This window comes from Mauremys mutica, chromosome 7 (assembly GCF_020497125.1).
Source record: "Mauremys mutica isolate MM-2020 ecotype Southern chromosome 7, ASM2049712v1, whole genome shotgun sequence".
NCBI lineage: Eukaryota > Metazoa > Chordata > Testudines > Geoemydidae > Mauremys > Mauremys mutica.
Window position 1 is genome coordinate 59,305,040 of NC_059078.1, and position 72,089 is coordinate 59,377,128.

General features: G+C 46.0%; 1 protein-coding gene across 1 annotated transcript; it reads right to left on the minus strand.

Moving 5' to 3' along the window:
- Window positions 1–2,452: 2,452 nt before the first annotated feature.
- On the minus strand, window positions 2,453–56,682 carry ALOX5 (arachidonate 5-lipoxygenase). The gene is made up of 14 exons (XM_045025831.1): window positions 56,491–56,682; window positions 41,843–42,041; window positions 39,466–39,547; window positions 31,496–31,618; window positions 21,427–21,533; window positions 17,599–17,771; window positions 15,461–15,607; window positions 15,174–15,377; window positions 14,744–14,830; window positions 12,661–12,839; window positions 10,056–10,177; window positions 8,576–8,676; window positions 5,109–5,279; window positions 2,453–4,320 (listed from the first exon to the last, which is right to left on the minus strand). Exons 1-14 carry the CDS (start codon window positions 56,638–56,640, stop codon window positions 4,141–4,143), a joined length of 2,025 nt encoding a protein of 674 aa, XP_044881766.1. The 5' UTR covers window positions 56,641–56,682; the 3' UTR covers window positions 2,453–4,140.
- Window positions 56,683–72,089: the final 15,407 nt, after the last annotated feature.

Here is a 72,089-nt window from a genome sequence, read left to right on the forward strand (position 1 = left end):
AATTAGAAAGTTGGCAATCCTACTTGGGGCTGGGTGCTGTGGGGCCAGCGCAGGCCCCAGGTTGCTGGGGCCTGATGAGCCGGGCAAACGAGTGACAATCCCCAGCTGAATCCCTTCTCCGAAGTTCCCTCTCTCCCTGGTGTGCGAAAGATCTCCGGATCCTCTCTCTGCCCCTGCCGGCAGGGGGCTCTCCACTGAGAATAGTGCAGGAGAGAGACCAGCCCCCATGCTGCCCCCCTCAGCTAGGAGAATCCCCCAGTTCTCTGATGAGCCATGGAACCATGTCAGGAGCACGCAAGTAGCATTGGAGCCATCACACAAGTTAGAAACCAGCTGCTGCCTTTGGGCCATGGGGCAGCATCCTCAGCCCAGCTGAAAAGTGACTAAGACCCCAGTGCTTGTGGCTAAGAATGGATGTGCATCTCCCTGTCCCAGGGTGACACTGGCCTGGGCTCTTAGCCATACATGCCAATTGGGCCAATTAATTGGGCTTAAATGAAGACACCTGGAGCCCAGAGAGTGAGGCGCTAGAATGACCAGATGTCCCAATTTTATAGGGACAGTCCCAATTTTGGGGTATTTTTCTTATATAGGCTCCTATTATCTCCCACCCCATCCTGATTTTTCACATTTTCTGTCTGGTCACTCTACGAGGAGCCCTGGTGAGGCAGGCTGGAAGTTTAAGCTAGACAAATTCAAACTGGAAAGCTGGTGTAAATTTTTACCAGTTAGGGTAATTAACCCTGGTATAATTTACTAAGGGTTGTGGTGGATTCTCCATCATTGGCAATTTACTAAATCAAGACTGGATGTTTTTCTAAAAGATTTGCAATAGGAATTAGTTTGAGGCAGTTCTCTGGCCAGGCTAATACTGGATGATCACAGTGGTCTCTTCTGGCTTTGGAATCTATGTAGCTCCACCAGCTGCAGAGCTGAGCTTTCTACCTTGGTGTGAGAGCCCCTCTGTCCCTTGGTTCTCTGTTCGCAGCGGCTCCTAGCACCCATCTCCCTGCGAAGTCAGTTGAAAGGCACACATAGACTTCAGTAGGACCTGGATCAGGTTGGTGAGCAGGAATCCATTTACCATCTTTGTAGGTCATTTGGTTGTCATTAGTGCATGAAGATAAAATGTAGGGCATTCACTTGCAAGTCAGTTTGCACCTGTGACATTCTCTCTGGTCCCAAGAGGGAGGATTGGGGGAAAAGGTCAGGTTCTAGGTGTTTCGCCAGCATGGACACGCATCACACTCGTCGGTTAAATGGCTTGGGAGAAAGTCCCCTCTGAACGGCATGGCTTGTGCACTTTTACCTCACTGGTCCGAAACAAATGAGGCAGGAGACTTCTAGTTCTCCTTCGCATAGCCCCAACCAGTTCCAAACCACTGGATACAGGTGGAGGCCCATGAGCCTTTGGCTGAGAGAGAGAAGGTGCGTCTGGGACTGATGGATCAGTACAGCTCTGCGCCAGTGGATGGGGATAATTCCTCCGGTCCACTAACTGGAGGCAAAAGTAGGCTGAACACTTGGAGCATGGTTCTCCATAGCAGCACAGAGACTCTTATACTGACTCACTTTCCAGCCAGTATGGAAGGAAGGGTCTCTCGTCTATATGTGCTCCAGCATCAACCAGCTCACTGGACTCTGGAATGGGAGGCCCATCAGGCAACCTTGGTTCTCCTGGGATTGGGTCAGACTGGCCGTTCTCAGTTCAGTGCCAGTGCTCTAGGTATACCTGGCAACTCTACTTTTATGCCACCATCGAGTGCCAGTGACAGGGAATAAGAGTTGCAAGCGAGCGACTGTCTCCTCTCAGTTTGTTTTTAATTTTTGTAATTAAAGAAATAGAATTTTTGACAGTGCAAATTAGTTTCATAATCAGAAAGCGTGCACCAAATATACCAGAGACCATAGTATCTGCAGCATTTTCTAGTGTAGCTTTGTTTCGTGCCACTAGCACACAAAGACATCTGATCCCCTGGTAAATACCCTGCGATTGCTAAACAAATACATAGCTTTACTCCTGCAGTCAGCACTTTTTAGGTACTGTGGTCAAAGAAAGGCACATCAACTTCAAATATATTAACTCCCATCAGGAAGTGGTTTTACCTTCCGCATTTGCTGTTATTATTCAGTGGGGGGCGGGAAAACAGTTTGTAGTGTAAGATGTATGAAATCTATTTGGCTTTCCCTTTCCACAAACCAAGGTGGGGGATATGCAACATAGGGGGATATAAAACATACACGTTTTAATGGCACCATTTTCTAAAATTTATGTTAATAGTGAAAATGACCATATTTCTTTAACTGCAGAAGTGTGACCATCTCTAAATTGTGAACTGTACTAATTCATAAAATGCCTCTGCATCTGTTGGCTTTCGGTATATATGGAGCCTCTGTAATAGTTGATCATGGTTGATATTGAGAAATAAAATATTCAGACTGATTTTCTTGTTCAGTTTTATTCTATTAGCAAAACAGACTTTTATCTATGGAGAATACATTCTGTAGGGGCACAAGGGTATATTTCAGGCAACAAAATGTGAGAGAAATAACCAAGAGTGTTATTAAAAAAAAAGCACAAACCTTCCCTTTACATTTCCCTAATCTCATTTCTACATTCATTATTACTGTGTTTAAAAAAAGAGTGGACCAACTTCATTTATGGTGTAACACCAATGAGGTTACACCACAAATGAATTTAGCCTTTTGTACTGAGTTTCTTTATAACCAACAGTACTCTCCATTTTCCAAGAAGTAATTTGCAAAAATGCATAGTGTCACGCAGTGGCAGCCTGATCACGTATTAGTCAAGCCTAGTGACTTCAATGCAGCACAAAGAGGAAATGTCGAACTGACACCAAATAGCCCTGACTCAAACTGGTCCAGGGGCTTTTCACACACTAGTCCCATCCCAAGCTTTCGGAAAGAAGCTGTTCTATTTATTGATTAGATACTGTGAAGATCGAGGTCAAGGTTTGGGGTTTTCAGCTAAAAGGCCATGGAAGCAAAACACAGATTGTTCCATGCCCCTGATCCTTCTAACACTTAGGTATCCTTGTACGTGCATGCTGGAGGGGGACGGGGTGGGAGTGTTTCTGCAGTTTATGTACATGCACACAGCCAGTGAAGCTGGTCTTAACTACTCATTGGTACTGACAAAAAATAGTTACTTAATGAAAGAGGCCTTCTGATAAAGATGGTGAACTGTGCTGAATGGGGCAGACACTGAGAAGCTGTTTTCAGAGGCGCTGGGGCCTTTCTATTCCCATACCAGCCCTCTTGATCTACAACCTCAGATTTTCATTTCTAAACACTGAGCCCATATTGTACCTAAACTAAACAAACAAACAAAAAAAAGGCAAACCAAACCCTGAAAACCACCCACTTCAGCCAAGAAACAAACTGAGCAAAAGCACTTCTCAGTCGCATTTATTGCTGTGCTAGTGAAAAGGCTGTCCATACACAATACTACAAAACATCTGTTGAAAGACACTGAGAAGAGAACTTTTAAAATTTCATGTAGAAAGATAACACCCAGATTCAAAAAAATTACTGAAGCCACACCACTTCATATTAATGCACAATGATATTTTCTGGCTTCTATTTCTGGTTCCAAATCAGGAAGTTTATGACTAAGATTAAAAAATACATTAAAATTGGATTTACAAGCCCAGTTTTAAAAAGTAAATTTGCTTTGTGGTGTTCCTGATATCACTGCCATTTATTAAAACAGAATTAAAATCTAATTTACTTGCTGCTACTGATGATGTGTATTTTTGCTGACCAAGCTGAGTTAAACGCGAGATGTGAATAGACCGGTCAGTTTCTGTTTTCAGTCAGTTTCTAGTCATCTGAACTTTCCTGATCTCATGAACAATTTGGCTTGCAAACACTGCTGGGTCTGAATATTTATAAAAGTGTTTAAGATGAACTTCTGAACACATTTGAACTGATGTTTCCTGATAATAATTTACATGTAAGATGATTAAAGTAAGAACCAAACTTATTTTGTAACTCAAAAACCACTCAGGGTCCACTTTGAGTGAGGTCTGAGTTGCTTCTTGTTTTGCTGATGGGCCTGCTCATAAGTGGCGCGTGTCATGGAGCTTTCCAAACTTTCAGCCTCTCATGGAGCTCTGCTCAGACAGCGACGCTGTTGGGGATGCGGTTTGGGGAAAGGTAATAGTAGGGTAGTTTTTTGTTCTTGTTCCGTTCAGTGATGACGCTGACGATCTCATCGAGATCCTTGCGGAATTTCATCATGGCCTGCTTCACTGGCTTCTCTACGAAGTGCTCATCTGGGTACATACCCAGGAACAGCTAATTGTAGAAGACACAAAGAAATCACTCTTGGGGTAGGCTGGAAATAAACCCTGGAGCCCCAGCTGTTCTGTCTAAACGTCCCATCCTGCAGCAACGCAACCCCCTCTCCTGGGACACTTCAGCGCTGCTGCTGGAGACTTTGGTCTGTTTGGATTTTAAAGAAAAGCCGCACCACACACCCTTTTGCCATCATGTAGCTCTCTGCTTTGGGCAACTACTCCAGAGTGTCCCTAGGAAGCTTCCATTGTTTCACCCTTTGAGTTGAGGCTCATCTCTTCTTACACAGAGTTATCACTGTATGTACCCTCACTCAACTGCCATCCCTTCAAAATGTGTTCCACAAACCTGCATGAATTTGGCCACACAGCCCCTTTGCAAGGTAGGTGACTATCATTATCCCATTGACAGCGGAGGAAACAGGCAGTGAGAGGCAAAGCAACTTGCGAAGAGCCAGGAACAGAACCCAGATCTTCTGGCTCCCAGTTTATGTGGTTTTGCCATGACCCTCCTTTTGCCCTCTCCTATAACTCTAGGTCACAGAACCCTCTTGGTTGGAGCCATGATAGAGATACAGTAATTGGCAGTGCACAGCCCACTTGCCAGCAGGACTAGCAGCTGCGATATCATCGCCCAAGTACTTGGAAGAATTGAGGTCATAAAGCAACCGGTTCTGTGGTTCTACAAGTATTCAAGTGAAAAATGTTAACCCCTTCCTTGCCTTGTGAGATGAGTGAACCCTGAGCAGTCAGACTCCTGAGAGAGAATAGACAAGGTCTTGAACTTACTTCATTCTCCTGGAACTGGCTCAAAGCCCAGACAGCTCCAAGATGCCAACAAGAGCGACCCCTGTCTGGCAAGCTCTCCACAATCTGCTCAATTGTGACTGTCCCCTTTTCTGTAGGGGGAGGCTGCCGCATGGTCGGAGGGGAGTTGGGAATCCAGGAACACCAGTCATACTGAGAGATGCAAGACAAAGCAAGAGAGTGCAGTGAAAATCACAACCATTGGCATTTAGGAAAGTCACTAATACAGCGTTATTGTAGCCATGTCGATCCCAGGATACCAGAGAGACAAGGTAGGTGAGGTAATATCTTTTATTGGACCAACTTCTGTTGGCAAGAGAGACAAGCTCTCTTACACAGAGTTCTTCCTCAGGTCAGCTGAAGAAGAAGAGTTCTGGGTAAGCTTGAAAGCTTGTCTCTCTGGCCAACAGAACTTGATCCAAGAAAAGATATTACCTCATCTGCCTTGTCTCTCTGATACCCTGGGATCGACATGGCTACAACAACACTGTATATAACAAAACGTCTGCACAAAGTCAAAACCAAGGAAGATTTTGCTTCTGACTGTGGAGTCTTTCCAGTCCCTCCAGAGCAGAGGTGTACCGGCCTGGGATTTTTGGGATATTGAAAGCAACCTACTTTATATAGTAAATTGATGCTATTTTTCCTGGCTGGGCACAATTTTTAATTAGGTTCTCCCAGGCCAAAATGGGTCTGCCTATATGAAGAAAAGAGAGAGCGAGAGAGTGTGTGTGTGTGTGCACACACGCGTGTGTGTGCAGTGGGGCTGGGGGTTAGAGTCAGGTGAGTTGAAACACCCCTTGACACCTAGTGTACATGCAGTTTACCACGTTTAAAATCATGTTAGCCTTGGCTGTAGCCTTGACTATCCCTCAAAGTTATAAAAGGACAAGCTAACAGGATTTTAAAAGGCTTAAACTGTGTCTACACTAGATATTAAGGGACATTTCAGTCATGTTGCTTAACTTGAGTTAACTGAGTTTAGGAAAGCACTTCTTTTGTAGTCCAGACAGACCCACTGGAAGACTATTCAAGTCTGGTGAGACACTTAATTTGTTCCACATAGGAGATAAGGGGAGATTATTATACATTTTATTTTCCAGAGCTGTTCAATATTGGAGAAAAAACAGGATTCTAAAGGTAGGCTGTTTTGTGGTGGGTATACTGCCAGCACAGGGCATGTTGGGATACCCCTGTTATTTTGTAAAAATATAAGAACATAGGAACAGCCATACTGGTTCAGATCAAAGGTTCATCTAGCCCAGTATCCTGTCTTCCCACAGTGGACAATGCCAGGTGCCCCAGAGGGAATGAACAGAACAGGTAATCATCAAGTGATCCACTCGCTGTTGCCCATTCCCAGCCTCTGGCAAACAGAGGCTAGGGACACCATCCCTGCTCATCCTGGCTAACAGCCATTGATGGACCTATCCTCCATGAATTTATCTAGTTATTTTTTGGACCCTGTTATAGTCTTGGCCTTCACAACATCCTCTGGCAAGGAGTTCCACAGGTTGACTGTGCATTGTGTGAAGAAATACTTCCTTTTGTTTGTTTTAAACCTGCTGCTTATTAATTTCATTTGGTGACCCCTAGTTCGTGTGTTATGTGAAAGAGTAAATAACACTTCCTTATTTCCTTTCTCCACACCAGTCATGATTTTATAGACCTCTATCATATCCCCCTTTAGTTATCTCTTTTCCAAGCTGAAAAGTCCCAGTCTTATTTATCTCTCCTCATATGGAAGCTGTTCCATACCCCTAATCATTTTTGTTGCCCTTTTTTGTACCTTTCCCAATTCCAATATATCTTTTTTGAGGTGGCGGGACCACATCTGCACACAGTATTCAAGGTGTGGGCATACCATGGATTTATATAGAGGCAATGTGATATGTTCTGTCTTATTATCTATCCCTTTTGCAATGATTCCCAACATTCTGTTTGCAATGTAGCATGAGGAGCCCCATCGTGGGACTTTAAAACCAGCAAAAAAAACAGGAGTACTTGTGGCACCAGCAAGTGTCTCAGTAAACTTTAAAATGGCCTGAGATTCACTTCCTCATTGGTTGGGGTTATTGCACTTTTGAAAATTTTACCCAACATGACCTAAGAGTCGAAGGCCCATTGATTTTCCGTGAAAGTTAGCCTTCTAAGACGCTTCTGAAACGGGACTTAGGCATGTTTGAAAATGTTACCCATAATCTGAACACTGAAGCCAAAACGTTCAAATCTGGGACTCAAGTTAGGCACCAAAATCCATATTTAAGCACTGAAATAAGTGGCCTTTCAAAAGGCACGGTTCCCATGGACTTAGATGGAGTTTGCCGGAGGCTAGATGGGTATTTTAGCATAGAAGGGCAATAGAGTGTGTAACCATACATTTAAAAAAAAGTTCCCACTGCAGCTGCACATCCCAACTGATATGAGCACTATTCTTGAAAATAAGAACGTGTGAACCCCATGCAGGAAATAAAGGGGTTAATGAGGGCCTGAGAGGCCAATTAACCCAACTGGCTGCATCTGGAGAGTGAGCTAGGCTTAATTAAAGGTAAATCTCAGCTGGGGAGGAGCTGGCTGGTTGCTTTAAAGACTGCAGGCTGGAGCAGAAAGGGGTTGATGCAGGGAGAAACTCTGCAGTCACTCTCTGGGAGTAGAGAGTGGAGACAACGGGAGGATCAAAGAGGCTGTGTGGGAGAGAATTGGCCTTGGGATCCTCTCCTGAGTAGAGAAGTCTGGCTAGAGGCCCGCAGAGACATGGAGCAGCCACAGGGGGGTGGAGCAGGCTCCAATGGGGAGCCCTCATACTGAGCGGGACTTCCGGGAAGAGAGCCCTTGTGGGCGTTGGAATGAGGGATGAAAGGTCAAGTCTGAGGAGGGCAGAAGTTGGTTTTAAGATTTGGCTGTTGGTTTGGGATTATGTTGGAGGAGTCCAAGGGGGTCCTGGCCCTGCGAGAAGGGTGAACCTGGCGATGCAGGGGGGAGAAGGCCTGGGAAAAGACCACAGCAGGAAGAAGCCCAGGGAGGAAGCTGGGGGTGGCTCTGAATAAACAGACCTTGCCTGCTCACCAGAGGGTCCCTGGGCTGGAACCCTCAGGAGAGGGAGACCCTGGGGTCTCCTACCAGCCACTGGTGAAGGAGGCATGAAGCCCCCCAATATAAGGGGATAGGGACACTGGAAAGCCCTGAGACAAGGGTGTGCAAAGACCACAGGGCCCAGCATCGGGGCCAAAGACTGGACATAAGGAGATTGGACATTTATTTGTTAGACTCTCTGGCAGGGAGGGAACTAAACATGACTGGCCAGGGGGCTGAGTCATGAGAAGAGGCGGGCCACAGTGGGACTGGCACGATGGTCAACAGGAGGCACCCAATGAGAAGAGAGCTGCTGCTCCACACCCAGCCATGAGGGTAGCGCTCCAGCAATGAGTCCAACTCTTCTACACCCATACCTGACCAAAATTCACAGCCGCGTGCTGGGCTGACGCTGTGAATATCGCCACAGTTAGATATTCCGATAGCTTCTCGCGGGTCTTGATTGTCTTCGGAAATCCTAAAAGGGGGAGGAGAAGAAAGCTGGAAATAAGGTTTGGATCAGTTATGGCACACCTGAGTTATTGGCCTGCGGTAGGTCAAACAGCACATGGCTTTCTGTTCCTGGCTTCTGCTATTGATCTGCCTTGGGGCCTCTCTGATCCTCAGCAACCCATCTGTAAAATGGTGGATACACTGACCCACCTCACAGTGGGATTTTAAGGCTTCACTGATGTTTGTAAGGCCCTGTGAGATCCACAGGTGAAAGGTTCTATATGAAGGCAAAGAGGTGTTTTTATATTTTAAAACAATTCTATTCTATTTCTTCTGACCAGGTCCCCAGCAGCTAAGGACACGAATGAGAGCTGAGCACTCTCAGCCATTCCCCTTTTACCTCAGTTCACAATTCAAGCTGGGCAACGTTGTACAAGAGTAAACATTGCTGCGCTATGTCTAAAAAGTCTGGTGAGTAAATGACCCAGGAGGCAGAAGGACAATGACGTACGATTAGCCTGAAGGCAGCATTGAAGTGATGGTGGGAGGTGGGAAAATGGCAATTCTAAACCTGCACAGGGGAACAAGGGGAGGAGGAACAGAAATATTCATATCAGACACCCTTAAAACTAGGTAAAACCAAGTGGAGCTCCAAAGAGGTGATTGCAGAGAAAGCCACACTTTTGTTAACCTATGGGAGACAGCTGGGGGCAGAAAAGGGAGTAGGGGGTCTCCTGTGCATAATGCTTTTCCCACCAGCAGAGATTTCCCCACCCTTCCTTGAGGCCAGACTGTGCGGGGAGGTGGAGGGGGGATGCATATACAGGATGGTGAGACCAGAGTCACATAATCTATGGGCAGGTCCAATTCCAGCCAGCAACTTCCAAGAACGGGGAAGCAGAGAGACAAGAAAGCGAAGGTGAATCCAGCTTTGAAAGCATTGTGAGGGTTGCATCTCTCCAAGTGTGCAATACCTTAATAGCAAGGCAGCGATGGCACAACACTGGGTGAATCTGAAGGGCAGGGAGATATGGGTATAGCCAGTGCCCTCCCTGCTTACGGCAGGGCTTGGACTAGATGAATCAAAGATGCTTTTCTATTTATTACGTGTATTGTCCTGAGGCCCCGACCAAAATAAAGGCCTCATTGTGCTGGGGGCAGCACATGCACAAAACTGCCCCTGTCCCAAGAAGCTTACAAACCAAACAGACAAGATGAAGTACAGTTATCCCCAATGTACAGACAGCAAGCTGAGGGACAGAGACATTAGAAACCAGATCTCCTGTGCCCAATGCCTTAACCACAAAACCAGGAGGGAGAGACTCCAAGGTGTTGGGGTGTGTGGCTTTGAGTGGTGGCTGGCACCATGGAAGACTCAGCCTTGACCAGGCTTACACAACTCACCTGAAGACTTGTTGCCCTTCATTCCATAGACATAGACGTCCTTGACGAAGGCCTGAAGCTCCACGTCCTCACACACGACCTCATCACTCTCGTAGTAGATGTCAATCACGTCTGTCGTGAAGCTTCAGCCGCAGCAAGGGAACAAAGAGCAGAAGGGAAGCCTTGTCATTTCCTGGAGACCCTTTGCCATGGTGTCTCAGAGAGCACATCAAACATTGCACGGGCATGGCCGCAACCTTCTGAACATGCATTTGCACTGACAGGAGGCAGTGGAGGATGTAGGGCTCCATGATCTCAGAGGGCCTCATTGATGGCAATGTGGCTTGGGTGGGAAGTCACTCTAGCACCTCTGAGTCATCTGCAACTATGGCATTATCTCTGGCCTTTGCACATCTCCTTCAGCCTGCTCAGAATGATGTCATTCCCTGATCTCCCCACCCCTGTTCTTTGACTCCCTCCATTAATTCTCTCTGGCCTCCTCAATCAAGTCTGCATTTCTTGCCTTCCCCCTTGAGGCTCTGCCTAGATCTCTGATGACATTTCTTCACACTCCCTTCTGCCCAAACCTCCCTTTCTCTCCTCCATCTTTACACTCTTTGCCTGCAGCTCCTTCCTAACCCGGTGCACTAAGTGATCATCCTCTCTCTATTCCAACACTTCCATTGAACTCCCTTGAGCTCAGTGGTTTGAGCATTGGCCTGCTAAACCCAGGATTGTGAGTTCAACCCTTGAGGGGGCCACTTAGGGATCTAGGGCAAAATCAGTACTTGGTCCTGCTAGTGAAGGCAGGGGGCTGGACTCAATGACCCTTCAGGGTCCCTTCCAGTTCTAGAAGTAGGTATATCTCCATTAATTTATTTATTTTATAAAATTTTATTTATTTAAGGGTTGCTGACACAATGTGTTCTTAAACAAAATCCTGCAGCAGCTGAAGATAAAGCTCTCCACATTCTCCACTGTCTTCCCCCTGGGGTATAAAATGCTCCCAGTTCCCCACTGGCAGTGTTTTAGATCCACCTCGTCCAGATGCAGAGGACTATACCAGGTGCAGAGCAGTGCAAAATCGACCCGTGTGTGTCAGAATTGCCTTCCTTTCACTGCACTGTGTTTAGCCTACAACTGGAAGAGTAATTTGCTGTGTGACCAGTAACCGCAGTGACCAGTATCTGCACCCCATCCGAGCCGCTTAAGAACAGAGCAAACAATATTGACAGTGGCACTTACTGTGTCGGAGGACCCTAGCTGAGGTGTACTCTAGTGCTTAGGCCGTGACTAGGCCTCTGCATGACAACACGTTCACAGGTCAGTGTCACAGACCCTCTAACATGTACAATTTGAGAGTTCAGAAACTGAACGACTCGTTAATGAAGGATGTTTCACTGAGGACCAGATTCTGACACCCTCCCTCCATGCTGTCTAGCACCTGCAAGCACTCCCATTGGCTGCCATGGGGCTATCGATGGAGTAAAGTACTATTTAGTATTTGTAAAGGCATATAAGCAAGATTAATCAGTAAAGGGGAGAAAAACACCACCCAGTGCATCAAGAAAATAACCACATGAAAGATGGGACTTCCTTGCCTTTCATCTGGGATCTAATGGTGTCGGGAGATACTCAAGATAAACAGCTGCCAAACCAAGAGCTGAGGATGGGAGAGTTTCCAAATATGATGACTATTAAGAACATGCACTAATGCTTTTCACATGAAAAAGTCCCAGCAATCTGTACAGCTTTATCTTTACTGAACTCACTTGAAAAAATCATGTGATCAGAGATGAACGAGCTTTAAAAAAAAAAAACCTAAGGGGGGAAAACCAAGAATTTTTGAAAAGCAGAACACGAAGGAGAACAGCCACATGAATCAGTCAGTTCTGCAGGCGTGATTCAAATGACTGTGTGAGAATGCAACTTCTAACTCAGTGCATCTGCTGTGTGTGTACATAGTCCGAGCTGCTGGCAAAACTCAGGCCTTGTCTACACGAGAAAGCACACTGGTTTAACTTAAATTGCTTTTGAAACTAGTGCAAATCCCGGTGGGGATCTACTTTCAGTTCAAGAGGGCTTTAACTCAGTTTAGCTGAAGCCTAATTGGCTTAAGCAAGAGGAAGTCACTCTCAAACCAAAATAACGGCCTGTCCACATGTGAAATCACAACTCTCTGGTGTCAATGAGGCCTGTTGGCCCTGCCGAGCTAACAGCTCTGGGACAGGAAGATGGATTCTATTCTGGCTCATCCATCGCTGACAGAACAGTTGATTATGTTCCATCTTGTGGCCAAATTCCACCCTTGTTTAACCCCGTGCAATCCTACTGAAAAGCATGTGCTGCACAGGTGTCTCGGGGCAGAATTTGGCCAGCAGAATCTCTGTCACTGGTCAAGACACATGAGAAGGAAAGTACCCAGCATGGCTCCCAGAGCCCAGGTTCAATTTGCAGAGCTGGCAACAAACACCCCCCCCCCCCCCCCAACACACATTTTTACTTGCAAGAACAGACAGGCAGGTTTGATCCAAAGTGACAGACACAATAAACCTGGAACCCCAGGATGGAGTTTCTACCCTTCCTTTTTAGAGCAGAAGTGTCATAGACACACAGTGTCTCCTACCTCTTTACCACCTCCCAGACTTTGATGCCATCATCCCGATAGTAGTAATATGGAATATCTTCCTTGCTGTCCATCCCTTTGGCTTTGATTTCCTCTGGGAAGCAGAGGGAACTGTAGGTAAGTTCTTTCGTTGCTCGCTGGACCATTTGTACATGTCCACCTCCGCCAGTGGCATTCGCCTTCAGTGTAAAAAAACGAGACTCAAGAGCATTAGGAGAACGTGGTTGCCCTTGCTGAGGTCTCACACGCTGTCCTGTCCACCTCCCAGCAGCTGGTATGGGAGCAGGCCCGTGCACATGTTTCTGCAGGAGAAACTCAAACCTCCACGTGAATTACTATTGGCTTAGCCAAATAGAATGAGACTGCACATTTGAGTTTGGATCTTTCACACTCATTTAGTGGATCATCATTCACATACAGGGTTTTTCCACACTGGTTTTCTCCCACTTATAGTATCTCCTAATAATACCTTCCATTTATTGCCAAAGGATCCCAAAACACTTTACCACACATACATGCACACACGCACCCTAGAATCACCTGGCCTGTCACTAGAATGCAGTCACATCTTGGGTGGAACATGCCAGCAGCTTAATCGTGCATCATAATTTTACACGACAGTTTATGACAAGAGGTGAAGACGGATACAGCACCCAATTTCGAGGGGTGGTAAGTATGTAATTACTCAAACTGGACTTTGGCCAAAACAACTGGATCACATCTTATGAAATGTGCTATGGGACCAAATCAGAAGTGGCCCAGGCTTCAGTTTACATCTCATGTGGAAGTATGGCATGCCAGTAACAAGCTGCATCATAACAGCATCTGATTAAATATTTTTAAAAATGTTCTTCCCTCTAAGTTTCTCTCTTTTTAACATATGTCCCCACCACCTTCCGATCACTCGTCTTGTATTTACTGAATTCTAGTTGCTTAACCTAATCATCCGCATCTGACCCCAAATGGAAACTGCTCTCAGTGGAGGCTCAATTACTGAAAGACAGCAAAATCATTATCTGTGAGCATCCCAAGCTGCAATTCTTCACACGACACTTATCTCATTTTCATTGGTTACAAGCTGGCCTCCTGCCTGACTGATTCTCTGCCAATATACAGCAGGATTTTTCCTTCAGTGAGCAGTTACCTGTGAACTTCTGCATGGAGTTGTCTGCAGTGCATACATGATGCTGTAGCACATACAGGGTGCTGGGAAGTTTAGAGCAGATCCAGTCATGCTTAGTGAGTGAGATCTGAGACAACTGCAGCTCAAAGTGGAATGGCTGCAAGTTGATAGCAGCAGCAGCAGTTCCAAAATTCATCATCACAAAGCCATGATTCGGCTGTTTTTTTGCAATTTAAGGAAATGGTGGTCAGGACTGATGCAGGGCACTGGTGGACCATAGAAACCTATCTTGCTTTCAGCATCACTTCTAGCAGGGTGTTTAGTGAGACCTGGTTTATCTCCTTGTCTTATCAGACCCTTACACTATTTTTAGTACACAACCGATGCAAATAATTAAACACTTCAAAAACAAAGTCTAAGAACTACACTTAAATAAGGTTAACTTTTGGGCACGAACAACACAGCAATGACATCTAGTATTCAACACACAAACACCATGGGTAAACATCTTCACAAGCACCTAAAGTCCCATTTTCACTTCTGAAAATGAGCCATAGCCTCCTAAATCACTCAGGTGCTTTGGAAAATTGTACCCTACAGCCCTATAATGTACAAACATACCATGTGTTTGCTTCTATATCTATAAAATTATACACGTCTGCATATAATTGTGTGTGTATGTATACGCCCACATGCACTTGTATATTATATAAGCTCAGTTCACACAATCCAAACAGCCATTAGAGCCTATGATACTTAATTACTACAGACCCCATTCAGTTTTGAATTAGTCAATTAAAGGTGAAAGGCAGTATCTTCATGTTGTCTCATGCAACTTTTTGAACATCTAGCACAAGAAACAAAACACAGCGCAACAGATAAGGGAGTAAGCCTTACAGTCAGAGGAAGGCTTGCAGGGTAGTTGACGGGGGAAGAAAAGCAGAAGCATGATTCTCTCACCTTGTCAAAGAGGCCACATTCACAGATGAGCTGCTCTCGAGCTTTGGTGTTGATGGCTATTGTGAAGCGCACATGGGGTACCAGGAGCTGTGCAGGAAAAGAGAAAGGAGCACAGTTTGATTCACCCTTTATGATTTCATCTCATAGCAAATGTCTGACAAGTTTAAAGACCTGAAATTTCAGACTTTGTTGTGATGTCACCTTGGAGTGCAACCAACCAAACTATCTATACAACTAATACAACTTTGTTTTCTCCTGGTTCTTCAAAATATTCAGCCCACAGAAAGGAGAAAAGTGCCCTGAAAGCTGCAAACCTTTGTAAGTTTTGACCCACTGCTTCTCAGTCAGCCCTTGTTGAAACAGAGTGATAATCTCTCTGGCACACGCTCTCACTGGAATCTATTATTCTTCCTTGAAAGTAATTACCTACCTTGAAAAGGGGGTGCACAGCAGGCAGCTGCCGGAACATGGCTATACCAAACACTTCTGAAATTAAGTGTGTCCGCAGAAGATGGGTCACAGTCTGATGCATGTGGAAATCCGAAGAGCGAACCCAAATTTTCGCCAATAACCAGTCGTATTTGTCATCTGACGGGAGGAAAATGGGATTGTCTGGTCCAGGGGTTTGATTGATCTGAAAGGGTTAAAAATCATTTTTTAAAACACTGCCGATAACAATGTACAGTGTCCCATTAATGGCTCAGACAACAAACATACCTGGATAGCAATGGGAACTATCTTATTCTCCATGTTCTTATACAGTAAGCAGATGGGTGCAGCCAGGTACTGTAATGTGCATGGGTCTGTTTTATTGGCATCAATACCATCCAGCAGTTCATAGTCCACTAGGAAAATGTTCCCTTGCTGCAGAAAAAGAAAAGGAGGCAACACATTTAAGCAGAGAGATGGAAGGGGCCACAGGAACCGACTCACCAGACCAGAGCGTTCTGCCTCTGATAGTCTCAGATGCTTTGGACAAGGTGCAAGATACCCCATAGTGAACTATTACAGAATCATTTGCCCATGTGGGAAGTTTCTTCTAACCTCCATCAGTCAGAGGTTGGTTTATGCCCTGAAATCGTAGACTGGCAGTTGGACCAGGTTAGCCCAAGCTGTGCTCTGTTTAACTTACCATTTAAAGATCTAACTTTTTTCTAGGAGGGCTGTTTGCTTTAGTGACGTGCATCTTGCTGGGGCTGAACAGCTTTTTATCCAATTTGGCTTTTCTTATGCGTGAGATATAATGATCATTTGCAGAACACATTCGCCACATCTCTGTGGTACATTACCTGGTCAACTGGTTTGCGTCTGCACAGTCCAACATTCCGAGTTTGCTTTAGCAAAGAGTTATGCTCTTTTTAGGCATTTGCATTGTGGTCACTTGACACATGCCATCACATGACATTGCCAGCCCAGGACAGACTATATGCCCAGAGCGATGGCTTATCCCCACCCCCATGGTTCTTTGCCATTGCGACTCCACTCTGCATGATTTAGGGGAGCAGACCACCGCTAGGCGTGAGCTAGGAATTCAGTCCATTCCATCCTAGCCTTTTGCTGAAACTGCCAGTAAGAGAAACAAGGTGGATCAGGTGATATCTTTTATTGGACCAACTTCTGTTGGTGAGAGACACAAGCTTTTAAGCCACACTCAGAAGCTTGTTTCTGTCACCAACACAAGTTGGTCCAATAAAAGACATTACCTCACCCACCTTGTCTCTCTGCTATCATGGGAATGTCATGGCTACAACTACAGTGTAAGGGGGACAGTTAGTGCCAACTGCAGCATTATTTTTTGTGATAGGGTGTCATAAACAGATAGTTAAGGGTTAAAGTCTGTTTTACCTGTAAAGGGTTAACAAGCTCAGTAACCTGAGAAACACCTGACCAGAGGACCAATCAAGGAACAGGATAATTTCAAATCTCTGTGGAGGGAAGCCTTTGTCTGTGTTCCTTGTTTGCTCAGAGCTCTCTTTGGATCTAAGAGAGGACAGTCATGTCTCCAAGTTCTCCTGGAGTAGTTTCTACTATTTAATAGTGAGTATTAATTAGAAAGGCGGATTAGTCTTTTGAGTTGCTTTCTATATTTGCAATTGTGTGTTTGCTAAAGGAAATTCTTTATTCCTGTTTGCTGTTACTTTGCTTTCACTGAGAAAGAAAGGGGGAGGGGGGATTCTCTCCAGAGATTGATAAGTTTAGACCCTGTGTATTGTTCCAGCTTGGTATCACAGAGACAGTTACTTTCTTTTTATTCTTTAATAAATTCTTTTCTATTAAGGACTTGGTTGATCTTTCTTTGGGTGGATTCTCAGGGAAAGGGGAGGGGGAGGTATCCCTCTGTAGTTAAATCCTGGTGTCTCTCCTAGGAAAAGGGAGGGGGGAGGAAGCAGGGGGAAATGGTTTATTTCTCCTGGGTATAAGAACTCCATGGATTTGGGGCTCTTGGAATCCCCTAGGATTTTGGGGAAGGACTGTGTCTCAATCCACGTATCTGATTGAGTGGTGGCAGCTTTTACTAGATCTAAACTAGGATTTTAGTTTAGAGGGAAACCAGTGCAGGTCCCCACATTGGAACCCAACAGCTCCAAGTGGGGGTGAGACCTATGACATAGGGATATTTCTCTAATGGGAACTGGACTAAAACTTGCCTACCCAATACTCAAACTGCAGGCGTTCTCCTCGGAAGTGAAAAAGATGAGCAGAATTGCTCTAATCTAAAAAGTTAGCTTTGCCATTGCAAACCACATGAAAGGAGATAACTGAAACCATGCCAGGATAGCACAGTGATTGGAGTGTTGTTATAAATATGGAGAGACAAAGTGAAAGAACAAGTCAATGCTCATTCAATGCTGTACCTTTATTTCCTCTTCCAGAGTCAGGTTCCTTTCCAGGCTGCATTCTACCATATCGGTGGTAACTGGAAGCTTTGTGGGTAGCTCTCTGCATCTTTTGATCATTACAGGATTGCATCCATTCAGAAACTGGTATCCAAACATAAAATCTTCCTGCCAGTGCTGCATCACGTATTCTGAAGGAGACACAAACATGCAGCACCCATATCACCACCTCCTGATGGTTTTTGCATTATACTGTGCACAGAACTTCACTAAGGGTATGGCTACACTTGAGATTTGCAGCGCTGGTGGAGGCTTTCCAGTGCTGCAATTAGTAAGTGTCCACACCTGCAGGGCACATCCAGCGCTGCAACTCCCTGGCTGCAGCGCTGGCCGTACACCTGGGTCTGCATGGGGAATAAGCATTGCAGCGCTGGTGATCCAGCGCAGCTCATCAAGTGTGGACACACACCAGCGCTGTTATTGGCCTCCAAGGTATTAGCAGATATTCCAGAATGCTTTTAACTAAATTACTCTCTTTGTTTTGTTATGCAGCCTCTCTTTGTTTTGTTGTGAACTCGGAGCTCCGGCTCGTTGCTACCGGAGCTGCTTATCTAAAAAACCAACACAGCTCCTGTTTGCTGTGATCAATCAAATGAGATAACCCCTGTGAATGAGGCAGGCAGGGAGTGAGTGTTTGCTTGACAGAGAAGATGCAGGCTGTTTGCAATTAAGAGTTAAGACTAAGGGGTCGGAAACATTTTCTGATTTTTTCAAGGCAGGAAGCTAACACACAGTGTTGGCTCCAAAAATCCACTCTCTCTCTCTCCCCACGCTCCCTGTCACACTACACCCCACCCCACCCCCCTCTTTTGAAAAGCACGTTGCTGCCACTTGAATGCTGGGATAGCTGCCCATAATGCATCACTCCCAACAGCGCTGCAAATGTGGCCACACACCAGCACTGGTAGCTGTGATGACCAAGCTGCAAACTACCAGTGCTGCAACTCGTAAGTGTAGCCATACCCTAAGTAAATGAGATATCCAGAAAAAGATTTGTTTTCAGTATCTTTTGTGTCCTACATGTAATAGGGATTTATAACAGTCACTGAAATTAAACTGCCCTAGTAGTTGCAAAGGGATAATAAAATATCTTCACTGTTTACTTTCTGTTCTAAGCTATTGTATCATTAATTGACCACTCTGTTCCCACCCACTTGTGGCTACATTTCAGTAGAGAATGAAGCAATTCTTGAACACAGAAAGTTTGCAAAGCATTTTGGAAACCTTTTGGTGCTGTAGAGATGAAAGATCATTAGGGAATCAATTATAATCATACAGGGAGATTCTGTATCCACTTGTACTAGATTAGGCAACATTACACTAACAAAATGCAAAATTCATTCAGCCTTTTTTTGTTGTTTGTTTGTTTTTGTTATATTTTTTGCCATGCTATTACTTTTGTGTTGCACTGGGGGTTTCCCACCATTATCTTGCGTTGTAGATTTCATAACGTCATGCTGCCGTTCCAGCCAATGACACATGAGACAGGAACACACAGTATTCACATTTCAACATCAGGTTACACCAAAAGAAAGTTCAGTTGATGCCTCATGGGGGGCGGGGGGAGATTTCCAGTATTTCTTATTTTCTGCCTGAACAGACATTTTTATGAAAGCTCCTTCTTGTCTACTCTAGCTTAAAGCAAGAAGACCACAGACATATGGAAATATAAAGATGAATGGATCTGAAAAGTAAAATATTTCAAGACAGCAATTGCTTTCTACCAGAAGTAAAATATTGTGGATTGCTTCAAGATTATATTTCCATCATGCTTGCAAATAGCACAGTGATTTTGTATCTGTACTGGAAGTTGGGATGAGGTGGCAACATTTCTCATGTTTGGGACAGAAACCATGGGATTGCAAAGAACAGTAACTTGAACTTATCCTCATATTGGTCCCGGTTCTGCAAAATTTACACATATGCTTAGCTTTAAGCAAGGGAATGGTCATATTAAGCACTAATTCTAATTAAATAAAAATCAAGCACACACACAAATGTTTGCAGCATTGGAGAGCCTTATTAGGACAGAAAAGTTATTAGTTAATTTATATAGCTTTCATCTATAATAAAGTACTTTAGGAAGCAATCTTATTACGTGTAACAAAATACTGTAATCAGGTTTTAACAGTTCTGCATGTCTTATGGGGCACTGTTTCTTGTATTCAAGAGTTCATAGACATTACCCATATATTTTTTAATTCCCATTTTGCTTGACTAAACAGTTAATAGCTTCAGGGAATCTATGTATAAAATTCTTAACCAGCACCTAAGGAAGTTTAAAGGGACACCATCAACTTAAAAAAACCTAAACATTCTTCTGTCTGAAAATCTTTTACCTACTATTGTTTCAAGTAACAGCGGAGATTACTATAATTAACTGAAAGGGATCAGAGACAAATGTGTTTTATTTTGGTATCTGACAGCACTTGGTATAGAGTCAGTTTCACTGTTTCCCTTTCATAGTCAGGGAGGGCAGTTTCCCCTGTTTGTGTGGGTTTTTCCACACAGGGGCGGCTCTAGGATTTCTGCCGCCCCAAGCAGGGCGGCACGCCGCGGCTCCGGTGGACCTCCTGCAGACGTGCCTGTGGAGGGTCCGCTGGTCCCGTGGCTCCGGTGGACCTCCCGCAGGCACGCCTGCGGATGCTCCACCGGAGCCGTGGGGACCAGCGGACCCTCCACAGGCACGTCTGCGGGAGGTCCACTGGAGCCGCGGGACCAGCGGACCCTCCGCAGGCATGCCTGCGGGAGGTCCACCGGAGCCGTCTGCCGCCCTCCCGCAGGACACCGCCCCAACCGCGCGCTTGGCGCGCTGGGGTCTGGAGCCGGCCCTGCTTTCACATAGCAACACAGAGAGAAAAACATAAATAAATTTGATAGTAAAACCCCAAACGTTGGCAGGAGAATTTGGGAGCAGGTGTAATCATAGAAATGTCAGACTGGGAGAGGTCTCAAGAGGTCCTAAAGTCCATCCCCCACACGCTAAGGCAGGACCAACACATGAAACTACTTTTGATTGATTTTTGGATTAGCATTTTCAAAAGTGCACTTAGGTTTCTATACCCCACTAATTTTCAGTAAAAATTAGGAGCCTAAATCACTTTTGAAAATGGGGCTTTGGGTTTGGTTCTCTGGCCTGGACCAGGCAGGATTTCCACAACAGTCCCTTCTAACCTTAAATACAATGAATTTGAAGTGTAAAGTTTTCAGAAGTGCCCAAGGGACAGATTTACAAAGGTATCTAGGCATCTAAAGATGCAGACAGGTGCCTGATGGGATTTTCAAAAGCACTTGAACAGGTTAAGCGCCTAACTCTCCTTGAAATCAATGGGAGTTGGGCACCTGGCCTGCTTAAGTGCTTTGAAAAATCCCATTAGATGCCAATGTGCATCTTCAGGTGTCTAAATACCTTTGAAAATCTGTCCCTAAGCGTCTTGGGCACTTTGACAATGTTCATAGATTTCCTAAGAGCTAGAAGGGACCACCTAGTCTGGCCTCCTGCCTAGTAGGGGGCAGAAAACCTCCCCCCGGGGAATCCTGCCTCCAGCCCAGCTATTTGTGTTTGAAGTAGCACTTGGTTTTTGAGTTGAGTGGTGTCCTTTTGGCCCCATAAACTAGAGTTCTAACTGCTCATCTAAACTGTGCTTTTCAGACAGCATGTGGCTGAGGCAGATCAGAACAGACCAGACACTCAGGCGTGAGCCACTTCCCTTCCAGTTAGTACTAAAAAAGGGGAACAATTAGTCACTCTATAAAGCGCAAACTGACAAGTGAAGACAAACCCACCAGAGATCGTATTGCTGATTCGGACAAAGATCTTCTCGAAATCTGCAAAGTCACTCCAGGAGGACTGGAACATGTGCATGAAGCGGTTGACATAGAGATTCTCCATCCTATGGAAAAGACGACAACACTAGAAAGCCATTTGTAGCTTCCTCACCAGCCTTTCTTATACTTCTCCCCTTACCACACACAGCTAGTAAATTTCATGGTGGTGAACTGTGTGACCTTATCCCTCTCTAAAGACTGAACTCCTCTGGGCTGCATCTACACCCATCTATAGAACTGAGTTCAAATATTTAGGCTCAAAATTTCCCCCCACACTCTCCCTCGTGGGAGAAAGAAAAAGACAGAACCACACATGACTGATGTCACTTCATGCACGGGAGGGGGCTTGGGTGCTGGGTGCAGAGAACCTGAATGGAGCAGACTGGGCTGGGGGTGCTTAGGAATTCTCTCACTGGTACGTTGGCAGCCCAAATCCACGCCACACTGTTTAACCCGATCAACAGCAGGTCTAGATGGCCTTGTAGTAAAAATGCTCTCAGAGCCAAGTATTATTAAAAACACTTGCCACTGGCAGCACTGGCGAGAGGCATTGGTGTTAGACCAACACTGGGAGAATCGTTAAAAACATTCCCTGTAGATGAGACACTATTTATCTAGCTATGCTAAGTACATCTATGCCCCTCGCCCCTATCACTGTGGAACCTGAGCACCCAACAACCCTTAATGGATTTATCTTCACAACTCCCCTTTGGGGCAGGGCAGTGCCTTTATCCTCATTTAATACAGGGGGAAGTGAGGCCCAGAGGGACTAAGCCATAGCTCCTCAAAGGGACTTAGGTGCCTAATGCACATTGATTTAAATAGGACTTAGTATCCCAACTAAGTATCTTTGAAGATTCGGCCCTAAGTGACTTGCCCAAGGTCACAACACAGGAAGCTGGTGGCAGAGAACACACTTGAAGCCTGGTCTTCCAAGTGCTAGGTCAGCCCAACCACCTTGCCTGGAATTTCACTCAACCTGGTCTCCAGAAAACAAGCAGCACCAGCAGTCGCACAGCAAGTTTCTCCACAGTGCCCCATCAATAAGCCTCAGCCTTAGAGCAGGAGGGGAGGGAGTTCAGTTCCTGTGCAAATTCAAGAAACACCCTGGGGTGTTTTCACCTTCCTCTGCAGCATGGGGCACGGGTCACTTGCAGGTTTAAACTAGTGTAAATGGTGGATTCTCTGTAAGACCTTAAACCATGGACTTCAGTAATCCAGCCAGATGTTAGGGGTCTATTGCAGGAGTGGGTGGATGCGGTTCTGTGGCCTGCGATGTGCAGAAGGTCAGACTAGATGATCACGATGGTCCCTTCTGGCCTGAAAATCTCTGAGCCTATGAGCTTAAGGACAGAAAGCTCCACCAGAATGTCTGGTCTGATCTGTATCAAGCCCAAAGCGCCTTAGGTTAGACATTCACGAATGAGGGCACCCAAAATTCAAGGCCACTTTGGAACCCTGGTTGTCTGCGACCACAATATACTGACTGGACAAACCCACCTCGCAATCTAAGAATGGAGCTGGGGTTCTCTCCATCATTGTAAAGTCTTCTCCTCACACCTGGGTTCTTATGAAGTTATACACGTCACTCCTAATGATGCCAACACAAGTAACAAACTTGAATCCCAAGGCAGCGGGAGGAGAGTATATAACTCAGAGAATTGAATAGGAAATTATTGGTCTCTGCAGATTCAAAACTAACACAAGGATCCCAACTGCAGAAACAGTCATTTCCAGCTGCCTGCTTACACTGATGCAACTTGCAATCATTGCATAATGGATGGCAACCTCCTCTGCAATTCCTGGCTTTAATCTAGAGCATAAGATTTCCATGCCCCTTTGCTCTGCTACAGGGAGAGACACGCATGCAGCCATGCCCAGCTATTTAAAAACCAGTTCACCGGAAAGGAAACCACAAGGCTTCCTCTTTCTGAACAACTTCCCCCCCAGGAACTCAGAACAAAATTCTTCTCTCCACTGGCAATCGGGGCACTGCATAGGAGTGAAGTAGATGTGGCTGGGAATTGTTTGCAATATGGTATCTTCACATGCAGGTTGCTGGCCCAGCACAGCCATACACTCTGGGACTCTGGCACAGAGTTCAGGGTGAGCTTTGGGGTTTGCCAGACATCCATACCTTCTAGATTAGCCCCCCTGTGCTCCGAACACCGGCTTACACATGACTTTCCTCAGTAACCTCCTGAGATTGAGTTCAGTTTTAAATGTTCCAGGTGATGGCACTTACACCATTTCGCCTGGGAGACTATTCCATAGTTAGCACATTTTCCCTTGGCTTATGTTCACCTCATTCCTCCCAGTTATACTCTGTGCTTACAAACACCCTTCACTGCCTTTCTCTGCAACACAGACCCTCACCTGAATGCTAACCCTGCCATGGGTTTTCTAGTTCTGGGTCCCAGACACTTCCAGAGATAGGCATCCCAGTCCCACAGCACTGATTTTATTTCTTCCATAGTAAAACTGCTTCCCAATTTCCTTCCCTTGCATGTGTCTGATGTATCACATGGCTTCTGGAGAACGGCTGCCTTAAAGATTTAGGTTCCTAGGAAGTGGGGGTAACCCATTGGAGATGCTAGCTCTCCCCACTCTTCTAAATGCTCTGTGTAATTCTTTTCACTCTTATCAAGATATCTGGTAACATGCTGCAAATAGCACAGCTGGCTTTCACATGTGGCTGCTCTTACTATGTCACCAAAGGGCCCTGCAATGTAGCCCCTTGAGGTTGGGGAGCAGGCACCTTGCACTAGCATAGGTAGCATCTCCTTGTGAATATGTGCTTTAAAAGCTTGTAAATAACTTGTGCAACAATTAAGGGAACTGGCACAGATCCTAATAATAATAGAATAAGGAACACGTTCCTGGATCTGGGCTGGCTCTGTAATGCCTCTTTAGGGGATCCTCCTAAATGCCTTCGTGAGCATGCACAGACAGTGTCTGGACTGAGGGAGTAGCCTCAGGAGCTTTCGCCAGTTTCTCTTGCATGGATCTCTTTCTGTGGGGTTGCCCACACTTTATTCCAAGCTCATATTGTGACTGTATAACACTGAGTAGCCTGTTCTATGCCGGGCACTGCTCCCTGTAGAGCAAGCAAACATCACAATAGCATCCTTCCCGCTTGCTTCTCCAAGCACCATCGTTACAAATACGCATGGAGCCTCCTCCCTGACTTCCCATGGGACTGGGAAGGTGAGCCACAGAGCTGACCTGGGCAAAATGTTTGCAAGTAACCCTGAAACCAGAAGAGGCTTGCCTGGTTTCATCACAAACCAGGAACTCAGCCCTGGTTTGCTTGTAACTCTGCTAGAGATTGTTCCAAGAGCTTCCGAACCAGCCTCGGACTGCAAAACATTTCACTTCCCTTGGCTCCAATGCAAAACCAGGGGCAGGGCAACTGTTTTCACTAAGTATCAGAGGGGTATCCGTGTTAGTCTGGATCTGTAAAAGCAGCAAAGAGTCCTGTGGCACCTTATAGACTAACATGTTTTGGAGCATGAGCTTTCATGGGTGAATACCCACTTCATCGGATACATGTAGTGGAAATTTCCAGGGGCAGGTATATATATGCAAGCAAGAAGCAGGCTAGAGATAACGAGGTTATTTCAATGAGGGAGGATGAGGCCCACTTCTAGCAGCTGAGGTGTGAAAACCAAGGGAGGAGAAACTGGTTTTGTAGTTGGCAAGCCATTCACAGTCTTTGTTTAATCCTGAGCTGATGGTGTCATATTTGCCGATGAACTGAAGCTCAGCAGCTTCTCTTTGAAGTCTGGACCTGAAGTTTTTTTGCTGCAGGATGGCCACCTTAAGATCTGCTGTTGTGTGGCCAGGGAGGTTGAAGTGTTCTCCTACAGGTTTTTGTATATTGCCATTCCTAATATCTGATTTGTGTCCATTTAACCTTTTCCGTAGAGACTGTCCAGTTTGGCCGATGTACATAGCAGAGGGGCATTGCTGGCATATGATGGTATATATTACATTGGTGGACGTGCAGGTGAATGAACCGGTGATGGTGTGGCTTATCTGGTTAGGTCCTGTGATGGTGTCGCTGGTGTAGATATGTGGGCAGAGTTGGCATCGAGGTTTGTTGCATGGATTAGTTCCTGAATTAGAGTTACTATGGTGCAATGTGCAGTTACTGGTGAGAATATGCTTCAGATTGGCAGGTTGTCTGTGGGCAAGGACTGGCTTGCCACCCAAGGCCTGTGAAAGTGTAGGATCATTGTCCAGGATGGGTTGTAGATCCCTGATGATGCGTTGGAGGGGTTTTAGCTGGGGACTGTATGTGATGGCCAGTGGAGTCCTGTTGGTTTCTTTCTTGGGTTTGTCTTGCAGTAGGAGGCTTCTGGGTAAACGTCTGGCTCTGTTGATCTGTTTCCTTATTTCCTCGTCCGGCTATTGTAGTTTTGAGAATGCTTGGTGGAGATTTTGTAGGTGTTGGTCTCTGTCTGAGGGGTTAGAGCAGATGCGGTTGTACCTCAGTGCTTGGCTGTAGACAATGGATCGTGTGGTGTGCCCAGGATGGAAGCAGGAGGCATGAAGGTAGGCATAGCGATCGGTAGGTTTTCGGTATAGGGTGGTGTTAATGTGACCATCACTTATTTGCACTGTGGTGTCTAGGAAGTGGACCTCCCGTGTAGATTGGTCCAGGCTGAGGTTGATGGTGGAGAGGAAGCTGTTGAAATCGTGGTGGAATTTTTCCAGAGTCTCCTTCCCATGGGTCCAGATGATGAAGATGTCATCAATGTAGCATAGGTAGAGAAGGGGCGTGAGTGGACGAGAGCTGAGGAAGCATTGTTTCAGGTCAGCCATAAAAATTTTGGCATATTGTGGGGCCATGCGGGTGCCCATAGCGGTGCCACTGATCTGGAGGTATATATTGTCATCAAATTTGAAATAGTTGTGTGTGAGCATAAAGGCACAGAGCTCAGCAACCAGATGTGCTGTGGCATCATCACGGATACTGTTCCTGACAGCTTGTATTCCATCTGTGTGTGGGATGTTTGACAACAGCACCTCCTTTATCAGTCTCTTTGATTATAATGTCAGGGTGGTTTCTGAGGCTGTGGATGGCATTGCGTTCTGCACGACTTAGGTTATGAGGCAAGTAATGTTGTTTTTCCACAATTTCTGCCTGTGCACGTCGGCGGAAGCATTCTATGTATAGGTCCAGACTGTCATTTCAACCCTCAGGAGGAGTCCATGTGGAGTTTTTCTTCTTGTGCTGTTGGTGGGAGGGTAACTGTGTATCAGTGGGCTGTTCGGTGTTATTCTGAAAGTATTTGAGATGGAGATGGCGAAAGTAGGCTTCCAGATCGCCGCAGAACTGTATCATGTTAGTGAAGGTGGCAGGGCAGAAAGAGAGTCCCCGAGATAGGACAGACTTTTCTTCTGGGCTGAGTGTGTGGTTGGATAGATTGACGATAAAGGAGGTGCTGTTATCATCATGAACAGGTCTGACTACCAAAAGGAGGCCGCCAGACAACTCTCCAATACCAAATTCTACAGGCCACTTCCCTCAGATCCCACTGAGGAATACACTAAGAAACTGCACCATCTACTCAGGACACTCCCTACACTAACACTGGAACAAATCAACATACCCTTAGAGCCCCGACCAGGGTTATTCTATCTACTACCCAAGATCCACAAACCCGGAAATCCTGGACACCCCATCATCTCGGGCATTGGTACTCTCACTGAAGGACTGTCTGGAAATGTGGACTCTCTACTCAGACCCTATGCCACCAGCACTCTCAGCTATATCCGTGACACTACTGATTTCCTGAAGAAACTACAATGCATTGGTGACCTTCCAGAAAACACCATCCTAGCCACCATGGATGTAGAGGCTCTCTACACAAACATCCCACACACAGATGGAGAACTTCCCTAGCTGTCAGCAGTAACAGGTCCCTTCCCCTAACTTTGGACTGGGCAGTAGAGCAGGGTATTGCATACTGCTACTCACGTTACGAAGGACACAAAGAAAGCCAGTGGCAGATCTGAGCATAGAGTTTCTGGGGTGAACTCCTGATACCACTGAAGATCCCCACCCCCTTTCCTCTAACCACAGAACTCAGTCCCCCTCAAGAAAATAATCCAGGAGTCCTGACACCCAATACTTTGCTCTAACCACCAGAGTGTCTCTCTTAAGCAAAATATTCAGTCCCTAAGTGACTTCACTAAGTGAAAGCCCATGAAACTTGGGCTCCTAAGGACTGCACTTACAGGGATAGTTAGGTGCCTGAACATGCTGTTTTGCACCTAGTGGGATTTATGTAAGCACCTAAATGGGTTAGGCACCTAAGTCCCATTGATTTCAAAGGGAGTTAGGTACTTCTAAAAATCCCACTAGGCTTAGGGGCCTTAGAAAATTTGACCCCAGGTTACTTAGGTGCTTTTGAAATGTTTACCCTGTGTCTTTAAAAAAACACCTCCAAGATTCTCCAGTAGTACTGATCTACAGTATTTTAGAATATTTTGGACACTATCACTGCTTATTGTACATTCTTTCCTACCTACGTCCTGGCAGTTTCAAATTGTATTTCTCTTCCCTTCTTGTCCTAAAGAGCTGAGCCATTTTGTTGTGCACTGCCCAGCTACTGCTGCATTCTACTCCAGAGGCGGCTGCATTTCAGTGGTGGGTGAAACGATTCTTGTATCTAGTTTGTAAACTGTGTTGGGATCCTGCAGGCTGGTTGGTGCTATATAAATGTAAGATGATATTGTAAAGAGGCCATCTCCCCTCCTGCATGATGAAATAGTGGCATTTGAAGGTTGAATTCCACATCAGGCCTGCCTATGGTACCAAATGAGGAACTCAGAAAGGGATACATTGCAAAACACTGTAAGACCTGAAGAAGAGCTCTGTGTGGGTTTGAAAGCTTGTTGCTCTCCCCAACAGAAGTTGGTCCACTAACAGACATTACCTCACCCACCCTGTCTCTCTAAACACCTTACGTCACTGACAATAAATTAAAGGATTGTTCTTTAGAAACCCAATAAATATATATAGAGAAATAATGCAACTAACAACTTGACAACCGCTTGCAGAGTTATGCTCGACACAAACAGATCCATGTCTCTGGAAGTCAAATTCATTGACAAATCTGGCTTTTATAGAGAAATGAAACTCAATAATCTGTTCAGCATTTACAGTCTGTTGGCAACAACTGCAGACTTCAGTTACACTCCTGCTTTTAGAAAGACAAAGCCTATCAAAGCAAAGGTTAAGAGGCGATTTGATCACAGCCTCTAAGTACCTCCACGGGAAATATTTGCGGTAAGAGGACTCTAATCTAGCAGGCAAAGGCATAGCCAGAAGTTACAGGCTCAACACAAGAGCACAGGAATCCTCTGGCCTGTGTTATACAGGAGGTCAGACTATGATCTCTAGGGTCCCCCTTCTGTCCTTACCAATCAAGGAATCTATGAAACAGTTAGAGCTTCTGGTATCTATAAATCATACAACTTTCCTTCCCTTTTTCCCTTACCAAGGAGTTGCACCCCTCAGGGCTGGCTCCAGACCCCAGCGTGCCAAGCGCGCGCTTGGGGCGGCATTTTGCCGGCAGGGCGGCAGGCGGGTCCGGCGGACATTCTGCAGTCATGCCTGCGGAGGGTGCGCTGGTCCCGCGGCTCCAGTCGACCTCCCGCAGGCATGACTGCGGACGGTTCGCTGGTCCCGCGGCTTGAGTGGACCTCCCGCAGGTATGCCTACGGATGCTCCACCAGAGCCGCGGGACCAGCGAACCCTCCGCAGCTGCGGGAGATCCACTGGAGCCGCGGGACCAGGGAACCGTGCGCAGTCATGCCTGTGGGAGGTCCGCTGGTCCCGTGGCTCCGGTGCACCTCCCGCAGGCATGACTGCTTGGGGCAGCCAAATTCCTAGAGCTGCCCCTGGCACCCCTCCCCCACCCCCTTTGTCATTAATAAGAATATGGGGGCACTGGATTAAGAATAAAGGAAATGCTGTCTCAGAAAAAACCCTCTCTTGTGTTGAGGGATTTTCAAAGGCGACTAAGGGAGTCAGGCACCCCAATCTGGGCACCTAATTCCCTTAAGCATCTTTGAAAATCCCAAATGTATTCCTTGTAAGGATCCACAGGGCCTGGGTCCAGGCCTGCGGCCACTGCTGCATCTACAACCCTGCTCTCCCCCGCACCCCAATGGCTCATCTAATTGGAGAAATGGCAGACCTAAGGCCTTAAGCACCACTGAAGGTACCACCCACAGGGACCTGATTGGTCCGGATACACTATTTAAGCCAGAAGAGACATAAGGAGTTGTCTGCACAACAGCGTGGATCCCAGCTTGCTGCTGCTACAGACCCTGCCATACGCTATTCTATGCTACCTGACCTGACCTGCTCCTGGTTTCTGTCTTGTTCCTGATCCCTGCGCCTGGTCTCCAACTCCGGCTCCAATCCTTGGTTTGACTCTCTGACTCCAACTCTAGCTTTGACCCTTGGTTTGACTCCTGCTCCATCCAGTCGGGTTGACCATCCAATTCCCAGTTGTGACATTCCTCAAATAGTCTCACTGAAACTAATGGGACTATGTGACCAGTAAGGTACTATGCACAGTGAGTAGGGATATCAGAATCTGGCCCTTAAGCAGAATAGGTATTTACTAACTGTGAGCATCAGTCAAAGGGGAAACACTGGACTATGATCTGTAACATCAACTTAATCACGTGCTGTGACACCCAGATGTCTCTCCTGCTGTCATGACCAAGCCATAAGAGGGGGTGCATTAGTCAGCTATTCGTTCATGCCTTGAGTACACTGGGTAGCATAAGATGGAAAGTTAAGTGCCTGCAGCTGCTGGAGACGGGTCCCAATAGCCTGTTTGTGCATACCTTGGAGGGGCTCATTGCTATATAGAGTTCAGCTCCTTCTCTTCAAGGGCCATATTTGCATTTCAAAAAAAGTTTTAAAACACTCCGTGTCCATCCACTATGAAAAATCCTTCCTAGGAGAAGGAAAAGTAGGAGGGAGAAGAAAAAGAGAAATGCCACTGTGGGACCAGGTGTGGCTGAGGGGGATGGATGCTCTCTTGCGCGCCCACCCTCCAATTTAACCATAGAATTCTATGTAACGCGATGTGCGAAGGCATTTTCCTCTTGTTTGTGGTGAAGGCCAAACACGCATTGCTGTGAGTTGGGGCATGGCTGTGACATCATAAAGAAGGCCCGATGAGATCAAGGCTTGGGACAATCCAGGTGCTCAGCTGGACTCTGGGAAACAATAGTCCTTAGTTTGGATCAGGTCATGTTGGCTGACATTAATGATGTCTGGTTCCTCTAATGGGCAACAGCACAGCTTTTAAAACAGCATTTTAAAAAAGTAAGATACCAAATGATTAATAGAATCAGAGATGGAACGATATACCGGCTTGTCTAGTCCAACCCCTGGTGGATAGGGGGATAGTGAGGGTTGTCCATCAGCTGGTGACTGTCTCATTCCCCCTGTACTAAGAGTTCCATGGGATTTTTAATGCTGATGAATGGTCATGACCAGGCTTCATGAGTGATGTGAGAGATGCAGGCATTGGTAGGTTGGATGGACATTTCACTAACCCACATGCTTCAGAGAAGTTACGTTTAATAGTGGGTTATCCCACCAAAAGGTATTGTACACTGCATGCCCAGTCTTTGCTCAGCAGACATTCTCTGTACCTTGGTTTGTCACCAATGTCTCTTTTGCTCCCCTGTGACCCCCAAAGCATGATTTAGTGAGGTGCCTGAAACTTTTCCAGCTCAAAGCTCCAAATGTTTCAAATTTTGAAATGAAAAAAAAAAAGACAAATTTGGGGGGGAAGGTGTGCAGTATCTTCCCCATTTATTGACCATCCACAAAACCACTTCCAAATTTTCAAACTTCAATATCCCAATGAAATTTCTAGTTTTTACATTTAAAAGAAGGGACACATCTTTAACAAAATACAGTTTCATGCATGTCCCCCATCCCTAGCTTTTCTGATCAGAAATTCTGAGCCCCAGAAACACATACGCTTTGGAGTAGTTCAGAATGAAATCGACTCCCTTCTCACTGTCAAACTGGATGTCGCGAGGCAAGTCACTGTGACAATTCGCATCGATGCTTAAAGGAAAGCCGGGATGCCATTCCTTCCATCTGAGAAAGGGAAGAGGGAAAAAAGGAAAAGGAGTGGTGTCAACCATGTAAACAGCACAGCATAGTATCTTTAATGTCATTGTTATTAATTATTTGTATTACCATAAGGATAAAAGAGCTACTATGCTGGGTCGGATGATGGTCCATCTTGCCCAGTATCCTGTCTCCAACACTGGCCAGCACCAGCACTTTAGGGGAATTGCACAGCACAGGGCAATCATGGAATGATCCATCTCTGTCTTCTCCTCCCAGCTTCTGGTATTCAGGGCTTTATGGTCACCCAGACCATGGGGTTGGCTAATAGTCTTTGACAGACTTACTCTCCATGAACGAATCCAGTTCTTTTTTGAACCCACTTACATTTTTGGCCACCACAACTTCATATCACCTCCATGTTGGTGCACATAACAAAATTCATGGGGGGGGGGGCTGAGGTGTTTGGAGTGTGGGAGGGTGAGGGCTCCAGTTATGGGTGCAGGCTCTGGGGTGGGGCCGGAGATGAGGAGTTTGGGGTGAAGGCTGCCCCGGAGCTACGGTGGGGTGAGAGGACTCCCCCATCTCTCTCTCCCCACAGCAGCACCAGGGCTAGGGGAAGGGGAAGCGCCTCTCCCCCCTGTGGCAGCTCCGGGGCTGAGGCCATGGGATAAGCGCCTCTCCCCTGGCCGCGACAGGTCCAGGGCTGGAGGAGAGCATCTCTCCCTGCCTCTCCCCGATGTGGCAGCTCTGGGGTTGGGGCCACAGGATAGGCACCTCTTCCCTGGCTGTGGCAGGTCCGGGCCGGGGCTGGTTGGGGCCAGGGTGCCTCTCTTCCAGCCGCAGTAGGTCTGGGGCTGGGCTGGGCCAGATCCGCAGGATAGGTGCTTCTCCCAAGTCTGCGGAAGGTCTCGGCTGGGACTGGGCTGGGGCCACAGGAGGGGCGCCTCTCCCCCATCTGCAGTAGGTCCGGGACTGGGCTGGGGTTGGCGGGGAGAGGTACTGCTGTGGCAGTTCCGGGGCGGGGGGAGAGGCATCTCTCCTCACTGCAGCCCTGAGCAACTGTGTGGTGCTTAATGGCCCCGCAGCTTAGAGGGAACTTAGGGTCAGACCTAATTTATACCCCATCATTGAATATGTATAGACGGAATGATTTTTTCCACTGTGCGTTACTTTGCACTTATCACCACTGAATTTCATCTGCCCTTTCGTTACTCAGTCACCCAGTTTGGTGAGATCCCCTCTGATTCCCTCCGAGTCTGCTTTGGACTTAACTATTTTGAATAATGTTGTGCCATCTGCCAACTTTACCACTTCACTGCTCATCCCCTTTCCCTTAATGAATACACTGGAATGGGTTACCTAGGGAGGTGGTGGAATCTCCATCCTTAGAGGTTTTTAAGGTCAGGCTTGACAAAGCCCTGGCTGGGATGATTTAGTTGGGGATTCGTCCTGCTTTGAGCAGGGGGTTGGACTAGATGACCTCCTGAGGTCCCTTCCAACCCTGATATTCTATGATTCTATGTTGAATAACACAGGTCCTGATACAGATCTGTGGGGGACCCTGCTACTTACCTCTCTCCATTCTGAAAACTGACCATTTATTCCTACAATTTTTTTCCTGTCTTTTAACCAGTTAATAATCCCTTAGACGACCTCCCATCTTATCCTATGACTACTTATTTTCCTTAAGAGTCTTTGGTGAGGGACCTTGTCAAAGGCTTTCTGAAAATCTAAGTACACTATATCCACTGGATCACCCTCATCCACATGCTTGTTCACTCCCTCAAAGAATTCTAATAGATTGGTGAGGGATGATTTCCCTTTGCAAAAGGCATGTTGACTCTTCCCCAACATATTGTGTTCATCTATGTGTCTGATCATTCTATTCTTTACTACAGTTTCAACCAGTTTGCCTGGTACAGAAGTCAGGCTTACTGGCCTGTAATTGCCAGGCTCACCTCTGGAGCCTTTTTAAAAAATTGGCATCACATTAGCTATCCTCCAGTCATGTGGTACAGAAGCTGATTTGAATGATAGGTTCCATACCATGGTTAGTAGTTCTGCAATTTCATATTTGAGTTTCTTCAGAACTCTTGGGGGAATACCATCTGGTCCTGGTGACTGATTACTGTTTAGTTTATTAATGTGTTCCAAAACCTCTTCTATTGACATATCAATTTGGGACAGTTCCTCAGATCTGTCACTCCAAAAGAATAGCTCTGATGTGGTTATTTCCCCCACATCCTCTGCAGTGAAGACCGATGCGAAGAATTCATTTAGCTCCTCTGCAATGGCCTTGTCTTCCTGAGTGCTCCTTTAACCATTTTGTCGTCTAGTGGCCCTGCTGACTGTTTGGGAGCCTTCTGGCTTCAATTTTACTCTAAGATTTTTCATCTTTAGCAAGTTGCTTCTCAAATTCTTTCTTGGCCTGCCTTGTTATACTTGTACATTTTACTTGATAGAGTTTGTGCTTCTTCCTATTTTCCCCATTAGGATTTGAGTTCCAAATTTTAAAGGATGCCTTTTTGCCTCCATTACTCTTCTGCTTAGCCATGGTGGCATTTTTCGGTCCTCCTATGGTCTTCTTTTTTTTATTTGGGGTGTATATATATAGTCTGAGACTCTATTATGGTGTTTTTAAGTAGTCTCCAGGCTGCTTGTAGGTATTTTACCCTTGTCACTGCTCCTTTTAATCTCTATCTAATCAGCATCCTCATTTTTCTGTAGCTCCCCTTTGTGAAGTTAACTGTTACTGTGGCGAGTGTTTTGGTATTTCTTTCCCTGCCTCCCCACCCCCAGGAAGTGAAATTTAATTACATTATGGTTGCTATTACCAACAGGTTCAGCTATATTCACATCTTGGAAGAGATCCAGTATGCCATTTAGGACTAAATCAAGAATTGCCTCTCCCCTTGTGGGTTCCAGGACTAGCAGCTCCAAACAGCAGTAATTAATGGTGATCTGATTCTCCACAGCTTTGCACCTTGTGTAGTCATTGACCTCTGTGTGCAGTGGGTGTCAAAGACTATGAAATTAGTAGTGTGTTTACACCACTTTGCACAGGTGTAAATGGTCATGCCTGGCAATGGAGAATCAGACCTACAGTGTGTGTGTGTAAATAAAGCACGTTGGGTTCCTTCAGAATGGAAGGCATTGTTATAAATATGTCATTATCAGTATCCCTGATGAGTCTGCTGGAAATATCATTCACGGCACTGAGGCATATGGTTCACAGCAGTGAGCAATGATTTAGGTTCATTAGGAACTGCGGAAACTTTTGGGGCGGGAGTAGCTTATGTAGGAGGGATGGGCTCCACCTTAACCAAAATGGAACCAGACTGCTGGCATGTAGAATTAAAAGGTTGTGGAAAATTTTTAAACAAGGGTTGGGTGAAAGCCAACAGGTGCGGAAGACCCCTTCCCCTTTCCAGTGGTTAAAGACAGAGCTGATTGGACTCAGCTGAGATCCTTGTTTCTGTTCAGTGATTATTAGAACTGAAATCACTGATGAGCATGTTTCGGAGCTAAGAATCAAGCCCATAACGTATATATAAGGCCACAACCCAGAAGGCACTGAAATGCCCTTTGACTTCACTAGCAGCTGCAGTTGCTTAGCACTTCTTAAGATTTGGTTAATAAGATATGGATATGCAAGTATAATATATAGGACTCACTCACCTCACCCTCTCATACAGCCAGCACTGTGATGAAACAGGCCAGTGCACAGCAATACACCACCATTTTATTAATAATATAAACACACACTACAGATAAGGAAACACATGGAAAGGTGACATGCCTCAGAACTAGGATAAGTTCTTAGAAGTCCCTGCTGTCTCGTCCCATGCTCAGCCCACTAGATCACATTCCGCCTCTAGGCTGGAAATAAATAGTACTGTATCCAGCTAGAACTGCAGAAATCATTTAGTGGGATGTACATTTGGCTGGCATGCCTCACTCTTATGCAGAAAAAGGGTCATAAAGTTTCTAACAGCTTAAAATGCTCAGGCTAAGTTTGGTCTCTTCCAAAAGGCAATACTACACAGACCCAGAACCCCCTTAGCAGCTTAGAAGAAAACTAACGCTACCTAAAGGAGGCACAATGCTGTGGTACTTTCTACTATACTAATGTTCTTACACTGTGCACATTTAGTTTCAAACCAAAGAAAGGTGGTTTGCAAAGAAAGAAGAACTTTAGAAAGCCTGTCAGATTGCCAGTCCCATGCAGATTGCATTGTTTGTTTTCTGTCCTGATAGAGCTGCCATTTCTACCTCTGAACCTTAAACAGCCATTACCCTTGAATTCCAAATGGCTTTATTTGCATTCCCTTTTGTGCATGTAAAGCTGGTCTTATCCAGAACATTTCCTCGGGAATTGTCCCGGTAGCTGCTCTTTCTATTCTGTTTCCCATCATTTCGAAGGAAGTCTCTGTCTCATTACAGGCCAGTCAGCTTAACTTCTGTATCCAGAAAGATAATGGAGCAAATAATTAAGCAATCAATTTGCAAACATCTAGAAAATAATAAGGTGATAAGTAACAGTCAGCATGGATTTGTCAAGAACAAATCACGTCAAACCAACCTGATAGCTTTCTTTGACAGGGTAACAACCTTTGTGGATAAGGGAGAAGCGGTAGATGTGGTATATCTTGAATTTAGTAAAGCTTTTGATATTGTCTTGCATGACCTTCTCATAAACAAACTAGGGAAATACAACCTAGATGGAGCTACTATAAGGTGGGTGCATAACTGGTTGGAAAACCATTCTCAGAGAGTAATTATCAGTGGTTCACAGTCATGCTGGAAGGGTATAATGAGTGGGGTCCTGCAGGGATCAGTTCTGGGTCCGGTTCTGTTCAACATATTCATCAATGATTTAGAAAATGGCAGAGAGAGTTCACTCTTAAAGTTTCAGAGGGGTAGCCGTGTTAGTCTGGTTCTGTAGAAGCAGCAAAGAATCCTGTGGCACCTTATAGACTAACAGACGTTTTGCAGCATGAGCTTTCGTGGGTGAATACCCACTTCTTCAGATGCAAGTCTGAAGAAGTGGGTATTCACCCATGAAAGCTCATGCTGCAAAACGTCTGTTAGTCTATAAGGTGCCACAGGATTCTTTGCTGCTCTTAAAGTTTGTGGAGGATACCAAGTTGGGAGGGGTTGCAAGTGCTTTGGAGGATAGGATTAAAATTCAAACTGATCTGGACAAACTCCACTTAGGAAGGAACAATCAGTTGCACACATACAAAATGGGAAATGACTGCCTAGGAAGGAGTACAGACACTCCCCAACTTACACAAGTGTTCCGTTCCAGAATGCCTTGCGTAACTCGAATTTTGCATGAGTCAGGAACGTATCTCCGACAATTATACAACCCCCGCAAAAAAATCAACCAAACAAAAGTTTCTAGCTTCTGGAATTTATGGAACTTTTTCTGTAAGTGTGGATTTGCGTACCCGGGGAGCGTCTGTACTGCGGAAAGGGATCTGGAGGTTGTGGACCACAAGCTAAATATGAGTCAACAGTGTAACACTGTTGCAAAACAAGGGAACATCATTCTGGGATGTATTAGCAGGAGTGTTGTATGCAAGACATGAAAAGTAATTCTTCCACTCTACTCCACACTGATTAGGCCTCAGCTGGAGTACTGTGTCCAGTTCTGGGTGCCACATTTCAGGAAAGATGTGGACAAATTGGAGAAAATCCAGAGAAGAAGAAAAAAATGACTAAAGGTCTAGAGAGCAAGATCTATGAGGGAAGATTGAAAAAACTGGATTTGTTTAGTCTAAAAAAGAGAAGACTGAGAGAGGACATGATAACAGTTTCAAGTTAAAAGGTTGTTACAAGGAGGAAGGAGAAAAATTGTTCTTAACCTCTGAGGATACGACAAGAAGCAACGGGCTTAAATTGCAGCAAGGGTGGTTTAGATTGGACATTAGGAAAAACTGCCTAACTGTCAGTGGTTAAGCACTGGAATAAATTGCCTCAATGAATTCAGCCTCGGTGAAATGTGTCATCTAGACAATATGGGTGAGTGAAGGGTTTTGTCTGCTCACAGAACTGGTATGGTATTTGCAGCATCCGGGCAAGCCTGACTGCACTGTCCTTGCAGCCTGCTTTAATCCTGACCTGCAGAGACCTGCTCCAGGAGCCAGAAGGACGTATTGTCTCCATCCAGTGCTCGGCCACTCTGCAGAAGCTGCCAGCTTATAACCCTTCTCCCCAGAGGAGTCGGCAGCAACAAGGGCCAGATTCATTAGCTAGAGGTTCCTCTCAACAATGCAAAACAGAACTGGCTTGAGCCCCCACCCTGTAATCCATTAAAACAACACACCATCCCTGGGCGCTACTAAGAAGCAACTCTTCCCTACTCACAAGCACGGAGCCTGTTATAGCAAAAGAAAACTTCAATTAAAAGAGGAATTGGAACCAGTGTTAATCCGGGAAAACACCACAACCACCATTCAAAAGCACATAACCATAAGCAAACACCCACCCTACAGTACGTTGTGCAGTATCCTTTGCCTCAGTTTCCCTATTTTGCATTGTGAAAGTCCAATGAACGAATGTCCCTTTAACATGCCACTCCTCTTTCCGTCCGCTGCTCCCCACTCTCAGCTGATTGGCTTTGGTCAGTGACAATCCAGAGTTCAGAGATGCATTTACATGGATTCACCTCCCAGCCCTGGAAGGAGCGGGGCATTGAGCAATGCTTCCACTGCTACTGCTATCTGTGCCGCTGCTCACCACTGCTGCTATTATCTCTGCTACCGCTGGCCACTTGCTGCGACTGTCCTCTCTGTCACTCATACCACTGCTGCTGTTCTCTGCTCATCACCACTTCTGAAATGCCATGTTCTCAGGTTCCACCCTTTAGCTGAGCTCTTAGTGATTTCACTGCCTAGAGGGGAACCTTGCTGTGGCTGTCCCTTCATTGGCCTTCACTGCAACGCTGTCCCCATACCAGTTCTACAGCTTAGCCTCAAAACATGCTCATCACTGAACAGAAACAAAGATCTTAGCTGAGTCCAGTCAGCTCTGTCTTTAATCACTGGAAAGGGGAGTAGAGTCAAATATCTAGGACTCTTCTAGGCAACATCCACACCAAGAAACAAAAACACCTATCATACTCTTCACTTTGGCTCTCATTGGGATTTGGCATCCCTACCTCCCATATAGGTTTGGGTTAGGGTGACCCCCTCAGTCAGGACAGGCTAAGTACAGTTCTTCTGTCCTTTACTCATACAATAAGGTAACAACATTTCATTGCCCCAGACCAGCCAAAACTGATCACTTGGGCAAAGAAACTCTGTGTGCTGAACACCTATGCAGAGTAGGCATGTCCATGCAAATACAGACTGCTCCTGAAGTCTCTCCCGCCAGTTCACCACTAGCTCATTCAGATGCTGTTTAAAAACAGGTGCCAGTCACCAGGGCTGGCTCTACAGTTTTCACCACCCCAAGCAGCGCACTGAATTGCCGCAGCAGCAGCGGGGGCAGTCCGTGTGCCCTTAGGGCGGCAAGCGCGTTTCCGGGGCTTCGGCAATTCGGCGTCAGCTTCTATGTTTAGCTGAAGCCGCCGCTGACAGCTAAACATAGAAGCTGCTGCTGAATTGCTGCCACCACGGAAATGCGCCTGCTGCCCTAAGGGCACATGGGCTGCCCCCTCCCTCCGCGGTGGCAATTCGGTGCGCTGCTTGGGGGCAAAAGAACAGGGACTGCCGCCCCTTGCAGAATGCCGCCCCAAGCACCAGCTTGGAATGCTGGTGCCTGGAGCTGGCCCTGCCAGTCACCAGACACTCACCTGCTAGGAACAGAACTAGGCCTCCCTGGGCTGCTGACATCACAAAGCAGGATTGTTAAAGGAAACTCACCGATACATTTTTTGCCGTTCTTCAAGTTCTTTGCGTCTGTGCTGCTTGAGGATCTGAGTCTTGTCATCCCGGTGCAGCTTTGCTGTGAAAAAATGAAGAAACAGTGCTATGAGGTTTCTTTACCCTTCACTGTCTAATCCTCCAGCTGGGTAATGGGACATAAGGACTCAGTGTCCGTCATTATCTGGGTTCTCCTACTATGTGCTGTAGCAAATCAGCTGCAGTTCTCTCTTGTACTCAATTATAGCAGACAGTTTGCCCCCTGCCCAATGAAATACAATGGGTCTGAACAGCAAAAGGGTTGTTTTCATCCTCAGAATTGCTGCCCTGCAGCCATGGATAGTGTCTCTAAGAATAACTTTTACACATCAGACTACAGTGGAATATTCATCTGCTGTGCTAGGGAGCCAGGCCCCCTCTGTACAGGAAGGAGGTTAGTTCAGGCTGAAGAGTGACAAGCAACTGAGGAAGAACCAGTGAGGAGAGTAGGAGGCAGAGATTGCAATCCAAGCCCCAGTAAGAGTTGAACCTGTGACCCCTTGCTTCTGAGACCACCACTTTAACCCAAGTCCCCTCAGTATAGGGAGGAGGTTGATTAAGGTTGAGGAGCGACAAATGATCAAGGAAGATACAGCCTTGTTAAATCTTCTCTGCTGAAGAATGCTGACGCTAGCAGATGTTTTGACATCCCTCTCCTAGGTTCATACTCTCTGTTCTTACACTGCAAGAACAAGTGTTTCTTCCATGCCAAGTTCCCTGCCGGTAACTTAGGGATCAAAAGAAAGAGAGAGGTTTTCCAAAACTGATGGCTTGATAATCTGAACATGTGGCCCTGGTGTTACTGAATGAGACAAAGACTTCCTTAGAAAGGATGGGGAACAGAAGAGAAAGAGCAGCTAACAGGAGAACCCACAAGGAAAAGCGATGGACAAGACCCGACCCGCTTTACATACACAAAAGAGAATGCAAATAGAGCCATCAGGGATTTTCAGGAAATGTTTGTTTAAGGTAGAAATGGCAGATGGAACAGGGCTGATAGTAGACAATGCAGTCTGGGCTGGCTGGCAGTCTGGTTACGCTACTTGCAGGATCTTGCTAATGTTCTTTACTTCTTCACAAACTTAAATGCACACACCGCCTTCCTGTCTTGAAAGCAAGGGTTGAAATAAAGCCAAGGCAAGTTACGGAGAATCCCTCTCCTGCCCCTCCAAATACCCCACAGGTGGAGAGATCAGTGAGGGAGCCAGAAGCTGAGAAAAAAAGTTGGCACCCGACTATTAAGGGCCTTAACCACTGGAAAGCAAACTCCTTAGGGCTGCATGTCTAATTAGGCAGCCAATGACCTGAATACAGCAAAACTGGTTAAACCCTTGGTTCCCACCCCATATCTACTGGCACTAGATCAACATTTTTAATGGTGCACACTATAGCATATTGCAGCAGTCAAACGTAATTGCCACAAAGGCACAGTTGTGAGCAACTGGATTATGCAGCCAATGAAGCACCTGTCTTTGGCCACGATACTGTATTGACAGTGGGTAACCAGAGCCAGTTAAAACCCAGGGGTAGCACACAAGTGCTAGGGGACTTTTCTCAGCACAGCACTAACAGCTATCTCCAACACACTTCACACCATCAGCCTGTTCCTGGCTCTTGCAGGATGAAACAGCTTAGCTGAATTCTACTTCCCAGCCAGCCCTAATGCTCTCTGAACTGGAATTTCATTCCAAGCTGCCCTTTCCTGGGTTTTAGAAAACGAGACAGTTTCCAGGTGGATAATACTTGGAAAACTGCTATATTTTAGAGTCTCAAGGTTAGGCAGCCAGGGGATGCTCAGCCAAGGACTAGAGAGGCTTTCCAGAAATGGATCAGCCGAAAATTGAGCACTGAGGCAAGCCTGCAATTTAAGAACAGTGTTCTGACCATCTCCACCGCTGGAAAAAAAATCTCCTTAGCATGTGTCCCCAAAGTAACCCAACTCGTTTCCCTGTGCGAGACCCAGTGGACAGTTCATAAACCAGCACTGAGGTCACGGTCAGCCGGGAGCATCTATCCCACAGGGGGTGTGGTAGGTTTGCAGGTGGGAGAGAAGGAACTGGAGTTGGAGAGAGGGTTTGGGTTCCTCTGGAAGGAGAGGGAAATATAGGGGGAGTCCTCATTGCTCCAGGGGCAGGGGCGAGCACAAGGAGGGGGAGCAGGGGCACGGGTCCCCCCCAGTAATCAGCGGGGGCACGGAACTCCTCTGGCCCCAGGGCTGGATAGATCCTCCAGCTCTGGGGCCACAACAAGGGCATAGAACATGCCCCCCCAATAGCAGTGAAATTTAAATGCCTGAGCACGCCCGTCTAGGGGTTAGTAGTTCTCTCATGGTGCTCACCTCTTCCATCTCGGAGGACAATCTCTTTATCCTCTGTAATCCATCTGTAACATGGGAATTCCAGATGGTCACCTACTGGTGTTTTCACAGTGATGTACCTGAGATACCAGTCGTCATGAACCCAGTACTTTCGCTTCTCAATTTTTAGCAGCTGGATTTCTCCCAGGTCTTCTGCCACAGTCACATCGTAGGAGTCGACCTGTGGAGAAGAAGAATGGTCTGTGACCGGCTGAACACACAGAAAGCACACCAGCTCCAAATGGAACCTCTTGTTTGCAAAGGGGAAAAAATGAAGGGTTATTTTCAGACAGCAAATTAACAAATGGATGGGTAGGAGAATATCTAAGAACAAGTCATGTACAGATATCCTAGAAATATGGAAAGGGTGAAATTTCTGTGTTGGGGACTTGATAATGCTTTGATTCATTTATGATTTCTGAACAAATCTACTGCTAGTAAAAATATTTATAACTACTCCAATAGCATCCCGGAAAAGAATGGTCGGGAACCTAAAGTGGGTCACAACCCATTTTAAATGGGGTCACCAAGGCTGCCTTAGACTTGCTGGGATCCGGGGCCAAAGCCTGAGTCCGAGGGCTTCAGCCCTGGATGGCTGGGCTCAGGTTACAGCCCCCCACCCCGGGCTGAAGCCCTCGGACTTTGGCTTTACCCTCCCCCCATGCCCTGGTGGTGGGATTTGGGCAGCCTCAGGCTTCGGTCCTCCCTCCTGGGGTCGTGTAGTAATTGTCAGAAGGGGGTCACGGTGCAATGAAGTTTGAGAACACCTGAGGTAGACTGATGGGATATATATCCCATCCTGGCTTTATAAGTGTTAAAGTGGGCCTGAGAGGCCAATTAACCCACCTGGCTGCACCTGGAGGGTGGGCCAGGCTAAATTAAAGATGAGTCCCAGCTGGGAGAGGAGATGGGTGGTTACTATAAAGACAGGAAGTCTAGAGCAGATGGGGGCTGTTGGAAGAAACTCTGCAGTCACTCTCTGGGATGAGAGAATGGAGAACTCAGGAGAAAGCGTAGGGGGAGAGTTGGACCTGAGATCCTTTCCTAGGTAGAGATGTCTGGCAGGAGGCCAGGAGAGACATGGAGCAGCCACATGGGTGGAGGGAGCAGCTCCAGTGAGAGGAACCCTGATAAAAATGCAGGATCTGGACTTCCAGAGAGCGTGCCCAAGAGGCATCCCTTGAGGAATGGGGCTGAGGAGATGTGAGGGATGACTGGTCAAGCTTGAGGAGGGCAGAAGCTGGTCTAAACTGGTATTTTTGGTTTGGGATTTTGTTGGGAGATTCCAGGGCAGAGCCCTGCAAGTCCCAGCCCTGAAAGAAAGGTTAGCCTAGAGAGGAAGGCTCTTTCAGGGCAAGGAGAAAGCCCAGGGAAAGGCTTGGTTGATAGGAAGATGCCCAGGGAGGTGGCAGGAAGGAGACTGGCAGAGTGATCCCTGACTGCCTGTCCTGGGCTGAACCTAGGGTAGAGGGCAGGCCTGAGTTCCCCTATCAGGAACTGGTAAGGGGTGTGAAGTCCCTCAGAAGGGGATACAGATTTCTGGAAGCCCTAAGAAAGGGTGTACTGACCATTGGGCCCAGAATCAAAGTAGCAGACCAAGCAGAGGGATTGGACACTTGTATTTGTTGGACTTTCTGTTACCCAGGGAGGGGTAGGAGTGATTGTGATGAGCTGTCAGGCCAAATCATGAGACGAGGCGACTGCCACAGAGGGGGCACTAGAAAGCAGACAGTGGCCATGCCCAGCCACATAGGGGTGCTCCAGCAGCAAGTCCACCCTTCTGCACCTAGTCATGCAAACTGAGAGAACAGTTGTTTTGGGGATTAAGGCACTGCACTGGAAATCAGATCTGGGTTCATTGTCCAGCTCTGCTATAGGGTTAGTGCAGGTCCTTGGGGAAGTCACTTAATGTCTGTGTGCCTCAGTTCTCCAGGTGTTAAATGGGGATAACACTCCTTCCCTTTCTCCCACCCCTTGTCTGCCTCGTCTGTTTAGAAGGTAAGGTCTTTAGGGTGAGGACTGTGTCTTATTCTATGTATGTGCTGTGCCTAACACGTTGGGACTCTGATCTCAGAGTCCCTAGGCACTACTGGAATACTAGTCATTAGAAATGCCTCTGTTTACTTTTATAGCTCAGCTGAGATAAACAGTGATGCTTTTGTGTTTGGTGAGTCAGAATGGCAGCATCTGACACTCCCTTTGCACTAGTATAAATGGCTGCCAGCGGTGGCTCCAGGCACCAGCGCTCCAAGCGCGTGCCTGGGGTGGCAAGTTGTGGGGGGCGCCCTGCCAGTCCCTGCGAGGGTGGCAGTCAGGCTGCCTTCGGCGGTGTGCCTGCGGGAGGTCCGCTGGTCCCACGGATTCGGCGGCAGGTACACCGAATCTGCAGGACTGGGGACCTCCCGCAGGCAAGCCGCCGAAGGCAGCCTGACTGCCGTGCTTGGGGCGGCAAAAAAGCTAGAGCAGGACAACAGGCCCCTTGCCATGGTTAAGCTGAACTGGCTAGGACCGTCATGGGACTAGAAGCAAGAGCCCAATCTGTTCCCATGACCCCCCCCCAGAAGAAGTTATGCTCTTGTTAAGACACAGTATTACCAGAAAGACAAGCCTGGGTGAGAAACAGTTAGGCAGTTTTGGAATCACACTCTTTTTGTTTAAATTTGTTGCTTGATGTGGCTGCAAAATGAAACTTCCCTGGTTTGTGGTTTTGAACATTTTCAGTATACTTAGAAACCAACATGAACTGCACCTCTTCCTTCACTGAGTTTAGTACCATCTGAAATGATGCTGCATGTATATGCCCTGTCATTCAGCCCTCCCACTCCTACCCCCTCTGCTAAAAATCACACTCTGCTTGTTCTTTTCAGGTACATTTTTTATTAACACTTCCTGTCAATATGAGGTCATTTGACTCAAGCCCTCCCATTATTTTATAGGTTAAGGCTAAGTCACAAAAATCAAGTCAGAAAAGAAGAAAATGTAGACAGACATGTTATGGATACCAGTTGCGACAGCAGTTTTGTAATGAGGACGTTTGTCCACAAGGAACTGGGCTGAGAGCCCCAACTTCCTCTACAATCCACTCCATGCAGCCACCAGATAGTAACAGGGGGAGGGGGGAGTCGCAAGGTTATTGTAGGGAGGTTGCAATACTACTACCCTTACTTCTGTGCTGCTGCTGGCGGCGGCGCTGCCTTCAGAGCTGGGTAGCCGGAGAGCGGCGGCTGCTGGGCAGGAGCCCAGCTCTGAAAGCAATGCTGCCCCCAGCAGCAGTGCAGAAGTAAGGATGGCATAGTATAGTATTGCCACTATTACTTCTGCGCTGCTGCTTTCAGAGCTGGGTCCTCGGCCAGCAGCTGCCACTCTCCAGCTGCCGAGCTCTGAAGGTGGCAGTGCAGAAGTAAGGGTGGCAATACTGCGATGCCCCCTAAAATAACCTTGTGACCCCGCCCATGGCCGCCTTTTGGGTCAGCACCCCCAGTTTGAGAAATGCTGGTCTCCCCCATGAAATCTGTATAGTTTATGGTAAAAGCACACAAAAGACCACATTTCATGGGGGAGACCAGCTTTCACAGTCTGTGATGCATTTTTCATGGCCATGAATTTGGTAGGGCCCTAATTATAAGGGACTCAGAAGTTAGAGATGAGAGAAAATGTTTTTAAGCCCTGCAAAATGGTTCCCTCCAGTGCATGCACAAGTGTTTTGCCCAATCAAGTTTTGGAGATTATTTTGCAGGGTGAAAAAATCTCATGAACAGGAAATGCCTCCTGATATTCAGCTTAACGTTCCCTTTCCTTAATTGCATTCCACTGTTGCTAGTTATCTTCCTGCTCCCATCCCAGCAGTTCCACTCTCCAAGTGAAGACCATAAAATAGCTGTTTATCACCTCCCCTCCCTATCCTCCTGCTCTACAGCCCCAGCCTAATTTAATCAAGCTATATATCTTGAGTTATTTCACCTTCCCTCCTGACAATCTCTCTCTCAATTAAAAACTCCTTTAAGCCAACCCACTAGAAGACAGTGACACTGTCTTGGCTTTCAAGCTGTTCCCTGAAGTGGTTCTTAGAAGACCTGTTGGAGCAGGTTTCAGAGATAGGTCTGAGTATTCCTTCACTCTGGAGGTGCTAGAGGACAAGTCCTGGCTCTGACAGCGGCCAGAGCCAGATGAGCTTAGAAAGTGCTGCTGCTTCTGAGGAACATGGATTATCTTCACCAATGAGAAAACAGAGCTAATTTAAATTGGGCGTTCAGGCTAGGAAAAGATGACGGCGGCATTGAGGCTGTCCAGGCTGGGGCTGGAGGTGTCTGCCCTTCATCTGTGGCACATGGTAGAGGAACTGATCATGATTATTTCAGCACCAGTGACACGCCTGGCCTGGTGTAAGATGAACATACAGACTGTCCCTGCCCCTCAAAGAGGTCACAGTCCAGAAGATACAGGAATAGCCTGTGCATGTTCAGTATGTAGGCCATGAGAGCACCCGACAGGAGATGGTCCACAGGTGGAGTCACCTCCACCTAGTGCTGTCTCCCATAGGGCACAGAAAGACATTGGTTTGGAGAGAATGAGTCAGTATGCTCCCCAATACGTCAGCCAGCAGCCATCCTACTTAGATAAACACAACAGGGAATGCACTGCAAGTTACAAAAAAGAAAAAAAGAAAACGAAATGTGAACTACAGCTAGGCCCGAACCAAACCCAGCTCTCCCGATCTGTGGGGAAGTTTGGATACAGATCTGCATCCATAGCTTGCAGCACCTCTGGATCCAACAGCTGCTAGATAGCGAGGCTCAAATTTTCAAAACTGGACACGGATACTGGATGCCTTGAATTTTGAGATACCAGGGCCCTGGTTTTCAGCTAGCACCAAGCCCTCACTGCTCCAGCCAAGGCAACAGAAGGTGCAGTGCACAGCAGGTCCAAAAATCAGGCCCAAGGTGTCTCTGCTTAAGCCAATGGTCACATCAGGAGGAGACTCAAACCCACGTGTATTTAACAGGCAGCAGGCGCAATCCTGCTCTCACTGAAGTCAATGTGAGTTTAGCCACAGAGCTCAGTGGAGCCACGATCTGTAAGTTGTGCCCGTTATTTTCCCCCATGAGCGACAGCATCTCCTCAGCAGAACAGAAATGGCCCTTGAGCCACATCACCAAGCGCATTCCTGTATTACTGACTCATCTGATAGAATATCTAACTCCATATTCCCCACCCTACCACCTCCTGCTGTAACTACTGATGTGCAGATTGAAACATGTTTTAAGACTCCTCCAAGCTCTACAAGAATCCTCCTAAAATAGCCACTATTTGTGCCCAGCTGTGGCAGTAGCAGACTACAGGACACCCCTCCACTGTATTCCTAGCCAGGCCATGTCCCACCCTCCCAGGGCAGCTGCCTTCCAGTGCCCTCCTGATCTTTGCTTATCTCTCACCCAAACTTCTCACTTTTCAGTTAAAAAACAGCTGCATCCCTGCATTTTCCAACGCCAACACAAGACCTCTCTTCTTTATTGGTCAACCTGTGCCAAGGATTCTGGGTCACATCTTGGAACTGAAGGTACCAGGATGCAAAATGTTTCTCCTCTGCACTTTTCAATTTTTCTGTCAGAAATGACAATGCTTGACTCATTTCTACTTCATACTCCTCTTTCTGAGGCTCCCAGTTTTCTCCATAGGCACTCATGAAAGCATATCTGCTAGGAGAAGCTCCTGACTGGGCCTGTATTTCACATCTAGTGGGTACTTTTGCAATATCATGATAATTTTCTGTAGTCCAGACCATGCTACACATAGTGGTTTCTATAATATGGCTTCCAATGCTTGGCAGCCTGTTTCCAGCTTGACCCATTCATGTCTATAAACAGCTTCATGGAATTGCTCACATATTTTTCTTTTTCCATCTCAGCATGGTTCTGTGGTGTTTGGAAAAATGTGGCCGAGGGCAACTAACGTTCAACAGGACAATCTCCAACCCATGTGAACTTAACAGGGTGCACCAGAACCAGTTTGGTTACTGCTGCAGACATGTCATGAAAGGGAATTCAAATACACGAATGCTTTCCTGATATTACCATGTAACATAATAAACATAACTGCATTGCAGTTCTACCTAGAAGAACCCGACTCAGCCAACTGGTATGTACTACATGAATGGACCTGTCATGTTCTTGGCACACTCAGTGGGTGTGTACTAATTAGCATGTTCTGCAGGCATGTTCTCCAGGCATGTTCTGCAGGCTTAAATGGACTTGGCAAGGAGTATCTGGAGGTACATGGCACATTCATCAGCCCCAGACCTACCTGGCGTGTTCAAGCAACACAGGAACTAATAGAAGGGTTTCAGTTTATAAATCCAAGTAGGGTTTTGCTAATAAGAATTCCACCTTTCCTTTCCCACATCAGTGCCCTGCCTGGAAATAAAGAAATCCCTTTCCACCCCGAAGCACCATTCAGTACATAAGAACATAAAAACGGCCATACTGGGTCAGACCAAAGGTCCATCTAGCCCAGTATCCTGTCTTCCGACAGTGGCCAATGCCAGGTGCCCCAAAGGAAATGAACAGAACAGGTAACCATCAAGTGATCCATCCCGTCACCCATTCCCAGCTTCTGACAAAAGTAAGGGTGAGAGTACAAGCGAGGGGTTTTTATTATGATGATTATTACTGCTGATATTTAACAATACGGCTGGTGTTACACAACCACCAAGAGGTTCCGGTTGCGATCAGGGCCCCATTGTACTGGGCACTCTACAAAGACAATAGGGTATGTCCACTCTTCAAGCTGGAGGTGTAAATTTCACCACGAGGAGACTTACCTGTGTCAGCTCTGATCAAACTAGTGCGCTAAAAATAGTGTAGCCGTGGCACTGCGAATGGTGAGTGGGGCTGGCCTACCATCTCAGATGGGTACATATGCAGGGCAGCTAGCCTCTCGTGCCACCATGGCTACACTCTAATTTTAACCCACTAACTCAATCAGAGTGAACACAGGCACGTCTCCTTAAGCTGGAGCTACCCTTCCAGCTCAAAGGGCAGACATACCCATGCAGGCAACTTGCAGACCAAGTGGATAAGACAGACAAAGCGTGGGCAGCAAAGAGCATTATTATTATCCCCATTTTAAGGATTGTGTGGAACTGAGGCACACAGAGAATATGTGGCATTTCCAGATGCTAACAGGAAGACTGCAACAAGCCAGGAATTGATCTACTTTCATTATCAACACGAAACAGAGAATAAATGGATCATAGATTTAAAATATTATAGAACAATGTCAATTAGACCTAACAAACAGTTACAATCAAAATAACACAGTCACGATTGATTCACTGGCACAAACTCATTCAGCTGATGGAAAACCTAGAGCTCTAAAATACATTTATATTTCACAAGTCCAAGTAATAGAAAACAACTGCCCAGTTAGCCTAAACAGACCTCAATTTTTTTCATCTTTTCATGTACGTTTTGAAAATGTATCTCAGGGTGAATTGATTTAAATTGGGATTTAAATCACCAGCTGGAAAACCTTGATTTAAATCAGTAATTATCACCAACTTTACCATTTGTACTTAAGTTATTTTCTAAAGAAAGGTGCATTCTCATTGGTTGATAGAATCATTAATATGTTGATTTACAACTAAATGGATCATTTACCCTAGATTTGGTACATCTTTTTACAACCTAAGAAGGTACACTATAACTATATACATTTATTTAAGCAATTATATAGCTTAATATTTTCAGATTCTTATTAATTGTATATTTTAGTATGTTAGAAAATGGTGAATGATATATTGCTTATTTACTAGATAATTAACTTTTTGCTCAAGTTTTGCATCAAGCAGCATTAGAGTGGTAACTGGTATTTAAACAAACACACAAAACATCATATAACATTTATTTTTATTAAACAAAACAAGCCCTTAATACAGTACATGACCTATTTTGTCATATTTATAAAGCTTGACCCCCCCGCCCCGATAGCTAGATATTTCCCCCTTGATTACTAACAACAAATCATGCCAAACCAGCTTGATTTCCTTCTTTGACAAGGTAACTGGTTTGCTGCATAGGGGGAATGTGGTGGACATATTATATCTGGACTTTAGCAAGGCTTTTGACTTAGTCCCACATGACATTCTGATAAGTAAGCTGGAGAAACGTGGGTTCGGCAGAACTACCATTATGTGGACACATAATTGGTAAAACAACTGCAAACAAAGAGTAACTATTAATGGAATGATGTCAGATTGGAAGGTGTCAAATGGGGTTCTACAGGGTTCTGTTCTGGGTCCGGTGTTGTTTGACCTAAGTGTAGTTATAGAGCATACTGATCACGTTTGCAGATGACACAAAGCTAGACAGGGGTTGCCAACACTTTGGAGGATAGAGCTAAGATTCAGAGGGATCCTGATAAATTGGAGAACTGGGCTATAGACAGCAAAATGAAATTCAAGAAAACAAATGTAAGGTGCTTCACTTAGAAAAGAAAAACCAAATGCACAAACACAGAATGGGAGATAACTGGCTTGGCAGCAGCACTGCTGAGAGGGATCTGGGAGTTGTGGTGGATCAGAACCTCAACATGAGTTAACAATGCAATGTTGTTGCAAAAAAAAAGCAAATGCAATTTTGGGTTGCATTAACAGAGGCATAGCACGCAAGTCATGGGAAGTGATAGTACCGCTCTACTCAGCACTGGGTAGGCTTCGGCTGGAGTACTGTGTCAAGTTTTGGTCACTGCTGTATAGAAAGGATGAAGAGAAACTGGAAACAATACAGAGGCGAGCGACAAGTATGATCAAAAGGATGGAATACAAGCCATGTGAGCAAACTGCCTAGGGAGGCTGTGGAAGCTCCTTCACTGGAAGTTTTCAAAAGGAGGCTGGGTAGCCATCTGTCTTGGATGGTTTAGACATAACAACTCCTGCATCTTGGCAGGAGGTTAGACTAGATGACCCTCGTGGTCCCTTCTAACCCTATGATATGATGATTCTTTCTTTATACAGAAAGCAGCCTCTAACTCAAAGTTTTTGTTAGAGGCTCATGGATTCAACATATTTATTTTTTATTTAAATGGTTTAAGTGATTATAAATGAGGGCCTTAGCATATTTTGTATTAAATTCGGAATTCATTTTAAATAGATTTATTTTTAAAAAGAAAAACTTAGTATAATTTAAACAAAATAAAAAGACTGATTTAAATAAAAAAATCCAATTTAAATTAAAAACTATTTATTTTATTTTAAATCATCACTTTTTATCCACCCTGATGTATCTACAATAGTTTTATCCACCCTGATGTATCTACGGTTAGCTTTTTAATATATTTGGAGGAGCAAGTAGTTCATCAATATACTTCAAGTATGTCAAACCAGAGCAAATATTTACCTTTCAACATCACTTCTTATTGTAGGCCCACCACATGTCACAGACAAGTAAGTCTTGACTTGGGCCCCAATTCTGCAAGATGTGTGCTTAACTTTAAGCACATGGAGTAGTTCCATTGACTCCCCAGAAGTCATGTGCTTAATGTTGAAAACGTGCACGTTTGCCCAATTCTGCCATCTGCTTCTTTCTCTTCTCGCTTCCTATCATACTCCCTCTCAGTCATTTCTTCTTCATGTCTCTTATTCTTCCTCCTTCAGCCTTCATTCATACACCCTGGCCAAATGTTACCTGTATTGTTGGCCTACATCCCAGTAAGGTGGTGGTCTCATTTTTTAATGTTTGGAGCTAAAAAATGACAAGCACTTTGAACTTTCAAAGTTTCTCTCCATATTGTTACTTTTGCATGTGAACTCTTTGTATGCACTTTGGATAAACTTTACAGATGGGGCAATGATTGCATTGCAATCTCAAGCACTAAACTTAACCAAGGAACCTTTTAAAAATCTGACTTGCCCAGCTAGAGGGCAATAAGTTAGGTGCACTGGGATGCAAAAGCTAACAATATTTTCAGGTGTACCTATCACGTTAACTGGACATCGTCTGCAAGACTTTAGAATCGGTTTGCAGCCTTTCCTCCTGTACTCTTTGAAAATTACCCTCCTTTGTGTTTAATATTTGGGCTTTAGGAGGTGGCAGAGATGGCCAGAAATGTGATACAGCAATTACTCCTCTTGTGCAGGCTGGGGCTGTCATTCTCAGCCAGTTTGTACTGGTGACAGTGTTGTGAGTCAGGGAACTGGAAGCCTTCATACACAAAGACTCAGAATTAAAGTACAGAACTAACGTTTTATTGGATCTGTCAGACATGGCTGAAAATAAACTTGAAACTAAGCACCCAAAGTATCCTGTCCAAGCAACTAGTTCTCCTGCAAAACCTAGAATGAGTTGTTGAGGTGCAGTCTATAGTCAGCTGTTTTAATTCTCGGCTCTGGATTTAGGGCGACCAGATGAGAGGGAGAAAATATCGGGACACATGGGGGAGGGATCCGTGCAGGGGAAAAAAAAAAAAGCCAAGCGCTGCTGGCGGAGCAGCGAGAAGGGAAAAAAAAGAAAAAGCTGAGTGCTGCCGGCGGAACAGCGAGAAGAAGAAGAAGAAAAAAGCCAAGTGCTGCCGGCAGAGCGAAATATCGGGACAAATTGTGTCCCAACCAAAGATTGGTCGGGACGTGGGACAAACACCTAAATATCGGGACGTCTGGTCACCCTATCTGGATTAAGGAGGGGACCTTTCCAGGACATTAAGAAGGACACAGATAAATCCTCCCCAAATAAAAATTTGAGATTGAAAAGCTGGGTTTCTTCTCTGGAAGTACTTGCAAGATGGGTTTCTTTTAACGACAGCAAACAGACAGACAGGGCTTAAATGGGAAATCAGAAGAAAATGGGGAACTGCGAAGTGCTATGCAACACTCACTGTAACATCTCTCTGCACCAACAGGAACTTACTCAAAACCAGCTTCTAAATAGTTTGTGTCTAATACTCAGAGTAAGTCCCATGAATATCAGAATCAAGACTCTTGTTGTACAAGTCTCTTTGTGCTTTCCATATCCCCTCCCTTATGGAACATTTGACATGCAAATTTCTTACACAGAACTTGTCCAAGCCTTCGTTTATTATACCCAACAATAACCATGATTTGAATGAATTCAGAGGAAGCAAGTATCAGGATAATGGAAACAATCGACCTGGCCTATCTATGGAAAAGGGACTGTAAAAGTAGGTAAGGCCTTCTGCATTAACAAACTATACTGTGGAAGTTTTGCTCTGAGAACTGAATGGGTTCTCTTTTGCAGCCTGGGTTCAAGACTGCATTGTTTTGGGGTGAAAAATTACTTTGGGGAGTCCAGTGAGGAAAACAAAACAAAACACTGGGACAGGATTGGTGTCACCAGTTGCACTGAAAAGCATAACATACAGACTTTGTGTCAGTTCAGTTTTGTTTATTTTTGTTCTGTGTGTCTTTTTTAAAATCTTCCACTACGAGTAACACGTCTAGTAAGTGTTGCAGCCTTTGTGGCAGCTTTTCTCATGCCTAACAGCATGTGCCTAGACATATATACAGTATTCTGCATTAAAATGTTGACTTTAACCACAAAACCTGAGCACATCGTATTCAAAGATCTGACAATGTAGTTTCCTATAGAAACATAGGTTTATATTTACTCTAATATAGCACGTAGTAAATGCATGCTGTAAAAATGGCAGGATACAGATAGTGTCACATGAACCATTAAAACTGTTTGAGATAGTAAATACGTATGGAAAGTAAGTTGTTTCAGTAGTACCCAGAAGCCAACAACACATGTCTGGGTGCTAGACAGACGTGATAAAGAGGCAGCCTCTGCCCCAGAAAACTTACAACCTATTGAAATGAGTATGTGATATAAATAGGACAAAGGTACAATTTTCTGAAGTGCCTACGTTTCATTTTAAAAAGGGGCCCAGGCATTTAGGAGTCTAAGTCTCACTGAAAGTCATTTAATTCCATTGACTTTCTACGAGACCTGAGCTGCTATGTGCCCATGTCACTTTTGGAAATGTGACTTAGGCTCCTAAATCACATGGGTACAATTTTCAAAAGTGCCTAATGCCAGGTCTACAGTAAAAAATTTGGTCAACCCCACTACATCATTCAGGGGCGTGAAATTTCCACCCCCCACAAGTGATACAGTTAAACCAACCTAACCACCGGTGTAGACAGTGGTAGGTGGATGGAAGAATTCCTCTCCTGTTCTCAGGGAGGTGGATTAACTACAGCAATGGGAGACCTCCATCGTGTCTACACGGCAGCTGCACCGCTGTAGCATTTCAAGTGTAGACATGGCCTAAGTCTAATATTTCCGCATTACAGGATGCAGAACAGATACTGAAGCCTACTATTATGAAACACAATATGGACTTTTAAAATAAATAAATAAATAAATAAACCAACAGCATGGATGCTGGATGTGACCAGCCAGATGAGGGTAAGGACAGAATAGGACTCTCAAAGAATTGTAGAAATAGGGATAAAAAGGTACATCAGTCCAGTTCTTCAGTCCCCCATTTTCCTAGCACCTAGTGTGTGCGATATCCCTGTACTGTTCTCCTAGTTCCATTTAAGGTGTCTCAAACATCTCTCTTGGCAGGTAGCTCCCTTGTCTTGGCCTAGAGCAGCAGTTCTCAAACTGTGGGTCGGGACCTCAAAATAGGTCACAACCCCCTTTGAATGGGGTCACCAGGGCTGGCTCAGACTTGCTGGGGTCTGGGGATGAAGCCCCAGCCTCAATGCCCAGGGCCGAAGCCAAAACCTGAGAGCTTCAGCCCTGGGCGGTGGGGCTCAGGTTGTAGGCCCCCTGCCTGGGGCTGAAGCCCTTGAGCTTCAGCTTTGGCCCTCATGTCCAGAGCGGTGGGACTCAGGCTTTGTCCCCCGCACCCTGGGCAGTGGGGCTCGGGTGGGCTCAGGCTTCAGTCCCTCTTCTGGGAGTCATGAAGTAATTTTTGTTGTCAGAATGAGGTCGTGGTGCAATGAAGTTTGAGAACCTAGAGGTTTGATAGTTATCTATAGTGGCTCTTCTCTCTGAACTCTTCTCAAGAGAGGTACCAGAGCTGTGTCTTGAACAGCCAGCGTAATTCCAACAGTAAATACATCTGTCAACAGATTATTTAATTGGATGAACAATAAACAAACTGTTTAATTTCATATTTACATGGGCCCAATATGAAATTAGACAGTTTGTGTATTGTTCATCCAATTAAATAATCTGTTGACAGATGTATTTACTGTTGGAATTATGCTGGCTGTTCAAGACACAGCTCTGGTACCTTTCTTGAGTAAATAATACACATCTAGAAAACATTTTCTTTTTTTCTGCAGAACCACTTAAAATATGTTCAAAGTCATAGCACAAAACCTACCAAGGGCTGAAAGTGCATTATCTCACTGTGCTTTTCTTGTATTCCAAATGGTAAGGTAATACTTTAACCTTCCATGGAGGCTCTCAAAGCACTTTGCAAATCTTAACAAATCAATCACCACAACACTCCAGTGAGGCATTATGACACCTTTTATGGACTGGGGAAACTGAGGCAAATTGACTCACTTATCATCATGCCCAGTGCCAATGGCAGAGGAAGGAATAGGATGCAGGAGTCCTGACTCTCAATCCCCTCCTCTAAGCCCTGGCCCAGGCAAAGGGCATCATGTTAGATTCTTGGGTTTGCTGGTTCAGGAGATATTATTAGAAGCAGTACCCATGGGGCAATAAACCATATCCATTATTCAACTTGAGAATCTTGTCCAGAAGGGCTAGGAAACATCATCATGCCCCTTCATCTGCTTTATTGACCTAGGAGCAGGTCTTCCTTGCATTGCAGCACCAGGTACACCAAGAACTAACCTATGTCGCCCTTCTCTCCAAATCCCATCCCAAAGACCTCCTGACTCAGTCAGATCTCAGCCCTGCCGGCGTGGGCAGTAGGTTGGATGCCGGTGCCTTCCCTGCTCTAGATATAGGGGTGGGAAAGGTGAATGGGATTAGAGAGGGATGGAGTGTCAGGGTAGGGGCATAGCACTTCCACCCCACCCCCAGTGTCCCAGTCCCCTTCCTGCCGAGAGCACCAAGACAAGGAGAGATGCAGGGGCCCGCCCTGATTCTGACCCTACCAAGGGGGCAGCAATGGGGAAGGATAAAAGAGTGATGGGGTGCAGGCACCCAAATCCCCTTCCCCAGGGAAGTAGTGGGACAGAGAGAAGAGGCAGCAGTGGAGGGTTCCTAAATCCCCTTTACAGCTGCTCCAAGAGATGGGAAAAAGGGAATAAATGGGTAAAATGTCCTCCACTGTCCAGAGAGCCGGAGCATCCACAGGGCGCTATCCCATGGGCAGGGGACAGAGCTGGGGACACAGTCCTAAGAGGTGGGTGTCTCAGAGCTGGGGAGGCCGCAGTCCCAGGGCAGGGGGCACAGGGCTGGACTGGGGGAAGTGGGTATGGAAAAGGCGGTGCAGGGCTGGCCAGGGAAAGGAGGTGCAGGGCTAGGGCTGTGAGCAGGGGGAACAGTCACATGGAGGGGACTGGCCCAAGGGGACGGGACACGGGGCTGTGCACAGTGGCGGGGGGCTGGGCTGGGCTGCCCGGAGGCGGGGGGCACGGGACTGGCCGGGGCTGGGGGCGCAGGGCCGGCCGGACGCGCACTCACCGCGCCCCTCTCGAAGTCGTTGTAGAAGGGCTTGTCCAGCAGGTGCCTCTCGCTGCAGCCCGCGGTGCCCTCCAGGATCAGGTAGATGTAGTCGTCGGTGCCCGCGAACCACTGGGTGCCGGTGGCCACGGTCACGGTGTAGGACGGCATGGCCCGGCCGGAGCGCGCAGCCACCAGGAGCGGAGCTGCCCGCCTGAGCCAGCTGGGGAATGAGCGCCGGGCTCCGCTGCTGCAGCACCGCCCCCTCCGACACAGCCCCTCCCCGGCCCCGGCTACACCCTCCCGGTCCACAGCCCCCGGCCACCCCTCCCCGGCCCCGGCTACACCCTCCCGGTCCACAGCCCCTGGCCACCCCTCCCCGGCCCCGGCTACACCCTCCCGGTCCACAGTGCCCGGCCACCACTCCCCGCCCCCGGCTACACCCCTCCCGGCCCATAGCCCCCGGCTACCCCTCCCCGGCCTCGGCTACACCCCCCACGGCCACCCTTCCCCGCCCACGGCTACACCCCTCCCGGTCCACAGCCCCCAGCTACCCCTCCCTGCACCCCGGCTACAGCGCTCCCGTGCACAGCCCCTCCCTGCACCCCAGCTACACCTCTCCTCTGCACAGCTCCTAGCTACCTCTCCCTGCACTAGGCTACACTCCTCCTGGAGGACAGCCCCTAGCTACCCCCTCTTCTCCAGGGGTGGCTGTAGGCACCAGCGCAGCAAGCGCGTGCCTGGGGTGGCAAGCTGTGGGGAGGGGGCCTGCTGGTTGCTGTGAGGGCAGCAGTCAGGAAGCCTCTGACGGCGTTTCTGCGGGAGGTCCACTGGTTCCGCAGCTTTGGCGGCAATTCGGCAGCGGGTACGCCGAAGGCGCGGGACCAGCAGATCACCCACAGAACTGCCGCGGATTCCACGGGACTGGTGGACCTCCAGCAGAAACGCCGCTGAGGGCTGCCTGACTGCCGTGCTTGGGGCAGCAAAAAACATAGAGCCGCCCCTGCTCTTCTCCCTGTACCCTGGCTACACCCCTCCTGTGTACAGCCTCTAGATACCCCTCCCTGCACCCAGGCTACACCTCCTATGCACAGCCCCTAGTTATCCCTCCCCTCCCACAGCCCCTCCCTGCACCTGGCTACACCCTTCCGAGTGCACAGCCGCTAATTACCCCTCTCTGCATCCCAGATACACCCGTCTTGGAGCACAGCTCCTAGCTACCCCTTCCTGCACCCCGGCTACACACCTCCCCTCCCACAGTCCCTCCCTGAACCCCAGCTATACCCCTCCCTGTGAACAACCCCTAGGTACCCGTCCCTTCCTGCAGCCCTTCCCTGCACCCTTAGCTACAAACTCCTCCCGCACACAGCCTCTAGCTACACCGCTGAGCTATACCTCTCCCAGTGCACCCTTTGAGGTACACCCTTCCTGGTGCGCAGCCCTTGCCTGCACCCCTAGTTACACTCCTGCTGCACACAGCCCCTTAATGCACATCCCTGCTTTCACCCCACTCCCTTCCCCCCCACACCTATACCCAAAACCTGCACTCAGCCCTTCCCTGCACACCCACCTGCTATACCCCATCTACTGCACTCGGTACTAACCAACCACTATCCTGCATGCCCCTAACCACCACCTGCACACACAGCTCTGTATACCCCCATATATCCCTACATGCTCTATGAGTCCTGTTCTGCTCTAGTCCACCCCATAGTCCTACATACCAAAATAACCTCCTCCCATATCTATACCTCATACTCCCTTCACTCAGAGCCCTACACACCCGTAACCACCCCAACCCCAACAGATTCACCCTCCACAATAACCACCTCTGCCTCTACATACACACCCCAACCACCACCTACACACATACACCTATATCTCTACTGTCTATATCCAACACCACTACAGATCTTTTATGTGTACCCCATAGCCCTACATACCCTACCCACACAGTCCTGCACACCCCCTATATATTTTCCACACACCCAAACAACCCCCACCCCATCCACACAGTCCCCTATACACACCTTATTTATACCCTAGAGCCCTACAATCCCTAACTACAATCACCTACACACCCCAACCACCGCCTGCATACAGCCTTACACCCCCATATGTACCGCACACCCCACACTGCACAGCCCAAAACATCTCCACCTCAACGCATAGCTCTACATACCCCTAACTACCATGTTCACACACAGCCCTAAACACACCTATGTATACCTCACACCCCTGCACACACAGCTATACACACCGTATCCCTTCATGCACAGCCCAGCACATACATCTGTGCACATTACACCCCTTCACACACAGCCCTACACACCCTAACCAACCACCCCTCCTCCAACCCCCATAGTTCTATACACCTTCATATATACACCCCACAGCCCTTATATACTGTAACTCCCCTATACACCCTGTTTAGCACACCCTTAACTACCCCCTACCCTACCCACACCATCCTACACATTCCACAGTGATACACAGCCCCTGCACATCTTAACCACACCCACCCTCCGCACTCAGCCCCACAAACCCTTAACCACCTCTGCCCACTCTACACACAGCCCTTCATGCCCTAACCACCCTGAACACACACAGAACTACACACCCAAACCACCCCTCCTCCCTGCACACCTCTCATCATTCCCACCCACTCTAGACACAGCTCCACACACCCCTAGTCACCTCCATAGTCCATTCACACACAAATCCCCATAAATTCCACCCTACAGAAACCCCTATAAATACATATCCTTATGCACATTTCATTGAGCTCTATACATTCCCAGCACACCACTACAAATACCAAGTATCAGAGGGGTAGCCGTGTTAGTCTGGATCTGTAAAAGCAGCAGAGAGTCTTGTGGCACCTTATAGACTAACAGACATATTGGAGCATGAGCTTTCGTGGGTGAATACCCACTTCGTTGGATGCATGTAGTGGAAATACCGACGAAGTGGGTATTCACCCACGAAAGCTCATGCTCCAAAACGTCTGTTAATCTATAAGGTGCCACAAGACTCTTTCCTGCTTTTACAAACACCAAGTAGCTGCTCCCTACAAATACACCCCAGTGGACACATGCTCTCTCTCACTCACTCACTCACTCACTCGCACACACACACACACACACACACACACACACACACACACACACACACACACACACACACACACACACACTAGTCCTTTTAAATGCACACCCATACATCTCCCTACACATATACTTAGGCCCTCTCTACAAGTACCCACAACCCCCCCACACACACACACTCTGACAATGAACAGCACAGCTTGATTTTGTTGCATATTAATTTATATGTAATAAATGGAAGGAGCCCAGATACTACAGTGATGGGCAACAGTGTAAAACCCTAAGATAGTAATTGTATGTTACATTTCTATAGCACCTTTTGTAAGAACGGTCATAATGGGTCAGACCAATAGTCCATCTAGCCCAGTAGTCTGTATTGTGACAGTGTCCAATTCCAGGTGCTTCAGAGGGAATGAACAGAACAGGTGATCATCAAGTGATCCATCCCCTGTCTCCCATTCCCAGCTTCTGGCAAACAGCTTTCTGTCTGAGGATCTCAGAACAAACATTAATTGATCTTCACACACCCATAGGTAGCATTATTACCCCACTTTACAGATGAGGAAGCTTAAGGACAGAGAGATTAAAGCCAAAGGGAAGAGGCAGGTTCAGGCATGAGGTGGATTGGGAATAACATGCTTTGCAACAAAAACAGTATGCAGCATTCTGGGTTTGTGAGTACATAAACCATGGCCTCTCCACTTTGTCACCATTGAGATTTCACACCAGTAATGTGTTGGATGGAAACTTCTATTTTCATTGTCTTTGGGGAACATGAATTTTTTCATTTGCTGTGCCCATGCAGTACAAGGAAGTCCCTCAGGCTACTGCTCAAGTGGGTCCACAGTCCTGGGTCATCTAGACTTAAGGAACTAAACTCATCAGCAGCTGTTTCTTGCGCCTTCACCACGCTCTTCTCTGATCTACACTTTTCTTCAGGAATGTGCATGGTTACATCCATTTTGAAATGGAGATATGGATGCTGCAGTAGCTGCCAGGTCACAGACACTCTGACTAACGGGAAGATCAGGCATCTCCTCACCACTTACATCCTCGCTGGGTCCGGAAGGCTCACCGTGAACATTTGTGTCTATGTATCTCAGGAGAGCTCCTTCCTGCTTAGATAGAAAAGCTTCCTTTGCTTTCTTTCTTTTTCTGAATGCTGCCTCAGAGGGGCGTTTTCTTCTTTCACTCATGACTGCTGTTCTGTGCCAGCTATAGTGGCTCTCAGCACTCAATTGAAGGGGACAAATAAGCAGGCTGGTAGCAGGGCCTGAGTGAGGGAAGATATCAGCGTCTTAAGGGCCTAACTGGCTCCTACTACTTCAATTGACTGCCTGTTCTCCTCAAGTAGGTTCAGGGAAGCAGCAGGAAACAGGAAGCTCCCTGAGAAGCTGGTGTTAATCAGTCCAGGCTCCTGGAGGTGCTAGAGAGGTACATAAGAGGCTCCTCCTCCTCTCCCTCCCTGCAGCTCCTGCTGCTTTCTGTTATTCCCTCTCACCTTTTCTCCTGCCTGCCTGTTATGTCTCTTGTGCCCTCTTTCCTCCGGCACAGCACGCCACCATCTCTGTGCATCTAGAGCAGAGAGAATACATGTGCACCAGCAGCAGACACAATTTTCTACACTCTGGGTCTTAGTGGCGCCCCCCAGCACAGTCTGGCACCTGAGGTGGCCGCCTCAGTTTGCCTCATGGTAAGGCCAGACCTGAATGAGCCAAAAAACAGTCTCTCTGTTTAGACTATGATTTTTAGTGTCTAGCAGAGTTATGCATTTAATTTCCCAGGCTCATCTTTTGAAGGTTTTGTGCAGGTTTCCTTTAAGGACAAGGATTGATAGGTCAGATCTGGAGAGATCACTTTGTGAAAAGTATTCGCCATGGGGTGATACTGTTAGGGTGGTTTTTTCTTTTATCATTTTTCTGGGTGAGTTCATTGGAGAGCATGGTGATTGTCTGGTTTCACCTGCATAGTTATTGTTGGGGCATTTGACAACTTTGCAAATATTAAATATGTGGTCACTTAGGCAGGGGCGGCTCTAGAAATTCCGCTGTCCCAAGCAGGGCGGCGCACCGCGCCGCTCGCGCCGCCCTTCCCTGGTCCCGTGGCCGGGGCAGAAGTGCCTGCGGACGGTCCCGTGGTCCCGCAGCTCCGTTGGAGCATCTGCAGGCATGCCTGCGGGAGCTCCGTCCGAGCCGCGGGACTAGCGCACTCGCTGCAGTCATGCCTGCGGGAGCTCAAGCGGAGCCGCGGGAAGAGGGGACCCTCCGCAGTCATGCCTGCGGCAGGTCCGCTCATCCCGGGGCTCCGGTGGACCTCCCACAGGCATGACTGCGGAAGGTCCGCCGGAGCCAAATGCCGCCCTGCCCCGACAATGCCGCCCCACATGCCTGCTTGGCGCGCTGGGGTCTGGAGCTGGCCCTGCACTTAGGAAGTTAATGCATGTGACTAGAAGGTAGCACAGACTCTCTTTTTTTTTCTTTTTTTTTGTATTTTATTCGCATCATAACTTGGCAAGTTGGAAGATAATGATTCATGGATTTTAAGGCCAGAAGGAACCATTGTAACCATCTAGTCTTGTACGGAAGATCTGGCCACCGGAAGGCTGCTGCTGTGCCACTTGAGAGCCACACTCAGCTTCAGTAATTATCGAGGGTTGGGGGTGTTTTACTACCCTGTAAAGTTTAGCTTTAAGTGAAAGCACTCTTGTGGTGCCTTGTTTCTGCCAGCCACCTATCGTTCAGACGGCCATGGCTTGCTTGATTTATTTCATGACACCACCTCGCACAGAGTAAAAGTTACCAAGAGCTTTGGGTTGAAAAAATCCCAGGTAACAGTCAGACTTCCTGCATAACACTCACAGGCCACAGATCTTCTATGAATTAATTCCTGCTTCAAGTCCAATGGCTATGTCTGAAGTAGAGATAATCTTCCAGAAAAACATACAGTTAATTCAAATATTTCCAGTGATGGAGAAGCCTTTGGTAAGTGGTTCCAATGATTAATAACCCTCACTGATAAACATTATTTCTAGTCTGAATTTGTCTAGTTTCAACCTTAACTTTTTGTTACTCATGCAACTATAAACTGTGATCATATCACCCCTTAACCTTCTCTTTGTTATGCTAAATAGATAGAGCTCTTTAAGTCTATCACTATCAGGTGCATTTTCTAATCCTTTAATCATCTTGTGGCTCTCATCTGAATCCTCTCCAATTTATCACCAAGCTTGAATTGTGGGCACCAGAACTGGACACAGGATTCCAGCAACAGTTGCACCAGTGCCAAATATAGAGTTAAAATAACCTCTCTACTGCTACTCAAGATTCCCCAGTTTATGCATCCGAGGATCACATTAGCTGTTTGGTCACAGTGTTGCACTGGTAGCTCAGGTTCAGCTGATTATCCACCAGTCCCCCCCAAATCTTTTTCAGAGTCACTTGCTTGATGGCCTTGAGCAAATCACTGAACATTTTTGTGCCTCATTTTATCCATCCACACAATTATAACTGTATTTAGCTACCACACAGCAGTGTTGAGTGGTCTAGTTAATTAGTGTTTGTAAAGTACATTGGAATTACATTCTTTGTTGCTAGATGCATATATGGCCTTACATCTGGCTGTTTTGAAACATATTCTTTGCTTGAGCCCAGTCTACCAAGCAATCCAGATTGCTCTGTTTCAGTGACTTGCTCTCTTCATTATTTACCTCTCTCCCAATCTTTGTGTCTTCTGCAAACTTTACTAGTAATTATTTTATGTTTTCTTCCAGGCCATCCATAAAAATGTTAAATAGTGTAGGGCCAAAAATCTATCCCCGTGGGACCTGACTAGAAACACACCTGCTCAGTGATAATTGCCGATTTACTATTACATTTTTAGACCTATCAGGCAGTTTTTAATCCATTTAATGTGTCATGTTAACTTTGTATCACTGTAGTTTGTTAGTCAAAATGTCATGCAATACCAAGTCTGACCCCCACCCTGCATCCCCCGATATTAGCATATCTCACTGATAGGCCATCTGTTATCAGCGATCCCTTGTCCTGCCAGTTACAAAATTCAAATTGGGCTCCCACGGTCCACCTGCTTGGCAGGCCCTTCCTACATGGACAGGCAATTTGAATGTGTCTAGCTGACACACACAAGGGAGCTAAGATACTAATGCAGTGGGTATGATAATGGAGAAGACATGTAAATGGGGATCTGCCTACCTCAGCATCCAGCATATAGGGAATGCGTGAGAAATGGAAGAGGCAGGTTCAGGCATGAGGTGGACTGGGAATAAAGTGCTTTGGTTTCTTCTTCCATGTCACTGTTGATGTATCTTCTAACCTAGGATCAAATACACCGAAGGAACTAAATCAACAGCCTAGTACAGCAACACTACACAATGGTTAGGAAGGAAGCGAAGAAGAATGCTGTATACAATTACAAACACAGGGGAAATTTAAGATAAGCAGAGCATCATTTGCCAAATGAGAAGTGGGCCAGAATGCTGTGTTTAAAACCCCTTTATAAAACCATGTAGTGGGATCTTTAATGACTGCAAGACATCAGCATCTCTTATTATTGCTTGTCCAAAAGTTGGCCTCCTCCAGCAGAACAGTGCCCCTAACCACCATCCTGGGGCACTTGTTACTGGCTCAGAGGAAAAAGTGTCACATACTGAATCACCCCCAAACACTTTTGCCAGCTAATAGTTGTTCTGTCTAAGTTCCCCGGCTGAATACTGGCCTGGCCTGAGTTAGCTTAATTTGTGAAATCTTTGGAATCTTGTTATACCAAGAAAATAAAAACGAGCAGGATCTTATGTAAGGGATAAGGCAATATGCTGCATTTATTGTGAATACAAAAGGAGTCAGAGTAAGCTGTCAGTTATAGCTATAATATTCCATTCACTCACACATTTATACACACATGCACACAAGTTCTGCAAGGTTGTTATAGTCACCAGCCTAGGAGTTGCTCGTGCCAAGTCACTGGCCAGGTGGCCTGGACATGAGGATGGAGCAAGGTTTTGTCAGACGCACATCCGATGTTCCTGGAAGTTGGTTGCAGAATCAGATCCAAAGTTCTCAGTCTTCAGGGCCTGTTTTTATAAGGATTTAGCCTCATACAAGTCTATAGGGTTTGATTCGTCATGCTGTTCTCACGTTTGAAGTGATAATTAATTACTGTTTTTACGTTTGAAGTGTTAGTCAATCACGCAGATGGCACAGCAATGACGGCTTGTTGTTATTTTGTTCTTTGGCTCTTCGTCTCCTGTCCTTGGGGCAGTTGTGGGTGGATTCCGGTGTGCCCTCAGGGTTTTCGGATTATCTCACCCAGCGCATTCTGCAGCCAAATGGTCCTGGGTGGTTGGTTTTTTTTATTTGAAGGCTGGCACTTCAGCCCTTTATTATTCATTAAACATCCATCCACAATCATTCTCTATTTTCCTTATCATGTTTTTTATTACATCTACATTTTATTACCTATTTATTTTTTAATATAACCATTCTAAAATCACTGGGGCATGACAGACTTCAACAAGTCCATTCATACTATTTGTCACATATGGGAAGAAAACAAGCAAGATAAGAGTAAGAGAGTGGGGATCGTCTTCCTGAGTTCTGGAGAACAAAATTGTAATAGTAGTTGTTGTAATGTTATCTTATCACTTTAGAGCAGACTCTTTGTCTCGGGATGTTTTCCTGCAATTAACACAGACCTTGCAAATTGACAATCTTGCTTGCACAAACTCAGCAGGCTAAAAGAACAGGCTGAGGGACATATTTCTTTCTAAAAATACAAGCCAAATCCGGTGTCTGTAAATCCCTGGGCCATACTTTCCCCTCATTTTCCCAGTAACCACATAAAATATATTAATCATTATTTTCATTCAACAATCTTACACATTTGGAAAGCCAAACAATGTTAATGATCCCCAGTCCCCCATGTGCCATGGCCAACGTTTTTAAACCCTGGCGCTTAAAGTTCCCCTAACTCTATGTTTAGGCACCTAAGTAAAAGTGGCCTGATTTTCAGTGGTGCTGAGCATCAGCAAACACCTGAAGAATCTGGCACATCAGAAAAAGGCAGGCTAATAAACAGGGACAAGTTTTTAAAATGCTTGTACACAAATGCCAGAAGTCTAAATAATAAGATGGGTGAACAAGAGTGCCTTGTGATAAAGGAGGATATTGATATAATAGGCATCACAGAAACCTGGTGGACTGAGACCAATCAATGGGACACAATCATTCCGGTGTACAAAATATATCGGAAGGACAGAACAGGTCGTGCAGGCGGAGGAGTGGCACTATATGTGAAAGAAAGTGTAGATTCAAATGAAGTAAAAATCTTAAGCGAATCCACATCTTCCATAGAATCTCTATGGATAGAAATTTCATGCTCTAGTAAAAATATAACATTAGGGATCTATTATCGACCACCTGACCAGGACAGTAATAGTGATGATGAAATGCTAAGGGAAATTAGAGAGGCTATCAAAATTAAGAACCCAATAATAGTGGGGGATTTCAATTATCCCCATATTGACTGGGAACATTTCACTTCAGGAAGAAATGCAGAGATAAAATTTCTTGATACTTTAAATGACTGCTTCATGGAGCAGCTGGTACAGGAACCCACAAGGGGAGAGGCAACTCTAGATTTAGTCCTGAGTGGAGCACAGGAGCTGGTCCAAGAGGTAACTATAGCAGGACCGCTTGGAAATAGTGACCATAATACAATAGTATTCAACATCCCTGTGGTGGGAAGAACACCTCAACTGCCCAACACTGTGGCATTTAATTTCAAAAGGGGGAACTATACAAAATTGAGGGGGTTAGTTAGACAAAAGTTAAAAGGTACAGTGACTAAAGTGAAATCCCTGCAAGTTGCATGGGCCCCTTTTAAAGACACCATAATAGAGGCCCAACTTCAATGTATACCCCAAATTAAGAAAAACAGTAAAAGAACTGAAAAAGAGCCACTGTGGCTTAACAACCATGTACAAGAAGCAGTGAGAGATAAAAAGACTTCCTTTAAAAAGTGGAAGTCAAATCCTAGTGAGGCAAATAGAAAGGAGCACAAACACTGCCAACTTAAGTGCAAGAGTGTAATAAGAAAAGCCAAAGAGGAGTTTGAAGAACGGCTAGCCAAAAACTCCAAAGGTAATAAAATGTTTTTTAAGTACATCAGAAGCAGGAAGCCTGCTAAACAACCAATGGGGCCCCTTGACGATCAAAATACAAAAGGAGCTCTTAAAGACAATAAAGTCATTGCGGAGAAACTAAATGGATTCTTTGGTTCAGTCTTCATGGCTGAGGATGTTAGGGAGATTCCCAAACCTGAGCTGGCTTTTGTAGGTGACAAATCTGAGGAACTGTCACAGATTGAAGTGTCACTAGAGGAGGTTTTGGAATTAATTGATAAACTTAACATTAACAAGTCACCGGGACCAGATGGCATTCACCCAAGAGTTCTGAAAGAACTCAAATGTGAAGTTGCGGAACTATTAACTAAGGTTTGTAACCTGTCCTTTAAATCGGCTTCGGTACCCAATGACTGGAAGTTAGCTAATGTAACGCCAATATTTAAAAAGGGCTCTAGAGGTGATCCCGGCAATTACAGACCGGTAAGTCTAACGTCGGTACCGGGCAAATTAGTCGAAACAATAGTTAAGAATAAAATTGTCAGACACATAGAAAAACATAAACTGTTGAGCAATAGTCAACATGGTTTCTGTAAAGGGAAATCGTGTCTTACTAATCTATTAGAGTTCTTTGAAGGGGTCAACAAACATGTGGACAAGGGGGATCCGGTGGACATAGTGTACTTAGATTTCCAGAAAGCCTTTGACAAGGTCCCTCACCAAAGGCTCTTACATAAATTAAGCTGTCATGGGATAAAAGGGAAGGTCCTTTCATGGACTGAGAACTTGTTAAAGGACAGGGAACAAAGGGTAGGAATTAATGGTAAATTCTCAGAATGGAGAGGGGTAACTAGTGGTGTTCCCCAAGGGTCAGTCCTAGGACCAATCCTATTCAATGTATTCATAAATGATCTGGAGAAAGGGGTAAACAGTGAGGTGGCAAAGTTTGCAGATGATACTAAACTACTCAAGATAGTTAAGACCAAAGCAGATTGTGAAGAACTTCAAAAAGAGCTCACAAAACTAAGTGATTGGGCAACAAAATGGCAAATGAAATTTAATGTGGATAAATGTAAAGTAATGCACAGTGGAAAAAATAACCCCAACTATACATACAACATGATGGGGGCTAATTTAGCTACAACGAGTCAGGAGAAAGATCTTGGAGTCATCGTGGATAGTTTTCTGAAGATGTCCACGCAGTGTGCAGAGGCGGTCAAAAAAGCAAACAGGATGTTAGGAATCATTAAAAAGGGGATAGAGAATAAGACTGAGAATATATTATTGCCCTTATATAAATCCATGGTACACCCACATCTCGAATACTGTGTACAGATGTGGTCTCCTCACCTCAAAAAAGATATTCTAGCACTAGAAAAGGTTCAGAAAAGGGCAACTAAAATGATTAGGGGGTTAGAGAGGGTCCCATACGAGGAAAGATTAAAGAGGCTAGGACTCTTCAGCTTGGAAAAGAGAAGACTAAGGGGGGATATGATAGAGGTATATAAAATCATGAGTGATGTTGAGAAAGTGGATAAGGAAAAGTTATTTACTTATTCCCATAATACAAGAACTAGGGGTCACCCAATGAAATTAATAGGCAGCAGGTTTAAAACAAATAAAAGGAAGTTCTTCTTGACGCAGCGCACAGTCAACTTGTGGAACTCCTTACCTGAGGAGGTTGTGAAGGCTAGGACTATAATAATGTTTAAAAGGGGACCTGGATAAATTCATGGTGGCTAAGTCCATAAATGGCTATTAGCTAGGATGGGTAAGAATGGTGTCCCTAGCCTCTGTTCGTCAGAGGATGGAGATGGATGGCAGGAGAGAGATCACTTGATCATTGCCTGTTAGGTTCACTCCCTCTGGGACACCTGGCATTGGCCACTGTCAGTAGACAGATACTGGGCTAGATGGACCTTTGGTCTGACCCGGTATGGCCGTTCTTATGTTCTTATGTTAAGCCCTTGAACTGCAGGTGCTTTGACAAACCAGCCCACTTTTATTTGAGTGCCTAAATATGAATTCAAGTGCCCAAGTTTGAAAATGTTGGCCTATTCATATTACTGGTAGTACTCATAGTTTGCACTTTTATACCAAATTTCATCCAAGGATTCCAATGCTAATAAGTGATGGTCACATGAACACCACCCTATACCAGAAACCTACTGACCACTATACTTACCTACATGCCTCCAGCTTTCATCCAGACCACATCACATGATCCATTGTCTACAGCCAAGCTCTAAGATACAACCGCATTTGCTCCGATCCCTCAGACAGAGACAAACACCTACAGGATCTCTATCAAGCATTCTTAAAACTACAATACCCACCTGGTGAAGTGAAGAAACAGATTGACAGAGCCAGAAGGGTACCCAGAAGTCACCTTCTACAAGACAGGCCAAACAAAGAAAGTAACGGAACGCCACTAGCCGTCACCTACAGCCCCCAACTAAAACTTCTCCAGCGCAACATCAAGGATCTACAATCTGTCTTGAAGGATGATCCCTCACTCTCACAGACCTTTGGAGACAGGCTTGTCCTCGCTTACAGGCAAGCCCACAACCTGAAGCAAATACTCATCAGCAACTACACACCACACAACAAAAACACCAACCCAGGAACCAAACCCTGCAACAAGCCCCAGTGCCAACTCTGTCCACATATCTATTTAAGGGACACCATCATAGGACCTACCCACATCAGCACACCATTAGGGGCTTGTTCACTTGCACATCTACCAATGTGATATATGCCATAATGTGCCAGCAATGCCCCTCTGCCATGTTGTCATAAACAGATAGTTAAGGGTTAACAAGCTCAGTAACCTGATGAACACTTGACCAGAGGACCAATCAAGGGACAAGATAATTTCAAATCTCTGTGGAGGGAAGTCTTTGTCTGTGTTCTTTGTTTGGGTTGCCATTCTCTCTTTGGATCTAAGAGAGGCCAGACATATCTCCAAGTTCTCCTGAAGTATTTTCTACTATCCAGTATAGTGAGTATTAGAAAGGCGGATTAGTCTTATAATTAATTTCTGCATTTGCAATTGTGTGTTTGCTGGAGAAATATCTTTATTTCTGTTTGCTGTTACTTTGATTATTCTGACAAAGGAGGGGGGAAAGCCTCTCCAGGTTTATAAGTCAGACTCTGTTACTTTTTTCATCCTGGTGTTACAGAGATAGTGTACCTTCTTTCTCTCTTTTAATAAAATCCTTTTCTTTTTAAAAACTGATTGATTTCTTCCCTTGGTTGGATTTTCAGGGGAAGGGGATGGGGGAAAAGTGAATCCCTCTTTGTTTTGATTCAAGGAGTTTGAATCAAGGTATCTCTCCCAAGGACTAGGGGAGGGGGAAGAAGGTGGGGGGAATTGATTATTTCCCTTTGTGTTAAGATCCCAGGAAGTTGGGATCTGTGTTCCCCAGGGAAAGTTTGGGGGACCAGGGAGTGTGCCAGGCTCTAAAAACCTGGCTGGTGGCAGCTTTACCAGATCTAAACTAGGATTTTAGTTTAGAGGAGTCCATGCAGGTCCCCATCTTGTGGATGCTAAAGTTCAAAGTGGGGAATAAACCTATGACACATGTACATTGGCCAAACCAGACAGTCTCTACGCAAAAGAATAAACGGACACAAATCTGACATCAGGAATCATATCATTCAAAAACCAGTAGGAGAACACATCAATCTCCCTGGTCACTCAATAACAGACCTAAAAGTAGCAATTCTTCAACAAAAAAAATTCAAAAACAGACTCCAATGTGAAACTGCAGAACTGGAATTAATTTGCAAACTGGACACCATCAGATTAGGCCTGAATAAAGACTGGGAGTGGTTGGGTCATTACAAAACCTAAATCTAATTTCCTCTACACTAATTTTCTCCTACTGTTACTCACACCTTCTTGTCAACTGTTTGAAATGGGCCACTCTCATTACCACTACATACGTTATTTTTCCTCCCTTGGTATCCTGCTGTTAATTGAATTGTCTCATTAGACTGACCTCACACTTGGTAAGGCAACTCCCTTCTTTTCATGTATTTATACCTGCTCCTGTATTTTCCACTCCATGCATCTGATGAAGTGGGTTCTAGCCCAGAAAAGCTTATGCCCAAATGAATTTGTTAGTCTCTAAGGTGCCACAAGGACTTCTCGTTGTTTTTGCTGATACAGACTAACACAGCTACCACTCTGAAAGTTATTATTGTATGAATGGATAAATTGAGACACAAAAACATTCAGTGATTTGCTCAAGGCCATCCAGCAAGTGACTCTGAAAAAGATTTGGGGGTACTGGTGGATAATCAGCTGAACCTGAGCTATCAGTGCAACACTGTGGCCAAAACTGCTAATGTGATCCTCGGATGCATAAGCTGGGGAATCTTGAGTAGGAGCAGAGAGGTGATTTTAACTCTATATTTGGCACTAGTGCGACTGTTGCTGGAAGCCTGTGTCCAGTTCTGATGCTCACAATTCAAGAAGGATATTGATAAATCAGAGAGAGTTCAGAGAAAAGCCACAAGAATGATTAAAGGATTGGAAAACCTATCTTATAGTGACAGACTCAAGGAGCTCCATCTACTCAGCTAACAAAGAGAAGGTTAAAGGATGACTTGATTACAGTCATAAGTATCTACATGGGGAACGTATCAGAGGGGTAGCCGTGTTAGTCTGGTTCTGTAGAAGCAGCAAAGAATCCTGTGGCACCTTATAGACTAACAGACGTTTTGCAGCATGAGCTTTCGTGGGTGAATACCCACTTCTTCAGATGCAAATGGTGGAAATTTCCTGGGGCAGGTATATATAAGCAAGCAAGAAGCAAGCTAGAGATAACGAGGTTAGATCAATCAGGGTGGATGAGGCCCTGTTCTAGCAGTTGAGGTGTGAAAACCAAGGGAGGAGAAACTGGTTCTGTAATTGGCAAGCCATTCACAGTCTTTGTTTAGTCCTGAGCTGATGGTGTCAAATTTGCAGATGAACTGGAGCTCAGCAGTTTCTCTTTGAAGTCTGGTCCTAAAGTTTTTTTGCTGTAGGATGGCCACCTTAAGATCTGCTATAGTGTGGCCAGGGAGGTTGAAGTGTTCTCCTACAGGTTTTTGTATATTGCCATTCCTAATGTCTGATTTGTGTCCATTTATCCTTTTCCTTAGAGACTGTCCAGTTTGGCCGATGTACATAGCAGAGGGGCATTGCTGGCATATGATGGCATATATTACATTGGTGGAAGTGCAGGTGAATGAACCGGTGATGTTGTGGCTGATCTGGTTTGGTCCTGTGATGGTGTTGCTGGTGTAGATATGTGGGCAGAGTTGGCATCGAGGTTGGTTGCATGGATTGGTTCCTGAGCTAGAGTTACTATGGTGCGGTGTGCAGT

What these genes read in the sequence shown, in the direction of transcription:
- ALOX5 (XM_045025831.1), bottom strand. Translation starts at nt 56,640, where the DNA reads ATGCCGTCCTACACCGTGACCGTGGCCACCGGCACCCAGTGGTTCGCG. An exon ending in GTCTGGGAGGTGGTAAAGAG is followed by an intron (nt 10,178 to 12,660) that starts GTAGGAGACACT and finishes CTGCGGCTGAAG; the next exon opens with CTTCACGACAGACGTGATTG. An exon ending in GCCAGTTCCAGGAGAATGAA is followed by an intron (nt 4,321 to 5,108) that starts GTAAGTTCAAGA and finishes TTCTACAATTAG; the next exon opens with CTGTTCCTGGGTATGTACCC.